Source organism: Oryza brachyantha, chromosome 3 (genome assembly GCF_000231095.2).
Source record: "Oryza brachyantha chromosome 3, ObraRS2, whole genome shotgun sequence".
Classification (NCBI taxonomy): domain Eukaryota; kingdom Viridiplantae; phylum Streptophyta; class Magnoliopsida; order Poales; family Poaceae; genus Oryza; species Oryza brachyantha.
The window spans coordinates 24,979,518-25,043,014 of NC_023165.2; the positions used below are offsets into that span (position 1 = coordinate 24,979,518).

At 40.5% G+C, this 63,497-nt stretch overlaps 6 protein-coding genes across 7 annotated transcripts; all 6 read left to right on the plus strand.

The window, feature by feature from the left end:
* The first annotated feature begins 5,353 nt into the window (after window positions 1–5,353).
* LOC121053956 lies at window positions 5,354–6,419 on the plus strand. The gene has a single exon (XM_040522655.1). The coding sequence runs from the start codon at window positions 5,427–5,429 to the stop codon at window positions 5,928–5,930; it is 504 nt and encodes a 167-aa protein (XP_040378589.1). The 5' UTR covers window positions 5,354–5,426; the 3' UTR covers window positions 5,931–6,419.
* Window positions 6,420–14,990: 8,571 nt separating this feature from the next.
* Window positions 14,991–19,966, plus strand: LOC102711517 (deoxyhypusine synthase-like). The gene is made up of 7 exons (XM_006650498.2): window positions 14,991–15,333; window positions 15,883–16,050; window positions 16,193–16,411; window positions 17,003–17,086; window positions 18,658–18,763; window positions 18,833–19,068; window positions 19,520–19,966. Exons 1-7 carry the CDS (start codon window positions 15,088–15,090, stop codon window positions 19,628–19,630), a joined length of 1,170 nt encoding a protein of 389 aa, XP_006650561.1. The 5' UTR covers window positions 14,991–15,087; the 3' UTR covers window positions 19,631–19,966.
* A 559-nt stretch (window positions 19,967–20,525) lies between these two features.
* LOC102711790 (CWF19-like protein 2) lies at window positions 20,526–25,633 on the plus strand. Its single transcript, XM_006650499.2, has 8 exons — window positions 20,526–21,078; window positions 21,162–21,373; window positions 22,221–22,421; window positions 22,510–23,052; window positions 23,506–23,582; window positions 24,448–24,799; window positions 24,935–25,147; window positions 25,232–25,633. Exons 1-8 carry the CDS (start codon window positions 20,736–20,738, stop codon window positions 25,556–25,558), a joined length of 2,268 nt encoding a protein of 755 aa, XP_006650562.1. The 5' UTR covers window positions 20,526–20,735; the 3' UTR covers window positions 25,559–25,633.
* A 4,796-nt stretch (window positions 25,634–30,429) lies between these two features.
* On the plus strand, window positions 30,430–33,150 carry LOC102712066 (DNA repair protein XRCC4). Its single transcript, XM_006650500.3, has 4 exons — window positions 30,430–30,808; window positions 31,885–32,013; window positions 32,205–32,327; window positions 32,633–33,150. The coding sequence occupies exons 1-4, from the start codon at window positions 30,497–30,499 to the stop codon at window positions 32,897–32,899; spliced, it is 831 nt and encodes a 276-aa protein (XP_006650563.1). The 5' UTR covers window positions 30,430–30,496; the 3' UTR covers window positions 32,900–33,150.
* Window positions 33,151–33,956: 806 nt separating this feature from the next.
* LOC107303722 (transcription factor BHLH148) lies at window positions 33,957–46,411 on the plus strand. Of its 2 annotated transcripts, XM_040522208.1 has the most exons (6): window positions 33,957–34,088; window positions 34,188–34,207; window positions 35,154–35,246; window positions 43,296–44,319; window positions 44,618–44,905; window positions 46,004–46,411. In XM_040522208.1, the coding sequence occupies exons 4-6, from the start codon at window positions 43,852–43,854 to the stop codon at window positions 46,136–46,138; spliced, it is 891 nt and encodes a 296-aa protein (XP_040378142.1). In that variant the 5' UTR covers window positions 33,957–34,088; window positions 34,188–34,207; window positions 35,154–35,246; window positions 43,296–43,851; the 3' UTR covers window positions 46,139–46,411. The 2 variants fall into 2 exon arrangements, with proteins under 2 accessions (XP_040378142.1, XP_015689712.2); XM_015834226.2 differs by lacking the exon at window positions 34,188–34,207.
* Window positions 46,412–58,263: 11,852 nt separating this feature from the next.
* LOC102712343 (protein WRKY1-like) lies at window positions 58,264–61,504 on the plus strand. Its single transcript, XM_015835777.2, has 4 exons — window positions 58,264–58,452; window positions 59,175–60,092; window positions 60,177–60,302; window positions 60,899–61,504. Exons 2-4 carry the CDS (start codon window positions 59,197–59,199, stop codon window positions 61,038–61,040), a joined length of 1,164 nt encoding a protein of 387 aa, XP_015691263.1. The 5' UTR covers window positions 58,264–58,452; window positions 59,175–59,196; the 3' UTR covers window positions 61,041–61,504.
* Window positions 61,505–63,497: the final 1,993 nt, after the last annotated feature.

Consider the following 63,497-nt stretch of genomic DNA (forward strand, 5'->3'; position numbering starts at 1 on the left):
ATTTCGTACAAAAGAGAAGGATAGCAGACAAATCTCAATTCAGAATGCTAACAAGACGCCATCAAACTGGGATTATCCACACTACACAGGGCCATACACACAAAAATGCGCTTTACGTTTTGCCTCTTTCAGATGCTAGCTAGCTTTCCATTTGCCTTTCAACAGCTAACCACAGCAATCACATATAGGTTTTTGGTCTCTTCCTCGACAAAAACTGTCGACAAGCACGCAACTCAAGCATGCAGGTAGCCATCTGTGCGAAGATGGCGTTTGCTAGTACAGCTGCTCCCCATGGCCGCAGCAAAAAAAGAAAAAAAAAAAAGAAAAGATGCATATGGATGGTACATATAACAATTACGTGTTACTCCGTTCGTTGTAACAATACTTAGTATAATGATTTGCGTAGTAATGTGACGCTTAGTAGTATAACGAATCTGGACAAATGCTCGCTATTACGACGAACTTTGGATAAAGTGTGAGCCTCTATCCTTATCCGTTGCATTAGCTAGTGTCACATTGGCCGTGTTCGGTGAGGGCTCGGTAAGCTACCTTATCTGGCGCAGAAAACGTAGCAATAGATTAGTACATGATTAATTAATTATTAATTATTAAAAAATATAAAATAGATTAATATGATTTTTTAAACAACTTTTCTATAGAAAATTTTCGCAAAAAATACACCTTAGCAGTTCGGAAACGCGCGCACAAAAAATGAGAGAGACAAGTTAACTAACGGATGGGGGCGAACGCGGCCATTGTTGTAGTAGATACTACCCCCGTCTCAGAAATAGCGTATTTTTTTTTGTTTATGTCCGATGTTTGACCATTTGTTATATTCAAAAGGTTTTATGATTATTATTTTTATTGTTAATAGATGACAAACACGAATACTCTATGTGTGACTTTTTTTATAAAAAAAATTCGTATTTTTCAAATAATGGTCAATCATTAAGCACGAAAATCTATAAATACATTGAAATTTAAATTGGGACGGATGTAAGAGTTATATATCTTAAAAAGATGAGTAGTACTAACAAGCAAGCGTCATGACTCATGTCGCATGACTCGCATCAAGCTGTAGGCCTGTACGTAGTACACAACTACACATGGCAAACTAAATTATTCTCCCGTCTCTAAACTAACAGACAGACAGACAGCGGCAATTGCATAAGAATATTAGCAGCCGATCCAATTTTTGTCAAATCCTGCATTGCACGACTGTCCATGAGCCATCCATTTTTACCTTTAACCACACTTTCTATCCTCTCCCTTATCCTCCTCTTATCCCAGGGCCTGATTGATCTGATTGAGAGAGTACTTAAGAGTATCTGACAGGCCAAGTTTTATCAACAAAGAATTCAGAAATCAGGTTAGGTTATTCTGATTCTGAACAAAGACAGAGAGCTCTCTGAATTTTACTACAAATCAGTCAAGGGGCAAGTTGGATCCGGCACACGACGAAACCAAGCCGGGAATTTGCCTGTCCCTCCGGTGTCGGTACATCCGAATGCAGCGACATGCTGGCAGTAGATTCTGTGCGTGTGATTGATGCTGCATTTGCCAAACAGGAGGCACATTTCTTTTTCTTATGTGCAGTTGTGTTTAGACTTGGACGCTGGAACAGGTCGACGGATTGGCAGTTTGAGATTAGGGTGGTTGATAAATCTGATAAACAAGTGTGGTCGTGCTGGTGTAATAGTATAATCTGGTCGTTTGACTAACTTGATTAGTAGCTAGCCTGGCACTGCAGCCTGCAGGGTGCTTGAAAAATGTCTAGCGATTGGTACACTGTACTGATCATCGTCTGAATCTCACTATCTTGTCATTTTTTTTTTCAATGCTCTAATAATCAAGCCAGTAATCGAGGAGTAACTCTTATTGTTCAGTTAAACTATTCAAATCATTCAGATTCCCAGGACACAAAATTGAAAATACTAACAGCATGTCAGTTTTTATGATCGATTCTGTCAGAGATCAGTAATGGTGAAGCCCAGGGTGGGGTTGTGAATTATGACGATGAACTGGACGCTGAATCTGAACGAACCCTGGAGCACAATTCATTTTGCCGTGCTGAGCACCAGCTATGAATACGATCAGTCCGTCCATCGCTGCAATGGCGGATGATCAGCTCAGCGTCGTCTTCAATGGCATTCACGCCTCGGTAGGGCCGCGCCATGGATGGATGGATGGATGGATAACACGGCGATTCCTGACGCGTTTTCGCTTGGATGATTGGAGGCTCGAGATTGGGAGAGGGAGGGAGTGGTTGGGTGCGTGGACCTGTGGCGCCATTGGTGCGTGATGAGGAGATGGGGAGGAGGAAAAACGCTGCGATCCGCACGGACGCAACAAAAACTGCCCCAGCTCTCATTCACGCGAGCATAGCTAATAATATAGCCAACAAGCTGTCTATAAGACATTTTATGGTCTTTTTATAGATCACTCGTATAATGGTTAGCTTTTTATCTTTAATGCAGGACCTATATGTCTGTCTCACATGCTATCTTGGTTCTGGTGCCTAAGCGGGCTATAAGCTTATAGCCAACTTATCCTTCCTCTCCTCTCTTCTCTCTTCCACATCAGCATTTAGCTGTCTTATAACCTGCTATTATACTTTGCTCTCATTCATTGCATGCAGCTGCAGGGTCCAGTCCCTCCCAGATGCCAATGATCACCATGCATGGGCAACTTCCATGATTCCGTCTCCTTGTATGAAGACATTGTTTCTTTTTTCCTTACATGATTTTTTATTGATATTCTGAATTATCTGATTTTATGATATATAATAGTATAACGATTGAATTATAACTTTTAAAGAGATAAAAGTTTTTCCTTAAACATCAAATGGGAACTTCTATAGAATTTTTTTGCCCGAAAATTGTGCATATGATAATCTATTGTCGATAATAAGAAAATAACATGTTCTAAGTTTAATTTGTTTATGTTTTCTCCTCCTAAGATCCAGAGCCATGTTTTCACTCTCTTTTTTTTCTCTTTGTTTGGGGAGTGAATTCATTGTAAGCTCTGAATAATTGTGTGGACTGGCGACCACGAAGGTATGGACGAGCTAAGCTTTATGGGCACGGAGCGGAAGGGACTACCGCTGCATATTTGTCCAGCTGTACACTTAACCCGCCATGAAAGCGTCGGAGCGAGATCTTCAACATTTGCAGATTTGCAGGGCAGGGCTGTGCAGTACGTCAGGACTTGGCTGTACAACTCTGATATTGTGTGAGACCATAAACATGCCTCTCAAAAATCTCTGGAGTAAAAAAAAAAAATGTCCGTCCATGGCCGCTTTCAACCAGGAATCCTATGTCAAACCAGTACGGCATACACTTTAACAACTTTAACGCTGGTACTACCAGCTTTCTTCCGTTATTATCACGATGAAAAACCCTCTAAAACCACGAAAAAACGACGATAATCGTGTTTCGCCAGGCAACGGCTCAGGAACCGTAGCTTTGCTAACCAAATTTGTTGTGCTACGCTTAATCATCAGGAACCAATTTTTATCCGCATCGTCGCCACACGCCATGCAACGGCGGGAACCCCGGCGTCGGCGCAGAAAATCCGTGAAATCCAGGGCCAACGTGCAGAGAAAATGGCGCGAAGCTGCCCGTTTTGGCGGTTCCTCTCCCCCTCCGCGGGATTCTGTGATCCCGCATGCGTGCGTGCGTGCGTGCGTGCGGCCCCCCCTCTCCGTCCCCGCAGCTAATCATCATCTCCTTTTGATTCTGTCTGAGCTAGGGTTCCGCTGCTAACTTCATCGCCACTTCCTCTGCTTCCAAACAAAAAAGGGTTTTTGATTGGATTAGATTAAGCGCCGCTTTCGCATGGCGGAGAAAGAAAATCATGATCAGCAAGAACGACACGTGATCAATTGCTTTCGCCGTGACAATAAACCTCCATGCTGATGCTGCACCAATAGGTACAGCGTACCACTGATTGAGAGGGAGCTTTTTCCTGCTGCGGTTTGTACGCCGGGTACACCTTACAGGACAGACTTATTGTATTCTTTCAGCAAAAAGGTTTAATCCTGTTAGAAAATTTTAAAAATAGCAAACAATTAGTACCTAAATTAATTTCAAATTAAGCTTCAAGGGTCCATTTGAAATGGAGGATTTTAAAAAAAGGTAGAATTCTGTCTGGAATGTAATATAAACCAAACGGTTGAAAAAAAATTAGAAAACATAAATGACTATTTGAATAGGCCGTAGGAAAAACACACGAATTAGAGAAGATAAATAGACTCGAATAAAAGTTTACATTAGATTGAGGTTGGACCTCTTGTTAATTTTTCTCCGAAAGAAAAAAAAATTTATGCAAATATACCAAATTATTACCATGCTTAAAATACCTTTAATAATAAAGCATATCAAAAAATAATTAATAATTATGTAAAATTTTTGAGCAATGCAAACGGTTAAACATGGATTTCAAAAGTCAAAAGTATCAAGTGAAATGCAGGGAGTATTTAGTAGGAATTTTATAGGAGCCTTAATCCCTTAACCCAAAGGAAATAATAATGAACTTTTTCTTAGGCCCCGTTTAATTCCCAAAAATTTTCACCTCGAAACATCACATCAAGTCTTTGGACATCTAAATAGAATATTAAACATAGATAAATCGAAAAACGAATTGCACACTTATGTGAGAAATCGTGAGACGAATCTTTTGAGCCTAATTAGTACGTGATTAGCCATAAGTGCTACAGTAACCCACATGCACTAATGACAGATTAATTAGACTCAAAAGATTCACCTCGCGGTTTCCATGCCAGCCGTGAAATTCGTTTTTTCATTCTTGTCCAAAAACCCCTTCCGACATCCGATCAAACGTCTAATATGACACGTAAAAAATTTTATTTCACCAACTAAACACCCCCTTGGTAGGTTCAAATCCAACGCATTTTCATCTTTTTTTCTATAAATAAAAAGCGCCGCCCTAAAACTAAATTTGACCGCAGCTTGAATGTGCCAAAATCAACGGCCTACTGCACGCCAGCAAGGCACTGCCAAGTGGGCCCGCCACGGCATCGTGCCACGCAAGCAGGGAGGTGTGCACACAACTCAGCACGCACTGGTAGCAGCAGCAGCGGCGGCGGCAGCTAGGGGTAGGGGTAACACTATTACTACAACCCTAGGAAGCGTGCACGGCGTCACACACATTTACGCGCGCGTACTACCGCATAGCCCTAGCCCCGCATGCAAGCTGTCCCCAACAACCTCCAGGTTGGCACGATCACCTCTCTCTCTCTCTCTCCTCGCCCCGCGCGCCACTACCCGACGCGTCGCCCCCTCGGGTATATATACACGCGCGCGCCCCGCTCCAACCCCCCCGCACACGACACCGACCCACCGCCTCGATCCCCGGCGTCCCCGGCTCGAGGCTACGCCCGCCGAGTCGCCGACGACGACGAGATCATGGGAGCGTGCAACTCGTGCGAGGCGACGGCGGTGGCGGCGGTGAACGGGCGGGGCTCGGCGGCCGGGGAGGCGACGGCGGCGAGGGTGGTGCTCGCGGACGGCGCGCTGCGGCGGTTCCCGGGGGGCACCAGGGCGTCGCAGGCGGTGAAGGCGGCCGGCGGGGCCCCGTCGTGGTTCCTGTGCAGCGCCGACGGCCTCGAGCTCGGCGGCGCGGTGGCGGCGGTGGCGGGCGACGACGAGGAGCTGCAGCCCGGGCAGCTCTACTTCGTGCTCCCGGCCTCGATGCGGCGGCGGCCGCTGCAGGCGGAGGAGATGGCGGCGCTCGCGGTCCGCGCCAGCGCCGCGCTGGTGGGCGACCACGACGGGCCGCTCGTGTTCCCGGAGGCGACCGCCGGCGCCGCCGCCGACCCCCGCGGCGGCAAGGGCTGCCGCAGGCCGAGGAGGCGGCGTCCCAGCCGGGGCCGAGACTTCGTGCCGGATCTCGGCGCCATTGCCGAGTAGCAGCACACCCAGCTCGCCGCCATCGAATCAACGAAAGAGAGAAAAAAAAACATGGAGTAGTTACGTGTAAAGTGATCGATCGGAGGAGCCATTGACCAATGCTAATTTAGCTAGGAAGAGCTGCTGAGGAAGTGTAGTTTAGCTGTCATGCTGTAGCTTAGCTAGCCTGTAGGTACGCACCAAGTGTATATACATGTATGTACGTACATACACAGACATGTATGTACATGTGGCTCCTCGCCACGGTGGTTGAACGTAAAAAAAATTTAAAAAAAAGACATTTGCCCATTTTCCGATCCATCGTCCCAGAGGCCAGAACCAAACGCGTCAAACCTGACTCACGGACCCACCTCACCTGGTGCAGGGTCTCTTCAGAACACCGAAATTTCACGGGAAATGCTATAAGTGTTACAACGTACAAAATTGTTTTTAGTTTATTTAGTACGGGTTAAGAAGATGTCAAATATAATTACTTAAATTAAGGAGATATCAGAGGGTTTTTAGACACTTCAATGGCAAATTTTTAAATTGATTGGATTCCTTTTTAAGCATTTGATTGGATTGGGAATCTTTGAAATGGTTAAAATTATAATTTAAAATTAAAAAAATACTTACATTTTAAATATAACTGAGTTAGCAGTTTGGTTTCTCTAGTTTTTCTTTAAACGTCCTGCTTAACTAACTGCCGGTGTCACGGTGTGGCCAAAAGACACAGGACAGATAACCACTGTGCTGATCGAAGTGTGACTCACCCGATCGATGCCGTACCAATCCATTTCTGCGATCGATCGAGACGGTGATACAAACACGACAGATAGATTATATGAATCAACCATATGCGCGTGTGGTTAATTTGGATTTGTAAACGAGTCAACTTGATACGTAGCCGACGAGGATGCCGGTTCGGTACGAGGAAAACGACACGGCGAGACGTCTTTTTTTCTCTCTATCCCGCGCCGCGCGCCCACTGGGATCCGATCGATCGAGGGGTGGTGGCTTGCCCGCGAGACGAGCGGCAACTTGCAGCGTTCGCGAGAGGGCAGCTGGATGAGGTCGATCGATCGGTTGATCGGATGACCCGGGCCTAACTCGCTGGGAGATATATGCGTTTCTGTGGCGTGCGTGCGTTCGTGCGTGTGTTGCCTCAACCTGACGTGTCAATCGAGCCATCAGCGAATCTGAGATCGACGTGATCGTCCTTTTGTTTTTCCCCTGCTGAGGCACTGTTTAGTTTCAAAAATATCACATTAAATCTTTAGATATCTAAATAAAACATTAAATATATATGAATATTAAAACTAATTATATAATTATGGGAGAAATCGTGAGACAAATCTTTTAAGCATAATTAGTACATAATTGGTCATAAGTGCTACAGTACCATCATGTGCTAATGATAGATTAATTAGACTCAAAAGATTCATCTCACGGTTTTCTGGTGGAATCTGAAATATGTTTTGTAAATAGATTATATTAAATACTTCAAATGTGTGATCGTACGCGTCGATGTGATCTCTCTTCAAAAAATATTTCTAACTGAACGGGGCCTTATAAGAAACTTAAATTTTTAAAGTTAAATTTGAATTTGATGGTAAAGTTTTCTATCATAACCTTTTTAGTATTTACTTATAAATCACCGTAAACATATATATATAAATTTTATTTATAAATATATCGTGTGACATTTAATTTTCACATAGAAACTAAGAGATAAGCCTCTGAGTCAAGTGACTCAAGTGGATGAACCTACGTCTGCATGTTGGTCTCTTGCAGGTAATAAAAACCGAGACGGGTGAATAGCATATATGCAGTATGCTAGTTTCGTGGTCCTTTATATATTCGAAGGAGATTACGGCCCCGGCTTGGGTCTGTTTCTTTCTTATTACGCATGCCTTTTTTTTTACTTGGCCACGTCCTCATCACGCAGCGTGCGTACGTACGTACTCCATATATCCATTGGCCGGAACGAGTCTCGGCGCGCGGTTTTGTCGGAATACATTCTATTCCCTCCTTTTTCTCGTGGACTTGATGGTTCGAATCGGTCTTGATCATTACCGTGTTGTGGTAGCACGCAGAATGTGGTTGGCACTTCGCAGAGGAGGCATAGGATAGACTCGTAGGGTATATCTGGGGAGCTTATGATAACTGTAGCTTGTCACGTAAATAAGAAGCTCTCTCAAACAACACTCAGTCTCTGAAAATTTAGAGATGTAGAATTCAAAAAATAAACTAAAAGTTAGAAGTTAGATAATAATCTAAAGTTGTACATTCTGGCCTCCTTTGATTCAAATGAGATTTATAGGAATTTTAGAGGATTTCATTCCTTTAGAAATTTTTACTAAAAGCCCTTTGAATCAAAGAATTGAATCCTATGAAATCCTATGAAATTCTTATGGAATGTCTCTTCCTATGCAAGTTTTGGAGAAAATTTAACAAGAGGTTGAACCTCATGAAAAAAAATCCTTTAAGTCTATATCTCTCCTTAAATTCCTGTGTTTTTCCTGTGGTCCAATCAAACGGTCATTCCTACGTTTTTCATGTGTTTTGCAATCCTTTGTTTTACGTCTACATTCCTGTCAAAATTCCATGTTTTTACTATATCTCTGTTTTTTTTATTCCTATAATTCAAAGGAGCCCTCTATTCTAAGAAGTTGACCTCTTACCAGCCTGTACTCATAATCTTAAGCTCTATCAAACAGGTTCATAGACATGTTACAATAAGCTTATTATAAGTAGTAGCACTGGCGTAGTTCTGGTGTAAGCCATCAGCCGATCGATAATCGTTTGGCAATATGAAGATCGATCTATCAGGTTGGCCAATTGGCCACAGTGAGAGGAAAAAGAGCACTAATGATGGATAAGGACGTGACGTGGACACCTTGATTATTAAGTTGAGAGGTTAATTAACCTCAGACTAGTCCTCGCTGACTAGTGGGCCATTTAGAATCCCTACGGTGTGATTCTCACTTAGAGCATCCCAACCCACCAGCTAATCTATCTTATCTTGTATCCTGAAAATAGATGATGAAAACTACCAATTGAGCTTCAACAAAATTTTTAGATGTCATCTATAATAGGAGAAAGAACATTCATATTTGGATGATCCCTCTCCATCTTTCGAATAAATACAGAGGATATTATATATGTATGATCTAGTAGAGTATATAAAGATACGAAGGATGAAACTTAGTTTAGATAATCATCTAAATAAAAATATAAATGACCAAATTTAGATAAGCTGTTAGGATACTCTTAGCAATCCTCTAGTCTCCATCCCACCCGGCCGTGTGGGGGACCGTGTGTAGCGCGACCCATCAGTTCGACATGATTTTAGGCCTGGCTGCAGCGTCGCCGATCATCGCCTAGCCGTCATGTGGTATTTGGTAAATTTGCCACATTGTTATGGGTAGATATGGGCATATTATATGACTAGACATAATGGCTACGTGTCGCTGTAATGGTATCAACATAATGACAGTGGAATAAAATGTTGGCTAGGCTTTGCTACCGTTTGAGACTCGTTATTTTTTACATTAATTTAAGTTTAACCGAAACTACTTGCACTCTTCATTTTTTTATTTTAAGTCATTGATTTTTATCGACTCTTAACCATTCGTCTTATTCAATTTTATTTAAATATATAAAATTATAAGTCATGCTTAAAGTATATTTAGTAATAAATTAAATCATAAAAGATAATTAATAACTATGTAAATGTTTCTAATAAGACAAATGGTCAAACATATATAAATAAGTCAATGGTGCAAAAAAAGTATAGTAAAAATAATGTTTGATTAAAACTTTGTACGTGTGTTCTTAGTGATATAAAAACAAACGTTCAAAAATAAAATACAATAAAAGAATATTAAAATCAACTATTCAAAATTTGGCTTATAACTACAAGCATAGGCAAAAAAGGTAAGATGAGTAAGGGGTGATTTTTTGTTTTTTTTAAAAAAATCAAACAACATATATATTTACAAACGAAAAATAATTATGAATAATTTTTTTATATACATGTTCTTAGCAATCTAAAATCAAAGGCTGAAAAATAAATTACGATAAAAAAACCCTCATAACCATTTCCAAATTTAATGTTGAAAAATCTAACTTTTGACTTATAAACATAAAAAAAAGCAAAAAAAAAAAGGATGGTATATCAGGCAGCATGTAAATTTTGATAATGTAACTATATAATTGATTTCGAAGGATTTTGATATAGTATATTTTCCAATGTATACCTTTAAACCATAATAAAACTTCACTTGTTATTTTTTTTTTATTTTTGTTTGTCTCGTTCGTATTTTTACATAAGAGCAAGTATAATAGCAAGCTATAAACCAACTATTTTAAAGAGACAAGAGGAGAGATATACGAGAGGTGGGCTACTAATTTATAGTCAGCTGCATACGGGCTTCAAGACAAAATGTGTGTATAACATGTAGACCATGTATTGATGTTTTGTAGATAACTATTATATAAATTAGCTATTAAATTGACTATAGATAAATTGGAGCTAATAGTTAGCTATACTCTTGAACTTGCTCTAAGACGAGCTGTAGTTCATCCACGGGTAGCTAGCCCGTGTGTATATATATGGACATGGTAGCCCGGTAGGCTGCTCCCGGAACCGGGCTTGATTAATGAAAACCTCCGTTTTGTCTTCTTCTCTGGTCAGTGCAAGGACCGCAGCTTGGATTGGAGCCAGCCACACGTGGCGCCGCCCAAGTGGGTTTTGTGCAACCATGCCGTGGATGGAGAGAGCTAGCCACAAGGTGTACTTTCCGTCTCTCCGAAAATAAGCTCCGCAGGAGTCTTTTTCATTTATGTTTATAATTATAAGTTAAAATTTAAATTAATTTTAAATGTTTCTATTAAAGTTTATTTTACATATTTGATTTTTAGATAGCTAATAATACATATAAAATTATTATCAACAAATTATTTTCTATTAGTAAATATGTAGCTCGGATTTTTTCACCGTTACCCCCTTGCATGTTTTGTGTCAGTGCTGCTGCATGAGGGAAGACGTGAAGGAATGGCAGTTTATGAGCCTATCAGAGTTGGAGCTAGGAAAATAATATAAAAGGGTGTCTCTCACTCGTTTTTTACTGTTTTGAAATACGAATGTCTGATATTAGATTAAGAAGGGTTCTTATATTATAAAAATACATTAACTATAACTAAAATATTTTCTATACCAAATGACTGAAAACCCCGTGGTTACTGTAGCTCGACCCCCTTGAGCCCATGGTCATGGTCCCCCGCTCGGGCTTGTGGCCGGCGAGTCGCGAGGACCGGTGCGTGAAATCGGGAGCGCAAGCGCAACGGGGAACGGGGCGCACGCGCGGCTGCTCTGCTCAGCTCACCTGTTTCTTTGCTCGCTTCAACGGTGAAAGAGAGAGAGAGAGAGTGAGGAGAGGCTACGGACAGGCCAGGCAGGCGTCGTCCTCGGCCAGCTGCTCGTGAACTGGATCCCATCCACCGGCAACGCAACGCAAGCAGCTGCTGCTGCTGCAGCAGCAGCCTCTTGGCACTCCTGTGAATTACTCTATCTCTCTAAGAAAACGAATTCTTCGGTTTCCATATCCAACGTTTGATCATCCGTCTTATTTAAAATTTTTTTAGAAAATTAGAAAAAAATTAGTCACACGTAAAGTAATATTCATAATTTATTATCTAATAAAAACAAAAATATCAATCGCAAAATTTTTTTGAATAAGACGAAAAGTCAAAAATTAAAAATAAAAAGTGAAAAATTAGTTTATTTTAAGACGGTGGGAGTTCTACTTGTGGTCCTGCCCCACGTAGGCTTGCTGGCTGTGGCTGGCCGTTTCAAGCGTTTCTACTGCTCCAGGACGTACTCTCACGGTCGTAGCTAGGGCACCACTCGTACTTCCGTTCCGTATACCGAGTATACACTTCTACATTTCCACAATTCACAGCACCATTTCTGTGTGGTACTGATCGACAAACTCGACACGAGCTGTGTAATGCCTGTATGCATGGGCAAGGCTAGTTATGCAATTATATCGCCGTTTAATGCAGCTACATATATCACTCCTAAATACTGGAGTAGTAATAACATATATATACAGGCATCAACTGATGACCAACCCGGCCCATTGCTTCTAGTAATTTACTCGTAACAGGTTTATTTATTTTGACCGACCATGGAGGCTTGTAAATACATGAACAGTACACGTCAGATCAGGGGTCCTTGTCGGGCCGTTTTTTTTTTTTTTTGGTAGCATGCACCGCGGACAGAGCGTGCAGCACGTAGGCATCGATCTACTGTGTCTGCATGGATACACTGTAACGCCCGCCGTCCAAGCCAAGGGTTCGTCATCGGTATTGGTATCTAGTACTGTAGCTTGTTAATTATCCGGGCACAGTGTGCATGGCAGTCGTGGACAGCGTTGCAGATGTTGACCGCTCCGCCGAGAGAACGATGGCTCATAATTCAGGTGTACCTTCCTTCATTTTAATCAATCTTAAGTATATATTAATATAAAGCTACACCCTTTCAAAAAAAATAAAGCTACCAAATACTCCATCTGATTTTTTGATGCAGTCAACTTTTCGATATTCGTTTGTTCATCCGTATTATTTAAAATTTGTGTGCAAATATACAAAATTAGAAGTTGTTTTTAAAGTTTACTTCACTAATAAATTAAATCATAACAAAATAATTAATAATTATACTAATGTTTTTAATAAGACAAATAGTCAAACATATATCTAAAATTTAACGACGTCAAATAAAAAAACAGTGAGAGTATAATGGTTTTTATTTTAACAAACCATAACGTATTTTTCATCCAGCATAACAAACCATAATGCATTTGTGTTGCCTCCCGTGTCACTATGTCAGTAACCCAATTCAATTTGCTCTTCACTTTTAGTGAACTGTAAATATATTATTTTGCGCTTAAAATAAAGTATTGATGAGATAAATGAGAGGGGAAAAAAATGAAGTTCTTATTTTAAGAATGTAGGGAGTACGTAACTACTTGAAATACTTGGCATCATTTGATACTAGTACTAACATTGAACGGATTATTGCTTTGGATTGTTCATTTGATAATATTGATAATTTATTTTGTGAGAAATATATTTAACAAATAGTATAATACAAATTAATTAACTAACAACATAGTATAAAAATTTAACCAAAAGCGTATTATATAATTTTTAAGCGTATAGCGAATAACGGGTCCAATAATATACTCTAATGAATATGCTGAAATGAACGGTTATGGTCAAAATATAATTACGTTTAAAGTTTGTTTAAAGGGATTAAGAAGTGAGGTGAAACGAAATGCAAAGTTATTATGATTGGTTAAGATAAAATAGTTGTTATATTCTAAAATAAATTTTAAATTCTAAAAGTTTCTAAACGGAGGCGGTGGTTAGGATGTGTTTACGTGCATATTTTCCGAACCGGTAAAAAGATGTTTTTTATAATAAAGAACTATAAGTTTATCGTCTCATATTTCAAAAGTAAAATTTTATCTTATAGGGTTAATTTCATCGTTTATAACATTATATATTAAACAAAATGTTAGAATTTTTTCGTCGATCATCTGTAAAATAACACGGCTTTAGTGCCTTGTTGCCTGCACGCGTATGTATCTATCCTGTCTAATTTTCGATATTAATTTACTGAACCACGGAGTAGTAAAATCTCACCATGTGAAAGAATTAGGCAGAACAAAATCATTCGTACTCCTAGATATTTTAGGTATATACTAGTACTTCTGCGGTCCTACCTGAAAAGGTTAAGGAGTTCTCTTACGACACTAATACGTACTCTCTTCGTTTTACAAGATGTTTAACTTTTTACCTACAATATTTGACCATTTGTTTTATTTAAAAATTATAAAAATATTATTTATTTTGCTTGCAATTTATTTTATTACCAAAAGAACTTTAAGTATAACTTGTTATTTTTATATTTGTACTAAATTTTTAAATAAGATGAATGGTCAAACGTTGTAATAAAAAAGTCAAACATCTTATATTATGCTAATACTATGCTCACGTCATCACTTCAGATTGGGAGTCGTCATCAGAATTCAGAAGTAACGTGATGTGAACAATGGCTGGGTGCAAATGTGTGGGTTACGCGTCTTGATTTTGACAATAGTTGGGTATGCTTTCAACCTAACATCGGATTCACAAAATACCTTGGTACCATTCCTAGTCAGTAGTCACGAGTAAAGTCAGCTATGATCAAATGCTCACCAAACATTTTGGTCAACCGCAAGTCATGCTTACATACTTTTGATGTCATTGTCATTTTCAGGGCATCTGTAGAAAGCAATTAAAAAAAATCCTTAAACATATACTGTGAGAGTTACAAGTTAACATACTTACATGGTGAAAGTTGCAACTTAGTACTATCCGGTTATAGTCATACTACTCGTATCAAGCAAGAAAAATATAATTTATATACAATGGTACTGACACAGGTGAGATGGCCTGTTGTTTCTCACCACATATAGCAAATAAACTACTTTTTCTTTTTAGTAGACCCCACCTTATTTCTCCTTCTCCCGTAGCAACATTGTGATGACGTTTAAAAGCCGATAAAGTCTGTCCATTGGGCCCACCCTAATACCGAGTTGGACATGATACACCGCGCATGCTCTAGCCGTAGATAGTTTAAAAGTATGGTCGTTTGTCCTCTCCTCTCTTCGCATCCCGCGTGCTCCCTCTCCCCTCCGCGCGTAACCACTGAGAAAACAATCAGTTCGTTAAAAAATACCAGTCCATCCATAATTATATGGGTATAAAATTTTTGGTATCTCAAGAATGGTAAAAAAATATTCTAGTTAACCTGATAAATGCGCTATAATATACCAAATTTGTTGCGATCTATATTGAAGCTGAGCGCAAATTACTAGGCCCTTGGCTTGAACAAATGGCATCTACACTGGACTCGAAGCAATAGTTTATTGGGCCATATATTTGTTCTTCAACCCAGCAAGGCCCATATAAGCTTCCATCTCATTGCCAAATTGACAAATATATAAGGCCCATATATTTGTTCTACACCTGATTCTTTTTTTTCCCTTTCTTTTCTCTTGGAAAAAAAATAAAATAAAGCGAAGCTCTGTCGTAGCTTGCGGCGGGGGCTCCAGCTTCGTCGGCGATGGCCGGGGCTGGAGGCACGGGCGGAGCGGGAGGAGGAGGATTGCGCGACCTGGACGCGCTGGAGGGCGTGCGCTCAATCGTGCTGAAGCCCTCGGAGTCCCTCGACGAGAGGCGGTTCACGAGGATCGCTGGCGCCGACTTCAACGACGCCGGCCTCGGGCTCTCCGGGATGCTCGCCTCGCTCGCCTCCACTGGATTCCAGGCCTCTAACCTTGGCGACGCCATCGACGTCGTCAACCAGATGGTACGTAAACTACTCCTTTCAACCTTGCTGCATTTCACAAGCCGTGAGGGAGGTGAAGCAGATTGGGGGTACCGTAGCTTGAAACTCTTGTTGTTTCTAGATCTGTGTAGTTTCCGAGGAAATAAAGTTTAGAATAGATAGGCCAATGTTGTGTTGTTGTGTTGTACACTTGTGCTCAGAGAGTCGGAGGTGAAATCATCTACCGTGTGATGCAATAGATGTGGTAGCTGTAAAATGGGAACCTTGCAGCTATTATCCATCCTAATAAGGCTAATACTCTGCTGCAGGTTATCTCGGTATATCCTGTGAGATGAATTGAAATGGAGTAGATGTATAAAAAATGCTACTCCTACTATGTAGTTTAGGAGTACCTATTTACATTGTGAATTTATTGGACAGTTCCAACTGTATAAACTTGAACTTTGTCCAATCTAACATTTGTGTTCCGCAATATTATCCACTGTATTTCTATTTTTCACTGATTTTTCGATATGCCTGATGCTCTTATATTTCCTAACCCCTTCTTTTCTGTACTTGAATGCATTGCAGTTAGATTGGAGGCTGTCCCACGAGAAGCCACGCGAGGACTGTGATGAATCTGAGCTTGACCCTGCATATAGAGAATCTGTGAAGTGCAAAATATTCCTCGGATTCACCTCAAACCTTGTCTCTTCTGGCATTCGGGATGTTATCCGCTTTCTAGTTCAGCATCACATGGTGAGTTTGTAATATTCCTTTATGAACTGGTTTAGTAGAGACATCGTGACATGCTTTTACTAATACTAACATTACCAAAAGCACCAAGATCACATCCCTATGGTAGCTAACCACCACCTCTGGAAAAAAACGTGCTATTTAGGTGGATGTTATTGTTACAACTGCTGGTGGTATAGAGGAGGATCTCATCAAATGTCTTGCTCCAACTTACAGAGGGGATTTCACATTACCTGGAACGCTATTGCGCTCAAAGGGATTGAATAGGATTGGAAATTTATTGGTTCCTAACGATAACTATTGCAAGTTTGAGAACTGGATCATGCCACTTTTTGACCAGATGCTACAAGAGCAATCCACTGAGGTATTTTAACATTTTTCTTCTGACCAAAGCGCAAATAGTTTGCTGCATTGCTACAATGTGTTTGATTGATTAATGCACATGTGTTTACAATTCACTATTTCAATAATTATCTGTAAAGTAGAGATATTGGGTAGGGATGCAATAATATAAATAGCTTAAGATGCTTAGAAATCTACTTACTTAATGGTACTTAAAGGGTTTGGCTGAAGAGAGGTAGAGAGACTAAAAACCTGGCCCATAAGTACTCCCAAGTAATAATTGAAATATGACAAGTAAAAATACTACAAAGAAATAAAAAAACCTATGCATGTTATTTGAACCGGTCATCATTAGCTCCATTTCAAAATTAGCCTGTATGCATTCTTCAAATAGCATTGAAATACGTTGCCATCAGCTATAAGTTTCTGCAGCTGCAGAGAATCAACAAGAAAAGGTTGCACATTGCTGATACTATTTTCTAAGCTTGATTGCTGTGCCAGTGTGCCCCTGTTGTCCAGCTGTCAGTTATCAGATATGCAACTTTTCTAGTAGCAACTCTCACTTTTATGCTTTTCTGCTCATGAATTTTCAATCATTTCCTTGTAATTGCAGAATGTTTGGACACCATCGAAGGTTATTGCTCGTCTTGGCAAAGAAATAAACGATGAAAGTTCCTACCTTTATTGGGCATATAAGGTAACATGTTTTTTTAACTGCTTACAAAGTGCAGAAGAATAGCTGAAGTATCAAATTTCGCCATGTTCCTATAAATAAAAAATAAAGTAATTGTTTGAGTTATTTTGTGTCTGTATTAATGTTGTCTACTATGAAAATCCTTCTCAATAATGCCATGGAGTTATATCTCCCCCTCAGAACTAGTGTATTTTTTGTATATCAGTTAAATTTCATAACCTGGCTTTTGGGAGAAAATGAAAATAACAATTTGCAAAACAGAAAAACAAAAGCTAAGCCTACATCCATGAGGGCCTTACAATGATACAATCAGCTGGGGTTACCTTCTAGTCAATCCAGTTTGGTCACATTGCAAATCAAACCCCACCAGGGTAGCAACATGCTCTATTAAGATTAAAAAAACTTAATGCTTGTGAGCCTGAACCAAACAGAAACCACTACACCAGTCCGGAATCTGCCAGCAGAGTTCTAGGTCAAAACTGCAGTTTCCTCAGCAGAGTCTCTTTCCAACTATCCAGAATGACACAATCTGGATAGTTTCAATTTGGACTATCCCTTAGCCAATCTTTTCACTTTAAACCATACTTCTTTCCCATCTTGGACTCCTATTGTTTTCCTTCAACTCTGGGTCTACTCATGGGTGAGCGATGGGGAGATCAACAGTGGATGGGGTCAAAATGTTGAAGGCATGCTGCCATTAGTGGCTCTGGCTGTGTGAGAAGAAAGACATAGGAGAGCCAGATGATAATAGGGGTCCAAAATGAAACAAAAGGCAAGAAATGATGGTCTAAAGTGAAAAAACTGGCTAAGGGGTGGTCCAAAGTGAAACTTTTGTACAACAAAATAGCCCAATGTGCAATTTACTAACTGAATTTCACTTTGGACAACATTTTATTGCTAAACAACCAAAATTTCATTATGGATTACCCTTGGACTGATATTTTCATTTTGGACTAGGTAAATTTACATTTGTTGTACATTAGACCACTCCAATTCATTTCTTTAGCCATGTCTAATTGTAACAAATGCAAAATTACCTAGTCCAAAGCGAAAAGATCAGTCAAAAGGTGGTCTAAAATGAAACATTGGTAATAAAAGGTGGCCCGAAGTGCAATTAACTCGAGTATTTGTTTGTGGAGAAAATGATTCATAAATCTGCATTGATGTTCTTGTTCCTTGGTTTTAGGTCATTATGTCCAAGCATAATTTTATGAACTGTAATTCTAATTCGAGAGAATCCAAGAAATGCCATTGAAAAACGCCCAATTTCAAAAAATGTCATCGGCGAGTGCGAGTTACATGAAATGCTATCATACAAGTGACTTTGTCCTAAAAATACCATCACCATTAGGGTTCGGTCCATCCCACCCCATTTAATGCATTGTTCATATTATAACACTTAATGAGGGGTTGCTAATGCAACCTGAGACAAAGCCACTTGCATGATGATATTTTATGAAACTCGAACTCGTTCATGACATTTCTTGAAATTGGACATTTCATAAGGTCACTTGAATTTTGTCTAATTGAAAAGATTGAAGCCTCACAGTACTGATTGTCCAAAACTTGTTCAGAACAAGATTCCTGTATACTGCCCAGCATTGACTGATGGGTCACTTGGAGACATGCTATTCTGTCATGCAGTCCGCAGTCCTGGCCTAATTATTGACATTGTTCAAGGCAAGTTTGTTGGCGTGGTTTTCTTGCTTTTGCTTCCTTCGGCTCATCTAATGCTTGAAAAATTTTCAGACATACAATTGATGAATGGAGAAGCCATTCATGCAACCCCAAGGAAGACAGGGATCATAGTTCTTGGTGGAGGGCTACCCAAGCATCATATATGCAACGCCAATATGTTTCGCAATGGTGCGGATTATGCAGTCTATATCAACACAGCCCAAGAGTTCGATGGCAGTGATTCCGGAGCACAGCCTGATGAAGCAGTCTCATGGGGAAAGATTAAAGGTTCAGCCAAACCTGTGAAGGTATATTTCTGCACCTTGAGCGGTTTTTACACGATTTTTTTTAAGGTTTTACATTCGCCTACTTAGTTAAAAGTGCCTTTAGTCAAGATCATGCTGCAGTAGAAACACTTCTGTTGATTTCAGTTTTCAATGAGGTGTGTCAAAGGAATTACATCCATGGTCTTGAACTAGATGCTAGTTCTAAACCATCTTAACTTACCTTTATCCATGTGGATGGCTTCTGTTCTTATATTTCTACGTGTGATGCATTTTAGCCTTGAAGCATGTCATTTTACTTTGCTTAATCATTATGAAATCATGGTTGGCATGATTTTGCTTTGCCTGGTCATAGAAGATCTCAGTAAGAAATTATGGCACAAAAAGATACTCTGGTAGGAATGCGCTCTAGTCATACACAACTGTTTACCACTATAATAAAATAATCTCAATACCGCAACTTTTCAAAATGCAGGTGCATTGTGACGCCACGATTGCATTTCCATTACTTGTGGGTGCAACATTTGCTCGCAAGTTTCATGGTGCAAAAGAAAGAAAGCCAACTGAATTTCTGGCCGAGGACTAAATCTATTCTTGTCGAAGTCCCCACGTTGACGAGTGTTCGGAGCACGGCTAATTCTTTCCATACCAAGGATAGAGTTGGAGATGGACTGGGAAAGTTTTGTTGCTACACCATATGCTCACGAGCTGTAACCACCATTCTTTGTACACCTGATGTTGCAATAACACACAGTTGATTACTTTTTTACAAGATGTGGCGTTTTATGTGCTATTTATATCCAATTGGTATTCGTGTCGTCCTACAGGAGGCTGTTTGGGCTGTGATCCATTCACACCTTACCATGGCACTTTAAATGTGACTTTTTTAAAAAAAATTAAATAAGACGGATGATCAAATATTCGACACAAGAAACTAAAAAAATACTCTTTTTTGGATGGAGTAGTACATATTATGGTCCTAAGGTTGCGTTTCTTTTGTTTACAGCTATGAGCTTGTACTATATTATCAGCTATGAGTAAGCTATGAGTAGAAGATATTCGATCTGTTTTATATTCATTTGTATATTTATATATACACATATGAACATATATATGAATCTAAGTAACGTTAAAAAGTCTTGCATTATGAAATAAAGGTAACATCATTTTTGACAATATTTCTATACAATTTTTTTCGAATACTACATTTATATTCGTTTTTAAAACTTTTGATACTTATTTATTTGTTTGTGTACTTACGTAATTACATAATTGTCATGAAATCAGATTGTAGTAATCTGATACTGGGCCAAATCGAACGGGGGCCTTTCCACCTAGATCAGATACTGGGCCACGTGAAGCCCATACCAAAGCGAAGGCTGTTACTACGGAGCTCCACGCACCAGCAACGCCGCCGCCCATCCCTTCGCCCTTCGCCGGCCGCGACCGCCGCTCCCCCTCGCCCCCGCCTCCGCGCTCCTCGTCGCCGCCGCGACGTGCGGCCGTGCGCTCCGGCTACGGCGCCGGCGCGCTCGCTGATTCTCTCGTCGCCGGTGGCTCGGTGCGACACCTTGGCCGTGACTGGTGCTGCGGGCTCAGGATCGGGGGCTCCCGCTCCTCCCCAGAAACCCTTGCGGCTGCCTGCTTCTCTCCTCCCCAGGAACCCTTGCGGCCGCCTCCCGCCCGGCGCCATGCTCTCCGGGGTGAAGTTCATCCCTCGGGAGCAGATCCGCGAGGAGGCCCTAGGCGGCGGCGCCGGCTCGGGGTCCGACGGCTCCGAGGATAAGCGGCGGGCGAAGCGGAACAGGAAGGGGAGGGACAAGGATGAGAGGAAGGGCAGGAAGCACCGGCGGAGGAGGAGCAAGTACAGCTCGGACGACTCCGAGGAGGGGTCGGACAGCGGGGACTCGATCGACGAGGATGAGGAGAAGGAATTGAGCCGGAGCAATCGCCGGAGCAAGCGTCGGAGGCGGCGCCACGAGTTCTCCGATGACGATTCCGAGGAGTCCAGTGGTGAACCTGACAAGAGAAGAGGTGACGAGCACTGCACCTTGTTAGAACTTCTAGCTATGGTTCTGATCATGTGGTGTTGCTGACATGCTTTTACTGTTTTACAGGTAGTGGCAAGAGCAAGCGGAGAGGCGCCACAGTTGACGATGAGGATGAGGATGAGGAGGCGGGAGTTGCAGACGAGGAGTTGAGAGCGAGCGAGATTGTCAGAAAGGAGATGGGACTTGAGTGGATGCTCAAGTCGGCAAGCAGTGGTCGGGCTGAGAGCAGCCATTCTCGCGGGACTGACAAAGATAATGAGGAGATTGCACAAGAAGAGGTAATGATGACCACTTCTTATATGTCAGATATGCTATGGTTCAATGTTTATGTCCTAGTAAACACCCTTTGCCATATATTTGCAATGCAGGGTAGCTTACTGTAGTTATTCGAGGAGCTTAGTGATGTTTATGATGGTGATATACATCTCATACTCCTCCATTTTTTTATATGGCGTTGGTTTCAATTTTGAACTAACCAATGCCATATAAAAGAAAATGGAGTATTTCCTTAAGCTAGGTGCTGCATTAATGTTGTATATGATTCACCATTTGCAGTGAAGTTGCATATTTGAACTGTTAATAAATGAACAATAGTCTTCAGATGGTCACACTTGCATCCCATCTACTCAAATTATGAACAGTTTTCCCATGATAGAACTAGAAAGCTATCCTGCTTATGGTTTTTTCCTAGCTAGGCTATAATAACTGAAGTACAATGCTAAGCTTTTGGTGACCAATTTAGTGAGTGGTCATGCTATTTCAATTATAATGTTAATAGGTAGATTTGCCTTCTTTCGTTACTAATAACATTCATCGATAAGATAATTATGAATAATTAATTATCGGCTGTATTTTTCTTCATTACAATGGCTGAGTATGTTTTTGTCCTGTATGGTAACTGATATGTCAAGAAACCCCTTTAACGTTCAGTCATTCAGTGTTGAAACATATATAAATATATAGGAAAATTAGATCCTCTATATATATATATATATATATATATATATATATCTATGCATTTGTATAAAATGTATGGGATAAATGTTATGTTTAGTGAGTCTAATGCTAAACTTGGGATAGTTCTGCCTCCTGCCTTGCTAACATAAACTTCTTGATTACTGTCAGGTGAAGAAAGCCAATCCGAAGGAATTGAATCCATACCTGAGGGATAATGGCAGTGGGTACCCTGATGAATCTAGCCCTTCAAATGCAGGCAATCAGTTGCTTGCTTCCTCTGTTGTTGGCGATGGAGGTGCTAGCTGGAGGCTCAAAGCTTTGAAGCGTGCAAAAGAGCAAGCAGCTCGGGAAGGAAAAAATCTTGAGGAGGTATGTCCATCGCCACATATGATTTTTGGAAGTGACTTACGCTGGGCAGTTTATTCTGACTAAATTCTATGACAATTCAATTACATAGGTTGTTGAAGAGAGATGGGGCTCATTAGGCCACCTAGCTGCATCAGTATCCGCATCTAGAGCTGCCCCTTCTCATGCCCATCTGCATGCCATTAGAGGCAGAAAATCTGGGCAAGCAGGCAGCTCAGAAGAACATGTCAAAGAAAATCTGAAGGAAGGTCAGTCAGGTGGAGCCGGTGGCAGTCGTGAATATTTGCGAGATGTTTCCTCTCGACATCATGTAATGAGAAAACCTAAGCCTGATTCTGTACCATGGAAAAGGAATAAGCATAACATTTCTTCTGAAGATCAGGCACTTATCTCTTCAGCAATAGCAGGAATAAATAAGTTCTCTAATGATGGAAGCTTTTTGGAAAAGATTAATAATCTTGAGAGTAAGAACGCAAAAGTTTCAACTTCAGAGGTTGATGAGCCAAAGTCTGATAAGGATAGTTCAAAGAAAGCACCTCCAGTGAGCACTCAAAAGCTAAATGCAAACCAGCTAGCGGCAAAAATTCTGCAGCTTAGAATGAAAGGAAAGCATGAAGAAGCTGAACAACTTTCGGTAAGTTTTGCATCATTGTTATTGTGGAAATATTGACAGGATTGCCTTCTTGATTCATCAGTTTGTCATTTGTTTGGAAAATAACAGGATATGCAATGTAGTAATTATAATGCAGTATTGTGCACATTGTTTCATTTATTCATTTGAAGTAACAGAAGATACATACCTTTATTGCTTTTTCAGTGATTGCTAACATACTGCTTTTGAATAATACATCTTTGACCACTATCTTAATACACTCTTATTATAGCATATAACCATGGATGGAACCTCACCAATCCATGCTGGCACAAGAATTTGTACTATATTTATCAGTTTATAATGAATATACATTTTATGATGCTGAAGCACAAATTTGTTCATATCTTAAATAGAGATAGACTAAGAAATTTAAAACCACATGTTTGAATTAGAGGTGACAAAACATTGTAACTGATAGCTATTCTTGCTCAGAGAGAAATGGAGGCAGTGCTGGAGAATGAGGATACTGCTGTTCAAGAGCCTAGGCATGAAGTCAGGAGCTCAACCAGGTTAGCCCATGACGTTATTATTCTGTGTTAGTACATTACAGATGCCTGCTTTGACACTCTACCATATGATGTCACTTTGTAAGGCTAAAAATTTGTAAGCCCCTTTATATTGACACCTTGGCATACTCCCATAATATCTGAGGACTAGAAGACAAAAATATCTGCATCTGTACAGCCATGCTGAAATGTTCTAATAGTAATCGCTCTATATCAATATTCTTAGTGCCTAATTTGTAGAACATGTGTGATTCATAGTCATATTCCTTAGTGCCTAGTTTGTAGAGCATGTGTGATTCATAGTTATATTGAGGGCATCTCCAATCGTGAGTATGCAAGTGCTTAAAGAAAGATTAAAGTTAAACACCTTACTTAAGGTCCACATGTTCCAATGCAACAACTCGTAAGGGCGCTTAAACTTTTACAGCCTATAACTGGCCCACCAAAAGATTATTATGCTAGCACCGGCTAGGCATCGACGGCTTGCTTAGCAGCGCTTCCACAGATTAGCGTTGCAATAGGTCGAGTCAGTAGGAAAAAAAAACTGTTTTTTCTTACAAGTTTCCATTGATGAGCCCTGTTGGAATGGATACAGCATGCATTTGATATGAAATATTTTGGTAGCACTGCTGCCTGCGTATGCCATTTTGGCAACCTATGACTAAGAAAAGAAGCACAAAACGTGCATCTGTATTGTCAGGGATATTCAAATATTTGAATGTGAACATCCAATTTATTACAAACATTAGCGTTACAGAATTAACCTTGCTGAGCACAGGGTGCATCATTTATTTCAATGTCGTGTTAGCATATCTGCTCCTGTGGTTTATCTGCTTGCTGAACAAACTATTGTTTTTCTAATCTATAGGCACACAATAAAGCCTAGTGCAGCTGATCGCAGGAAAAGAGAAGAGGATGCTGACCAGCATCTTGCAAATAAAATCATGCACAATAAACAGTACAACATGTCTAAAAGTATAGAGGATGAATATGATTTTGGTGATGCTCCCAGCAAGAAAGGCAAAAGGAAGAACAAAGAAGCTCATGAGGAGAGAAGCACTCATAGGCATCTCACAACTCAGAAAGAGCGCTGTTTGTATTGCTTCGAGAACCCTTCCCGGCCAAAGCATCTGGTTGTTGCTATAGGAAACTTTGCTTACTTGATGCTGCCACAGTTTGAGCCTCTTGTCCCTGGGCACTGTATTATTCTGCCATTGCAGGTGAGATTCATTTTTATGCTGTGCTTTCATAAGAACCGAGTAACTTCAACTTGTTATAATTTTGAATAGTAGAATAACCCAACCTCAACGACTCTTATAACCATGCTTATGATATGTTCCTTTTTATGGTTGTAGCATGAGTCTGCAACAAGAACAGTTGATAGGAATGCCTGGGAGGAGATCCGGAACTTTAAGAAGTGCCTCCTGAAGATGTTCTTGCAGCAAGACAAGGATATGGTTTTCATGGAGACTGTTATAAGCTTGTCCAAACAACGGAGGCACTGCATGATTGAATGCATTCCTATCCCCTCCAATGTTTCAAACAATGCGCCCATGTACTTCAAGAAGGTTGGCTGTCTATTGCTTCATCCATAAGTGAGAATAATTTATTTCTTAGTACGTGCTTGTTGTTCTAACACCAATTTACTTCAGGCAATTGATGAAGCTGAAGAAGAATGGACACAGCATGACATGAAGAAACTTATTCCAACGAAAGGTAACCTGCACCAGGTCATCCCAGAGAACTTTGCCTACTTTCATGTAGAGTTTGGGCTGGACCGTGGATTTGTCCATGTCATAGACGATGAGAGTAAATTCAGTGCTGGCTTTGGGTTGAACGTCATCAGAGGGATGCTCCGTTTGCGAGAAGAGGACATGCATCGGCGCAGAAGGCACGAGTCGATGGATAATCAGAAACAGGCCGTTGCTAATTTCATGAAGGACTGGGAGCCCTTTGATTGGACTAAACAACTTGATTAGATGATGTAATTACAGTCACCAGAACATCTGTAAGAAAACTCTGGTGGAATTTGTACTACAAATTTTTGTAGGAAATCTTGCACTAGTCTTGTATTAATATTAACACAATTTGTTTGTTATCTTGATCTTGAATGTTGCCTAAATCTACATTTTGGAAATTGACATCATATTACCCCCGGGGCACAACCATTCATCAAATAGAATAACGAAGCGGTGAAGCTTGGCTCTTTCAGTCCCATCTTTTGATCTTTTCGCTTCTGTTTTCAAATTTTAATTTTTCTATTACTTTGTCAAATTTTAATTTTTCTATTACTTTAAATTTGAAGTATATTTTGAGTTTTTTTCATCATATTTTTAGTCTTGTATTTTAAATTGGGAATAATATCTTTTAGATCACCCCCTTTGACTGCATAAGCTGGTCAGAGCTTGCTTCCTTTCTAGTTAGGCCTTGTTTAGTTTGCAAAAAAAATTTAAAAAAACATCACATCAAGTTTTTAAACACACATTTGAAATATTAAACACAGTCTAATTACAAAACAAATTTTAGATTCCGGCTGGAAACCGCGAGACATCTTTTAAGTCTAATTAATCCATCATTAGCACATATTGGTTACTGTAGCATTTATGATTAATCACGTCCTAATTATACTCAAAGATTCGTCTCACGATTTTCTCCATAAGAGCAAGTTCAATAGTATAGCCAACTAATAACTCTAATTTTACTATAGCCAATCTAATAGTCAACTCATACAATAGTTCTTACAAAACATCAATACATGGTCCCACATGTCATACAACATTTTGTTTTGGAGCCCGTGTGCAGCTGACTATAAATTAGTAGCCTACCTCTCTTCTCTCTCCTCTCTTATCTCTTTAAAATATGCTTATAGCTAGCTTATAACCTGCTATTGTACCTGCTCTAACTGTGTAATTAGTTTTAATATTCATATATATTTAATGCTTCATTTAGATGTCTAAAGATTCGATGTGATGTTTTTAGGAAAAGTTTTTGGAAACTAAACACGTAAACATGGCCTTACTCTGACTTTAAAAGTATGGACTGGATGCAGGCAGAAAGACTGATCAGTTTTGCGTTTTATTCAAACTGGAACTCAATTTGCTATATGAGCGTTTCATTCTTGTCGATCCAAGCACGAAAAGTTAGCAGCGGCAACATTCCAGCATCAAGTCGAAAATCATCATGTACATGTACACGCCGGCATGGCGCTGAATCCATGCTGGCTAAGCTATATGTCGTCTCAGCAAAAGCAGAAATCTTCACTTCAGTGCATCAGTTGCAGAGTAATCTCGTCGTTGCAGTACCCTCATTTCGCACCTGTGCTGCTGCGCATCCAATTCAGCAAATTTCAAACAAACAGCCAGTGCCTAGTACAGCGACTCTGCAAAATCCCAACATGAAAAATCTTCAGAAAGCTCGAGAGAATTAATGAACAAATGCCTACCTTGCCTGGCCGCTTTCCATGAAATCTTTGGTCGGTTTCTCTGCTGCTCATCAGAAATTCGTTGCAAAGATGAAGCTCGCAAGACCAGCTAGTGCACATGTCGGTTCCATGAGTCATGGGGAATGAAGCCTGGTCCGAAGCCGCCGCGCCGCGCGCCTTCAGACCAGACGTCATTCCTCTCAACAGCCATGGATCATCTCAGAAGTTTCAGAAGACCAACACACACAAACACAAAATCACATCCCTGACCCCCCAAAAAAATCCAATCTTTCTTTCTTTCTTTCAGCTTTTCATCTGCAACGACGGCCATGAGCTGCACGGGACTCAACCTGCCTAGCCCAGTATTATATGCTGGCAGCAGCTCGCAGAACCAAAAAACAAAAAAAATCAGATGCGATCGATATTATGTGGAGAAACTGAACGCGACACAAAAATCTTTTAGCTCAGAAAGATAGAAACAAAAGCAGCAGCAGCAGCATCCGATCAGATGCTATTCGCGTCACTTTCTTTTGAGATTGGCGATCTAGCTATGCCGTCGCCGGTGACCGTGAGAAAAGGTAAGCGGACGAGCTAGCTGATGATGGCTGTTATTCCTCGTGGCAGTGACAAGAACAGAATCAAAGAGTAAAAGAGAAAAAAAGAGAGAACAGCCATAGCCTGTTGGTGCATGTTAGCCTGTTAGGATCCGTGACGTTGAAACGCGAAGCGATTCTCCTGCAAAAGCGTGGCGACTTTGCGCCTCCACTTGTGGGGAGGAGGGAGCAGATAGCGGCGACGGCGAGGCCACCGTGGTGGTGATGATGGAAATTTTTCATGGAGATGGTTTCGATTCCAAGCTTAGGGTTGAAGCTACAGGCCGCGGAGGTGGCCACGAAATGGCGCATCGCCTCTTTTGTCCGTACTTATTACGTTTGCCGCCCTAGCTTGTGCCTTTTTGCAAAAATTTTTTTGAAAAAATATCGCATTAAGTTTTTAAACATATATTTGAAGTGTTAAATATAGTCTAATTACAAAACAAATTTCAGATTCCGCATGAAAACCGTGAGACGGATCTTTTGAGTCTAATTAATTCGTCATTAGCACGTATTGGTTACTGTAGCACTTATGGCTAATCACGTCCTAATTAGGCTCAAAAGATTCGTCTCACGATTTTCCCCATAACTGTGTAATTAGTTTTAATGTTTATATATATTTAATGCTTCATTTAGATATTTAAAGATTCGATGTGATGTTTTTGGAAAAAAATTGAGAACTAAACAGGGCCTTGTATAGTGGTCAAATCCCGAGATTCTTTCGGGAAGACGGCCCTTTTTTTAGCTACTTGTAAAAAGAAAGCTCAACCGTAGGATTCTTGTTTCCTGAGGCCCGGATGAGTTAAGCGGTGTCACCTTAAGCTACGCTACACTATGTGTTCACTTTATGGTTGAAATTATAAAGATTATCTAAGTTTTTATAGCTATTATTTAATATAATAAGCGATGAAATTAACTGTTATAAAGTTGAAAAATATATTTTGGAAGGATGAGATGATGATGTTTATATGTAAGGAAGTGTCTAAGTAAAAATGGATGAATAATCTGCTCAGTAGGCATCTAAAAGGAACGTAACCATAGGCATGCAGCGGTAGTTATGAGTTCTTTTAGATGATAACTAGTTAAATATTCGTGCTTTGTTATAGATTTTATGATGTGTTATTAAATTTTCTTATATGAAATAGTCACCTTAATTTGAATTTATATGTAGGTATCAATCTATATTTAACTGATTTTTAATATCAAGAAATTTAAGGGCTAAATTGTAAAACTGTAGTAAGGGTAGGTGGTGGTGGCACCACTACTCATTTTTATAGGAGTATTATCAAATTTTCTTATATGAAATAGTCGCCTTAATTTGAAATTATATGTAGATATCAATCTATATTTAACTAATTTTTAATATCACAGAATCTAAGGGCTAAATTGTAAAATTGTAGTGAGGGTAGGTGGTATAGTAGTATAGATACTAAAAAAGTTTTGCATCTGGTCGCTGCCCACACATATGGCTTGTTTGGGGGAGCTTCTCCCAGCTGCAGCTTCTGTTAGAAGCTGCCCCAAACGGTCCACAGTTTTTGAGAATTTACAGATTCTGAAAAATAAACTAAGAATCCAGAATCTGGAGAAGCTGGGTTTAGGAGCATTTCCAGATTCTCAGAAGCTGGCTGCCAAACAGCAGCTTCTCAGAATCTAAAACTCCCCAAACAAGCCCATAGTCAATGATTTTTCTGAAAACTAAAAAACAAAGAACGTTAGATACATCTCCAATTACTCTTTTAGATAGTAAAAAAAATAACCAAAATGCTTAAAGAACCATCAAGATTCTACAGGTAATCTCATATGTATTATATTACACCATCTATATAGTAGAATAAAGGGGGTTTTGTAAATTTTCCATCGCTTTTTTCTAAATTACAAGGATATATTTTTGTAATTTTCTAATGGTAATTTTACAACAACGTTTCAAACTAGTGGCAAATTGTAATTGTCCATAGAATAAAAGATTATTGGTAATCAACTCTAAAAGTCTAGCGTTATTGTACATGATAACTGCTCAAGAACATCATATATTAATATTGGAGCCAACTAAAAAAAATATGAAGATAATTTGCATAGGGTTAGACATTTTTTTATGAAATGACATTTTACATTAGGACCAAATAATACCAGTTTTTTTCATGTATCTAACTGTTCCCCTAAGCCAATTACCAAAAATATTTTTTTGCATTTTGGGAAGAAGGATTTTAAAAGTAAACCAAACACATCACCGTGCAAAACGAGCTCAAAAACAAAGTGTTGAATTAACCAGATCGGAGAAAACAACGTTACTTGTATATCTCTTCCACTTTATTTTATCAACTTTATCTTTTGTTAGGAATAGTTATGAGAAGATATTGATAGCATATAGTACAGTGAGAAAACCTTGCTTAACAGTATCAGTACACACACAAAATCTTACTTAGCAGTATCACTACAAAATATTCGCAGTGAGAAATAATAGTTATAAATACGGTTGTGAGTTGATGTACTGATCACAGTTCAAATTTTCTTTAGACTTATTGTTTAGAGCATATATGAGCTTTTCTTCATCATTAGTTCATTACAAGTCAAAACTCGAATCTTGCTTAACAGTATCACTTCACAAAATAGATCAATATACCAATTGTCTTATTCATCTTTGTTTTAACTAGACGAATAGTTAATCAATTCATCGTTGTATTCAAAAGATAACCTGTGATACATATACTTAAAAACGGAGAAAGTTCTGTATTTTTTTACTCTTTTTTAATTATTATTTTGCGAGGTTTTTGTAGTGCACGCAATCAGGGCCCTTGATTTGGACCAGCGACGCTTAATCGGACGGTCCAAAACGATTCCACCCGTCTTCTCCCAAACACGAGCCGCAACCGCCTCCGCCTCCGCCGCCGCCGCGGCCTCTCCCCATGGCGACCCCTACGGCGGCGGCGCCCAGGCACAGCTGCGCGAAGCTCTCGGTGGCGGTCGAGGACCCCAAGGCGGTGGGTGGCGGAGCCGTCTTCGTCAAGGCCACGTGGCACCCCACCCGCTTCTCCCTCGCCGTCACCGACGGCGCCGGCGCGTGGGTCGCCGAAGCCTCCGACGCCGAGGTGCGGCTCCGGGCCGAGCAGTGGGACCAGCCCGTCGCGGACTACCTCTCCCTCGCCGAGCGCTACCTCGCCTTCCAGCAGCCTTCCTCCACCTACTCCTTCCACGACGCCGGCAACGGTAGTCGAAGGGTTCGCTCCCCCCCTCTTGTTATCGCCTTAGTTGATTTTTGCACAATGCTACACATTTTTTAGGGCAAGTTGGAAGTAGAGTGATCAATTTCTACGTACTGTCGCATTTGTCTCACCGATTAATGGATGGAATGGCTCGGTTCGCTGGTAACTTTGTAGCGTTTTCGTTTGCAGAAAAAGTTGTACGGAGTAGCGTTTTGTAGCTGGAGAAAAAAAATGCATTTACAGGCTGGTTGTAGTGTTCTCATCCACGAGTAATGCAATCCATTAATCTGTGTAGTGCTGGGATACTGGCAATGTGGTCTCAACCAAATCCTTTTGGGCCCAACCTAGGAAGTATTTTCTTGTTCGGGAGAATTCGGTGCTTTTGGTTTGAACTCAATATTATGTGTCTTTCTTTTACAATCCAAGCTGCTGACATTCTCTTTTAGTTTTTGCATTTTGGCCTGTAAGGGATGTACTGATTATTCATGTGGATTTAATTATACACACAACCAATTCTTACATAGAGTATGCTTTTATACATTGATGAATTAATATGTGAAGAGATTCCTTTTGACATTCCCTGTAAGTCATATACTGAAGTACTGATCCAATGTTTTCTGCTAACTGTTTCCAGCATTGAAATAATGCCTCATCGCAAACTTTGCATATAAACCAGGATCAGTCCATCGAGTTAGTGTATGATGATCACATCATTTAGGACTCAAAATGCTTCCTTCTATTTTATTAATACAATAATGTTTTCTGAGATATATTACTTGTTTGGGGGTTATTGCCCCTTGACAATTTACTGGACCTCGATTGCTTCAAGTTACTCATATGCTAGGAACAACATTGGTTTTCTTGGTGTCATGCCATCCTAAATATGGGCTTAATTGACTATATGATATGCTTGAGTGAAGAGATTTTCAAACGGTGATGAAACTATGTCAAACACAAGTAGTACTATTTTTCAGGCATGTGTTTGTTTATAAAGGGACCATTTCACGCCCTTGCTTATTTTGTACCCATGTTTTTTCTCTCTTTCATTTTGTTTTCGGAGGTATTGACAATTTATGTTTTTGTCCATGTAGTTATCATGGACATTTGAAAAACAGGGTACCAAGTTAGAATGGCGGTGGAAACTGCAGCCTTCACCTAACACTCAGCAGACTATAGCTGAGATCTTGGATTTTCTTATGGATGCAAATATACGCTTGAGTGTATGTCACTTCCTTTTCCATGCTATGAGTATTGTGCTAGTAGAATTTTCTAGGGAAGCAGTGAGTTGGTTGTCTAGATTTTCATGAACTTGATCTGACCTCACTGCACCCTACCAGCAAACTGCCGAGCCATCTTCTTTATATTACTTAATTGGACTTGAATGATTAAACTTTTTCTTGTCCATTTTCAGGAAGAGGTTGTTAGGAAAACACAATCCTTTGATAAGCTGAAACAAGAATCTGAGAAGTGCTTGCAACAAAGTGAAAGATTTAATAATGAGAAAGCCGAGTTTGAACAAGCCACTTTTTCAAAGGTACATTTCTTTTTGCAGACAACAATTTCTTTCAGTTCCATACAGAGCTAGTTGATAACACCCATCACTTTAACTTTGCGTGTTTGCATACGGACTATTGTCACAATGAACACTATCTGTTGAGCATCATATTCCGCTGATTAGTTAGCTTCAATATTTTGCTCCCTTTCATGGCCATATTTTGACTTTTGGTGTGCGTGGTTTTCTCATTTAGTTCTTAGTTGACTAGAAGTCTAGAACACAAGAAAACTGTATATTGAACTTATTGTAGTAGTTCACTACTCACTATTGTACCATCTCTCTAGTTTGTGGCGGTCTTAAATTCAAAGAAAGCCAAGCTCAGACAACTCAAGAACAAACTCACAGAACTTGAATCAGCTGAAAAAGCCCCAAAGGAGGAGGAAGAGGATAACTCTACTGATAAGACAGAGCTCTTTGAGGAAGAAAGTGACAAAAATGGAAGCATTAATGATGAACCCTCTGAAACTGGTGGTGGCGATCTACATAGCTCTCCTGAGAAAACTGGAGCCACCTCACGAGGGGGTAGGGGTCGCAAGAGGACTAGAAAATAGCCTGAGCAAGTAACCTAACTGCTGCACTGAATATAACAGCATAACAGGACCTACATGGGAATTGTTAATCCATGTGATGTACCTGTCGTCCAGCTAATGTCCATTTCCTTATCTGTAGAGTACATGTGGAGTGTTTCAATCATGTACCTTGTGAACTGTGAAGTACATGTGGAGTTTAATTTTCATTTCCTCAAGTAGGTCAACCATTTAGCTTGTGAACTGTGAGGTGCATGTGGAGCTAAACTTGAGTCCTACCATTGCCAAAGCTTGTCGGAAATATTCTTCACGTGTTTTTGGCTGAGGAAGGTGATGGAATTATCAACCGATGGTGGCTACACTCCTATAATTTAATAGAATTATATGTACTTCAGTGGCATGCGCTTTTGCCGCATACCACGATTCCTTTTTTCTGCACTTTTCCTCGTTTTGTTTGGAGATTACTATTTGAAGTCAAAGCTGGGTAGCATGTGTTTTGCATTGCATAATACAACTCAAGATCATGTGCCCTTTCTGGGTTAGAACAAGGGTATCATCAGACAAGTCCACTAGTTTGACACATTTTTCTGTCCTTCACAACAACTGAAAGTTGGGAGTTCAAAATGGACAGAAAATTCTGATTTTTGGTGTGTGTCGCTCTGCTCTGTCTCAGTTTTTCGTCTGTTTCATTCGATATAACCATCCTTACTGCTGATGCAAATCGGCAGGTTTTTTATGAGAATGTCTTGATAAAATTGTATTAGAGTTGATGCCAGATTTTTGAGGTCACAAAAACATCACAGATTTGCAGTTTTTTAAAGTTGCAATTATCTACCATAACCACACTTGTAACTATCCACCTCTTTTTTCAGAAATAAAAAAGTCAAACCTTTTTTTCTTGAATAGTCACATACAGCATGTCCTTCTCATGCTGGGAAAAAACAAAGAAGAAAAAAAGGGAATGCCGTTTAATCACGTGTTAATTATGCATTTCAGGGGCAGTCAGGTCACTTTTTTTTCCAGTCAAAGTTTGAGACTTTTCTCTTCTTGCCGTCTGGTGGACCAAATTAAGCGTTTGCAATCCACGCGGCAAAACACTTCCTGCTGTTGACCACCACATTCCTTCCCCGTCAGACGCGGGGAGGAAGCTCGGGAGGAAGCCGAGCTGAGCAAGAGAGGGGAAAGGAGAATCGGATCAAGAAGCAGAGATGAGGTGAGAAATTCCTTGCTGATTTGCTGCGGTTTGTTGTTGATTCGGTTTTTTTTTTTTTTTTACTGGGAGCTCTGATTTAGCATGTTGTTTTGGTTGCAGAGTTGCAATTTTTTCAGGAGGTTTTGGTTTGGTTTTCTCGATTGCTTCTCGTGCTCTAGCTTATGGTCTTTCTGAGCTCTCTTGATTGCGCACTTCAGCTGCTTGATTTTATGTCTGGGCAGCAGTTTTTGCATGGGAGAACGAGCGTGCATGTTTCATTCATTCTTGTCAGTTTGAATCGAATTTTCCCGGAAAGATTTTGGGTTCCGTTCATCTTTTTGAGAACCATAATTCTTGTGAGAATAAGAGGAAGACGACGTGTGGAACTGTGGATGAAGATCTTCTCTGTGTTGGACATGTCAAGATTGAGAATAGCAGATTTTTTTTTGATTTTTTAAAAAAATTGAATTTTGAGAATTGCAGATTCTTCAGAGAGAGAGAGAGAGAGAGAGAGAGAGAGAGAGAGAGAGAAAGGATGAATTGAAGAGCCTTTTGTATGTCTTGTCAGGGGATTTATCTGCTACTATTATCTTCTGGTTTTTGTTTGGACAGGGATTTCTAAGCACGCAAAAATGCAACCTTTGGTTTCTTACTATCTTATCTGCATTCAGAAGAAAGAACAATCGAAATAATGAGATTTTAAAACCATAAACAGATAATTCCATGGTCTCCAACCACTGAATCATTTTCTGAACCATCTTTGGGTTTCATTAGGACACTGAAGGCATGAGGTTTTACTTTGACAAGGATTTTTATCGTCTCTCCTAATCGTCTCCTCCAAATCGCTATAATCAACAAAACACTTCATTAGAAGAAACTAAGTTTCTCTGCATCAAAATCAACAGCCCTCAAGTCCAAACATTAAAGGATGCTTCTTGGCTCCATGGGCAGATCATGTTTTTCCCCGTTTAGCTTTGGATATTCCCTTATCTTACGCTGCTCTATCCTTCACTTTGCGATGTGATGAGGATGCCTTTCCATTTCTTCACTCTTATATTTGATGATTTTTCGCTGATACTTTGACAGAATTTCCTGGAGGAAACTCCGTTACAGGAGCAGAGGCATGGAGAACATCAGATGGTTCGTCGGTGGCGGATTTGCTGAATCCCGACAGTTGAGGTAACCCTGACCCTGACCCTGGTGTATTCTTTTCTCTCTTTGATTGGGGAGCTCCCATGTTTGCTTGGATATTGTTGTGCTCAAACTTATCCTGTCTTATGCATTGGAATGGTTTTTTTTTTCTTGGACTAAACTGGTGGAGTAGTTCTCAACCATCTGGTTTAGGCCATTTTTGGTTTACGCTTAACCATCGTGCCTCTCTATTACTTCCCTCATTCTAATATACTGGATATCGCATATCAAAATGTAGAAACATAGCATTAGATGTGATTTATCCTATATTATGAATCCGAACTTGTGTCATGTCTAGTAGATTCATAGTACCAAAACGTGCCATATCCAATTCTAGTTTTTTATATTTTGGAACAAATGGAGTACTAGAGTTGGTATGCTTCTAAGTTACCATACATACATATAAAAAGTTATCTTTTTTACGACACAATACAAACTAAACAAAACAGTGGTCATACGATGAATTGTCCAAGAACAGGTGAATTGTTGAAATAAACAAAATTATCAAAAAAAAGACCTACTGGTTCTAAGTTGCGCACTTAGATGAGTCAAGCAAGCACCAAATTATTTGCTTCACACTGCGAATAAATTGCTTTCTCAATGAACTTTCTTATGTTGTTGTGTTGTTGTAGTGATCATACCACTTATTTTAAGCTATTTGTTAAGTTTGCTTTTATAAAATATTTAATTTATCGAGTAAATAATCAACACCAATAATTTGTTTAATAATACAAGTCAAAGAGCGAGCACTTGGCTACTAGAAGGGGGGATCTGGATCATCTGAAGTACCGCGGACAAGCACTGCTCATGCGAGGGAAACAGTATCAGAGCCTTCGTAAAATATTACTTGCTCCAGTAATAACTACTGTAGCAACCAATCTAAGCCTTTCAGTTTTTATCCGGCGGCAAAAAAAGTATCCGACACACCAGATACTGAAGCCCTATGCTCTAAAATTGAAAGGCAAGAATTCTGGACTTCATGACCACACAAGCGAATGCACTGCATCCGCAGACGATACATAAGCACGACTGCATAGACCACAGCCATTAGCATTTATAAAGCTCTCGCCCCCTTAAAACTGAACGGAGGATGGCACACGCGTCAGCACGTATCACCCAAGGTCGAGGACGTTGTGTTTCTGTACAAGAGTGATTGTTTGGCTTTTCATGCAAAAAAGCCAAATAGCATATTTAAAACCGAAAATAATTTATGAATAAAACTTCTATATATGTATTCTTTACGATCTGATGCCAATGCTGGAAAATAAACTTCGGTTGAAAAAGCCTTAAAATTAACTCCAAATTTAAGTTTAAAAATTCAAATTCTGGCTTATAAAGATAAGCAAAAGCAAAAAGATTAGAGTGTGTGTGAAGCTAAAACTCACGCTTAGTGAGAAAACTCGTGAGCTGCGGCTCAAGTGGTCAAATGGCAAAACCTGTCGACTAGGGATAGGGAACGTGTCACATAAATGTGGATGTGTATAAATAGAAATCAAAACTTGTTTCATAGACAGACTTACTGCAAATTCTTTTGAAAGTTCTTCGAACAGAATTTTAGATAAAGGATAATTTTACTATCTTTGAGAAATCATTTCTAGGTTCCAAAATTTACACTTAAAATTTGGTTACCTCAAGGTATGGAGTAACTGAAGGTAACAGATTTTATACTAGAAAATATGATATCTCTCAACACTTTCTAAAGGATAGGAAAATTGCTCTTAAATAAATGCTTTCGTACTTTTAGATCTAAGGTCCCATTTGACTCAACTGAATGAGCTGAGTTGATTCTGATTCTGACATGACAAATGAGGTGAGCTAGTATCAACTACTATAAACTCTAGAAAATGAATTTATTTAATTCTTTTAAGAAATTTCTATATAGTTTATTTTGCATGAAACATATCGATTAGCAGTTCGAGAAGCGTGTTCACGATAAAAAAGAGATTATCCGGCCCAAATCACACTTTCAGACAAGCCTAAATGTCGACCATGCAATGCTATGTTAGTCGATCAAATAATCCAGTAGTCAATGGCAATGGAACTAGTCAAATAATTGTGATTTGTGGATATATAAATAACGGAGCAAACCTTGTTTGATCCACAAACTGCATATTATTTTATCCTCTTGTTATTTTTGCAATGAATCTTGTCATAATTTTAGATCTAAATCTTTTGTATGAGCTATGTTGATGTTAGGAGAAAATAGTTAGGGTTTTGCATTGGTGATTAAGTACTTCTAAATAATCTCATACTATAGGCATCATGAGATTTGGGATGAAAGGCAAACTTAGCCTTAGGTGTATTGGGTCATTCTCAATGGTGGCAAGAATTGGGACCCTAGCTTATCGTATCGAGAGTCCATGAAAATGGTACATTATGTGTTCCATGATTCTACGTGGCAGAAGTATTTGAGAGATTTGAAACATCATATTACCTTCAAGTCAGTGACCATAGAGCAAGATTCGACGTTTCAATCCTATCCAATGAGAATCCTAGTTGAATGTAAGAGGGTGTTGAGGCATAGCACTATCAAGTATATGAAGGTTCTGTAGACACATCTGACTGAGCGAGAGTCAACCTAGGAACTTGAATAACATATGCATGAGACGTATATGGAATTGTTCATGCCTAGTTAGTTACCTATGAGTCTTATGTTTTGATTTCTTTCTATAGTTGTTCATGGGGTAATAGGGCGAATTCAAGAGTGAATTCAATTTGAAGGAGGAACGTAGCATCTGAGCTTCAAACGAGAAGGGGAGGACAAAACACGAGGAAAAGATAGACACTTAGCGCATGTTTAGTTTGCGAAAAGAAAAATTTTTGGGTGTCTCGTGACGAGACTCTCATCGGATGTTTGACCAGATGTTTAAGCCTAATTAATCCATCATTAGCATGTATGGATTACTATAGCAGTTATGGCTAATCATGAACTAATTAGACTTGAAAGATTTATCTCACGATTTTCTCCCTAACTAGGTAATTAGTTTTTTATCTATGTATAATACTTCAATTAGGTGTCTAAAATTTCGATGCGACGTTTTTAAGAAAAAAAATTGGATACTAAACGGGCCCTTCCCTAATGTAGGACTTGACTGCTCATAGATTCGTGCGAACACGTGTCATCAAGAAAGTGAAGTCATGAGAAGCACCAAAACCCAGTGTAGAATATTGTAGCTTTGTTCTGCCGACTCTCATCAGACTTGGCAATATAGCGGCTATCATCGATGCTCGAGAGGCTGACAAATCCGCGGCCTAGGCCATATGTGAACCGGTTCAAACAGGCGACCAACCAAACATGCATACGCACAGGGAAACCCGTCACCTGAGGCACCGCCACACATGCACGCCTCGCATCATGCGAAGGCGCGAATCCATCGGTGGCTGCTGGTGTTGGCTTGGTACAACCGGTATCCTCCCTCTCGCTTGGTGCATACGTTCATTGTGGTCATCATATATATAGCTAATTTAATTCACCTCGCGTCCTACATCTAAGCCAGGCAAATACAACAGTATAGACGATGGTTGTCTATTTGACACACACAGATAACTAAATAGACAGTTTGTACAATGGCTTGTCTATTTGGTTGTCTGCAAAATATTTAATTTATCTTTTAACACATAAATCAAGGTACTCAATAGTAATAGCGAATAGAAAAAACGTCGCAGTAGTGCTAGCGGGGTCTTTTTGCAAATTTCGTAACATAAAGAAGGTTTAAAGACAGCCGTTGAACATGCCCTAAGGCCGCATTTGGCGGTTGCAGTTAGTTAACGTATCCCTCTCGTTTTCCGCGCGCACGCTTTCCAAACTGCTAAACGATGTATTTTTGCAAAAAAAATTCTATAGGAAAGTTGTTTAAAAAATCATATTAATATATTTAATATATTTTTAATAATTAATAATTAATTAATCATGTACTAATCTATTACTACGTTTTCCGTGCTAGGGATAAGTTAACTTATCCTCCCCACTTCGAACGCGGCCTAGGAGACATTAGGAGGCTACCACGTGCCAAAAACTCTCTGCACACAATGGCAAACCAGAAATGCTCGAAAACAGCGTCGCATTTCTCTAAGACTCTAGAAGAAAGTAACGGTGGTGACAATGAATCTACCATTCACCAACTATATTTCAAAATAGTTCTATATGCTTGTTCTATTTTTTATCTTCAAAATACAAGTTCTGAACAATACTAACATGCGTATAATTCATATTTCTCCGTAGCAAAGCATGTGTATTTAGCCAGTAATACAAGATATACTGATATATAGGTATCAAACCGTTGGGGCGGAACCAGACGTGGAGCAGCTTGGGCTTGAGCCCCACACTTAGTTAAAAAATGCATTAGCAAAATACTAAGGTTTAGATAAAATTTGTCAAAAAAACATATACTCAATTGTTGAGCACTAGGCTTAAGAGTTTCATGGTTCCGCCTAGGGATGGTAACGGGTATATACCCGTTGGGTATTTAAAGAATGTTATCAACCCCGTAAAAATATAATTGGCCTAAACCCGTCTCCGTTAGTGGTCACGGGTATAGATTTTTTCCATCCCCGTCCCCGACGGGGTAAAACAAACCTGACGAGTAACCCGTACTCGAGTACATACCCGATTACAAGAGGAAGCGGATGGGCAGCTGGTGCCGGCAGCCGATGCATGGCGAGGACGCGGGGCAGCAAGGTGGCGGCGTTCATGGACTCCAGGCTGCGCGGCGACTACCCGTTGGAGGTGGCGATGGCGGTGGTCACGCTGGTGCTGCAGTGCGTGGAGTGGGAGCTCCGCGAGCGGTCGTCGATGTTGGAGCCGTGGAGGTGGTGGTTCGGCGTATGGCGGCAAGCCGACGACGACGGCGTGCGCGAGCAGGGCGGCGGCGGCGAGTGCCCTAGCAGGTCGGTGGCGAGTGGGGCAGCGACGGCGTGCGCGAGCATTTCCGTGTGGCGGCGGCGGCGTACACGAGCAAGTTGGCAGCGAGTAGGGCGGTGGCGGTGACGTGCGCTAGCAGGTCGGCAGCGAATGGGGCAGCGACGACGTGCGCGAGCAGTTTCGTGAGGCGGCGGCGTCCGAGGCTTCGAGCTTGTGCGGCGGCGGCGGCGGCGGCGTGGCGGCTCCGAGCTAGAGAGGCAGGGATGCAGGTTACTGGTCAAGTGGCACGCGCGCGTGCGCACATACACACACATATATATATATATATATATATACACACACGCGCGCGACTGAATGACTTGGGCATTGGGCCAAAATAATTATTGGATATATTTGGATCCATTTTGCCATAGGTGCTAAGACAGTCAGATTACTCATGGGGAACGAAGACGGGTATATATATAACGTCTTCGTACCCGCCATACCTGTTGGGGATGGATTCTTGTCTATTTTGATACCCGCGGTAAGAGATATGGTCTCATACCCATCCCCTAATAGAGAAAATACCGACGGGTATTGAGGCCCCGTTGCCATCCCTAGTTCCGCCCCTGATCAAACCTGATAACACATGTGTATCAGGCTTAATACCTAGTTATCTAGGTATATCATATTCTAGAACAGTACATCGTCCCGTAATCTTCCTCGTGGCAAAAGGAAAAAAAAAGGCTAGGGAATTGATCGAACGATGTTACTCACAGCGAACTCCAGGGAACGGTCACGACCGACCGGGTCACGCCAGCGGCACACTCCGCTCTGACTCAGACTGTACATGGCGCCTCTCGCATGCATCTCGTCTCGCCCTAGCTCGGTCGGTTGCTGGTCCTGGTCGTCGCCTTGGCACATGTGGTCTTGTAGAAGCTACTACTGCTACTCGCTCTAGCAGACGTACGTACGGTACGTAGCGGTTGGCCAATAACGCATATGAAATTTCCAACGCCAACCCTTTTCCTGCGTTGTTTTTTTCGTGCGGCTAGTATTGCAGGACGAATCAACTTTTAATTCTTTTTTTCTTTAACGAGGTTGATTCAGTATGTGCCTCAAGAGTTGATTATATGAATTACTACTCATTTGAAACAATTTAGAGATAGTGGATGCTAGATTATGCCTCAAATATGCTAGTGCTAGTCCAATACTAGTACTGATCTTGGTGTTTGTCCTATACAATGCCCGTAAATATAGACCAGCCTTATATATACATGTAATCCTGGTCTATTATTGGTGGATTTTTCTTCCGTGTTTTTTCTCTCTCTACTTGGAAGGGGTTTTCTACATTAAATCATGTCTCTTTTGATCTATTATCCCTAAAAGTAGATATGTAGCTTCTTCGTGCCTTAATTTTGGAACAGACCATTATTGTAGGAATTTTTTATGCAATATGAAAATCTTTTATAAAGCTCCCTTTTTTTCAATAATGGAATTCCATTGGAAGTATCCCATAATTTAATGATACGTGAAAACATATTCTATAAAGGCAGCATCCCGTACTTTATCCTATTCAATTTGTGTCTCATGACTTTGCCGTGAGCTCCAATTTTTCATGGTTTTTTTAGTTCATATCCAGATCATATGACGCTTCCCAATTAATTCACGTGGCTTTACTAGTGCTATTCTCAATATCTAATTCTCCATATCAAGCATGTGCCTCTGAATTTTTTTTAGTCTCCTACGATCCGGTAGCATGGAGGAATTTTATTGGCTTAAGAGCCAAATTGCTACTATATAATTACAGCAGAAGAGCAAAATTTATCCAATTTTTGAAGACATAAGCAACTGAAGACTAGGACAAATTAACATACACATACACAAGGAGGCTATCACGGGGAACACGTTGAAATGAAACATATGGAATCACTTACGACTTCTCCTTGACCATATAATTATATGCCCTGATTAATATAAACAGCACTATCAGTTCATCACACCTCGAATCATGCATGCATGCACGTGTTTAAAGAAAAAAAACCTCTCTAAAGAATTTTATAAAGGAGGACGTAATTAAATTGAAAAGTTCACATTATCAACAGTAAGCTAACCACCTCCATAATTATTACTCCCTCAGTCCCACGTTATATGGGATTCTTACTATTCACTTGTATTTTTTAACCATTTATCTTATTTAAAAATTTAGTGCAAATATAAAAATTTCTAAGTAGCACTTAAACTACTTTTAAAATAAACAAAATAAAAAATAAAAAATAATAATATTTTTATTTTTATTTTTTTTAAAATAAGATGAGTGGTCAAACAATCCCATATAATATGGGACCGAGTGAGTAATTAAAAAGCAGTACACTAACCACTCTGTCTGAACAATTAGAAGTTTCTCTCCCATAGGTCTCTCTGTGCCGGCAAAAAGAGCTGTGCCAGATCAAGAAGATTCAGCTGGTCCAGGAGAGAAAGAAGTCTTTACTCGTCATTAGCTCTTCAAACATCTCACTAGCGACAGCGTGTGGTAAATCCATTTGACGTGTTGATTAATAGTTGGCTGCTGATTCTCTAGTTCACACTTAATTTGTGCGTGAGCGTCTCCTGATTCAATCTACTCGTCGCTTGAATTTTTCCTCCTTTTGTTCGCCACTTGGGCAAATATTTTCTAGTGCGTGTTGCATGGAATTTTATATGCCAATATGGTAATAAGATAATCATGTTGACTAGTTGCAATGATGCTTGGAAGATTTTGGGATGCCTTTCTTTCAGAATATTGTTATTGTGGGGGAAAACTGCAGGGATCTCTCTAAAGTTGAAGTACAGTATCAAATAGGCCCCTTGAGCTTAAAAGTAAATTTGTAGGTTTCTTAGATCAAGAACAAATGTCCAAATATGCCAGAAAATTGAGTGTTTACTTACCAAAATATATGATATTAGGTAAGATAATGATGATCTGCTTTAACTTTGCCCCCTTAGTATATTTCTTTGAATAAAATATTTTGTTTTTTCGACGAAAAATATGTTGTTATTCTGTTCCATGGCAAATCCAGAATAGAGTGGTTGCATGCTATTTTACTCTATTTATCTATATTCGAATGAATGAAAATTTGCTACAAATTTGTTAGCGATTGATATCTATCTTATTCCTCTAATTATAAAATAATACCTCTGTTTCGTAATAATTGCAGCCTGCAGCATCCCTCCTAAAAAAGGATATGGGTAATTTACCGTGTAGTAAATACCAAATCTGGAAGGGTCCCATCCGCAAAAAGGACACAGACAGGGACAAGCCTTCCCAATCGATGCCCCCCTCCTACGTGGAACCTTCTGTGGCTGCCGACGTGTACAGCCGCAGGTGACGTCACGGCCCCCCAAAGCGCGTAGCCGTACCCCTCCGTTTCAAAATTCTAATCCCACGTGCTCTTTTCCACCCCCGCTCTCTCCTCCCAATAATTTAATAATTAATAACTAAATTTAAAAACCACACGAAATTTATTTCTTTTTTCCCCCATTTGACCGGCCGTTTTCTGTAGCCAATCCACTCGCTCCCCTCTCGCGTTTTTGCAACACACGGCTATTTTGACCACGTGGCCCGAAAAACCAAACGTGAATGGTGTTCGACCCGCGCCTATTTATATCCCGCGTTCGAATATTTGCCGGGAAACCATCGCATCGCATCACCACCACGCATCGAGAGGAAGAAGACGAAGCAGCAGCAGCGGCGGCGGCGAGGACGGTGAGGAAATGCAAATGGAGTCGTACTACGGCGCGTTCCAAGACGAGGCGGCGTTCTTCTACCCGCACCACGGCGGCGTGGTGCCGGCGTCCCCGGAGCTGCCGTTCGGGTTCATTGCGTCGCCGGAGCCGACCCCGCCGGAGGCTATGGAGCCGAGACAGAGCGCGTTCCAGGAGTACGGCGGCGCGGTGCGCGGTGTGCGGGCGGTGGGGAGCGGCGGCGGCGGCGCGAACATCCACCGGAGGGTGATGGACGTGCTCGGCAGGATGGGCGCCGCCGCCGCCGCTGCCGCTGCCCCCGGGGAGAGGGCAGAGGAGGAGGAGGACGAGGAGGGGCCGCAGCAGCGGCGGCGTGGGCACGGCGCCGACGTGGAGAGAAGCCGCGGGTTCCGCCACATGATGCGCGAGCGCCAGCGCCGCGAGAAGCTCAGCCAGAGCTACGCTGACCTCTACGCCATGGTCTCCTCGAGGTCCAAGGTTCGTCGGCCTCCTTGGCTCTCACTTCACTTCGCTGCTCACTTCGTTTCCATCTCCAATTCATCTTTCGCTTAGCTTTCCACCGAGAAATGGCCGATGTAAAGTGCTACTTCGATGTTCTTGAAGCTCAATTTGTTCGTTTGCCATCGCATTGCCCTATTTGATTTGATTTGTAAATTCATTGCTTCTTCAGGTCAAATCAATCGTGTGCAGTCTCAGAGTGTGTTGATTTCATTTAATCCTCGAGATTATATAGAGCTTTCAATGGAGTGTTGCTAACTCGGTGATTCCACTGCAGGGGGACAAGAACTCGATCGTGCAGTCCGCGGCTATCTACATCCACGAGCTGAAGGGCGCGAGGGACCAGCTGCAGAGGAGGAACGAGGAGCTGAAGGCCAAGATCATGGGCCACGACGAGCAGCAGCAGTGCGTCAAGGTGCAGTTCGAGGTCGACGAGCCGTCGTCGTCGATCGACTCCATGATCGGGGCGCTCCGGCGGCTCAAGAGCATGAACGTCAAGACGAGGAAGATCCGGTCGAGCCTGTCCGGGAACAGGCTGTGGACGGAGATGAACGTCGAAACCACGGTGAGCTCATAGCTTGCAACTCTGAAAAAGTTTGGAATTTTTTTTCTTCCTTCTTCTTTCTGAACTTATTAGACTAGTCTCAATGTATATTTTATAGGTGTCATACATATTAAATAAGATATCACGTAAGCAAAATTGCTGACTTGACATGGTCATTAAATGAGGAAGTTTTATGAGATGGAAAGAGTTTCATCCCCATAAAACTCATCTGACTCGGTTACCTAATTTATCGTCTTAATAACTATGCCATAAAACTATGCATTAAGACTGGCCTTAGCTTACCTGCTTCCGTGAAAGTTACTGTCAGAGGCTCAGAGCTTTACTTTCATAGCTTTAATTTGGTTAGGAAAGATGTAGCAGTTCGTCACCTACAAGATTAGCCTCGTTTTCGTGTCCTATCAATACACTGTATCCTGCCTTGCATTTCCTAGTTAGATTGTTAGACAGGAAACTGTGGTGGCAACAGGATAAGGTTGAACAATTATAATCAACTTTAGAATTGGAAGTTGGAAGCATATTAGTTGGGAGAATTTGGGGTAGATCAGGCAAGTAACAGAGCGATAGAGTATTTCCTAAGGAAAAGATTAGTGTAGTAATTCGCTGTACTATTTTACCTGTCTACTTGAGGTCAAGATGCAGGAATTCCACTCAAACCCCCAATTTGACATTAGTCAAGCTTGCCAAAAGTTATTGTCGAATCTTTTGGTTTATGAATAAATCATTTGTCAGATCCTCATCCCCAAGACGCCAATGACTTGTATTACAAAAACCCTGCAATTAGAGGCTTAATTAATCACCAAGTGTTGTTTGTTAGCACTGGCCATCCATGTATCCAACTGCCGAATCAATCTTTCCTTGAAAGATTATTATAAATATAGGGTTCACAAAATCCAAACGTGATCTTTCAAAAGGAAACATCCAAACAGCCGTAGCATATTTTATACAGAGCAACAGCTAGGCCACTTAATGCACATGCCTCTCTAATAGGAGTATGAAGCTGCAAATTAATATTTTATTTTATTTATAATGGTTGATTAATAATAGTCAGCCATTTGTACACTCTAACTAACGAAGCTTTCGCACGTGTCATTTTCACAGATTGCGGCTTGTGAAGTAGAAAAGGCAGTGGAAGAAGCCCTGAAGGAAGTGGAGAGGAAGCAGCCTGACAGTGATGCCCCATTTCCTGGAAGCAGAGGCTGGACACAGACATCTCATGTGCAAAATGTGTTCTGAACTTCTGATCAGTTTTGAACTTTTGAACCATGATCCTGCTGGGACCCCATTTTTTCATTTTTTTTAAATTAAAAAAGAGCTTGTGATGGAGCAAGTGGAAAATCTCCATGTTTCCTTATAGATGTCTTGTTATTTTTCTTTTGTGTCCATGTAGATACAAATAATGGCTTTCTCTCTTTTCTACTAAAAAAGGAAAAGAGTATGTGAAGAATGAAGTAGCTTGTCTCGGTTAAAAAGAAGAAATGGAAATTTACATTCATGTGATTTCGTACTGTACTGGCTGGAATTTACAGGGCCAGAGTAAAACTTACAGAGTAAAAATGAGAATTTACAATGCGCTACTCCTTCCCAGAATATACTAAGGCCACACTCCGCTGCCCTCTTCTCAACCTATATTCTCTTATTTTCGGTGCGCATATTTTCTGAGTAGTTAAATAGTTGTTTTTTAAAAAATTTAAGAAGAAAGTTGTATTAAAAAACATATAATCTATTTTGTAAGATTTTTATAGCTGATAGTTAATTAATATATTGCTATTTCAGCACACATTAGTTAACCAATAGCCGAATGTGGCCTAACTACGTTTGGATCTTGTCACTGTTTTCGAGATGCTATTTTAACAAACGATATTTAAACCATGTTTAGTTCGTAAAAACTTTTTGCAAAAACATCACATCGGATCTTTAGACATCTAAATGAAGTATTAAATATACATAAATATTAAAACTAACTACACAGTTATACGGAAAATTATGAGACAAATCTTTTAAGCATAATTAGGACGTGATTAGCCATAAGTGTTATAGTAACCAACATGTACTAATGACGGATTAATTAGACCCAAAAGATTCGTCTCGTGGTTTCTAGGTAGAATCTGAAATTTGTTTTGTAATTAAAGTACGTTTAATACTTCAAATAAGTGTCTAAAAATTTGATTTGATGTTTTTGCAAAAAAAAATTTACAAACTAAACGGGGCCTTAGAAAAATAGTTTTTTTTTACAAAATGAGTTGCATATTATTCCTTCTGCATTCTAATAGATAACTTCATTGACTTCTTTGACATAGTTTGATTATTCATTTTATTAAAAAAACATACGTGGTTATCATCTATTTTGTTATGATTGGATTAATTACTAAATATATTTTAATGATAATATAACTTACATTTTCATATTTGTATAATTTTTTGAATAAGATGGACGAAATATATAAAAAACAACGATATCATCTTTTAAAATATTAAGCAAGCATGATTGAATGTTTAACAACAAATCTAAAAAAAATCAGAATTGTCACTTCTAAGGCCCCGTTTAGTTCCCAAAAATTTTCACCCAAAAACATCAAATCAAATCTTTAGACAACTAAATAGAGTATTAAACATAGATAAATCAAAAAACTAATTGCATAGTTATGTGAGAAATCGTGAGACGAATCCTTTGAGCCTAATTAGTACTACCTTCGTCTCATAATAACCTCATTTTTCGTTTTTCCGTGTTAAAAATTTGACCATTCGTCTTATTTAAAAAAATTGTGCAAAAACCTAAAAAAAATTAGTCACGTATAAAATACTATTCATATTTTATCATCTAGTATAATAAAAATATTAATCGTAAAAAATTTTAAATAAGACGAATGGTCAAACGTTGGACACGGAAAAACGAAAAATGAGGTTATTATGGGACGGAGGTAGTACATGATTAGCCATAAGTGATACAGTAACTCACATGCGCTAATGACGGATTAATTAGACTCAAAAAATTCGTCTCGCGGTTTCCATGCCAACTGTGAAATTCGTTTTCTCATTCTTGTCCGAAACCCCTTTCGACATCCAGTCAAACGTCTGATATGACCTGCAAAAATTTTCTTTTCACCAACTAAACACCCTAAAAAAGGAGACACCTATGAAGTGAGAGAGGACAGTGACTCTTACATGAAATTACATGGATGGTTCACACCAGTCCTGATGCACCTTAAAACATTCCACGTAAGTTACATTGTAAGCAAATTTGATAGTTATTTTTCAAACTATTATGATGTCATAAATATAGCTAAATCCCGAATGTTTGGATGCACCGGCCCAACTTCCAGAATGTACGCCTATCCGGCCCAATATGGTGGAGCCACACGGCCCAGGCCGGATTTTCTGCGGCCCAAACTATCTGGCCCATTAAATGAAATTCCCTCCAGAATAGAGACTGGCCCAAATGCCCAATCGGCCCATCCGACCCATGAGCTCCAGTTTGGACCGTACCAAAAGCCACCTCCGCCGTAACGCCAATACAACGGCCGGCCGATCTCCGGCAAGCCGCCGGCGAGGTCACGGCCCTGCTCCGTAGACTGTATGTCTGTACCCATCTCTTCAACCAACCAAACCCTAATGCCCTCTTCCTGCTCACATGAACATGATGATATGATAACCTGCTCTCTCCATCCAAAACAAATTAATTTTTCAATTTTTAGATACAATGTTTAACTCTTCGTCTTATTTAAAAATCTTATACGATTAATAATTTTATTTTATTAGATGATAAAACATGAATTATACTTTATGTATGATTAATTTTTTAAAAATTTCTTGAAAATTTTTTAAATAAAACGGATAGTCAAATGCCCGACACAAAAATCAAAAAGTTGGTTTTTTTGGACGGATGGAGTACAAAAAAGGAGCAGTGCAACGAGACCCCACAGATATCAGAAGGAATCAAGCAATCCTCCCAGGACCGCACTCACTAGGAGCACTTGATGACTAAATTAGTGCCCCAAGCCCAACGAATTAACCGAACTGAACCTCGTACAGTGAGTGACTACCATGTCGGCGCATATACATGTAGCAGCCATAGGGTCATCTTTTTGTTTATGGAAGAAAAAAAGCAAATGGTATATTCACAAAATTATAACAATTTATAAATAAAACTTTTATATACGTGTTGTTAGACATCTAAAAGTCTAGACCGAAAATAAACTATGACGAAAGAAACAACATCAGCTCCAATTTAAAACCAAAAATTTATAAGAATAAGTAAAGCCAAATTATGAGTGACACTACACGGCTACAGCCAATCAATCCCCTCCAGGTCTGAGATCAGATAGGAATTCAGATCACGCGCACCACCGATCCACCGATCTCCCAAGTGCCATGTGACCTGGGCCATTTAGAGCTCGATCGAACCGGATTGATCGACCGATCTATCATATATGCTTGCTTTAATCATCGAAGTATATATACTGCATGTAATTTATATGATATCTATGTCATCGAGCACCATGGAAACCTCATCAGATGCCGAAAAGGAGACGAAGAAGAAGGCGATGACGACGACGAAAAGGCAAATTAAAGCAGCAATGAATGAAGAGCTCCATTCAAAAAACGCATCGTTCTCTCTTTTTTCTTTGCACTTGTCCCAAGTGGTAAGCATGATAGATCGGCCGGAAAGGAGAGAGAGAGAGATGGCTAGATCGTCAGATCTCGATCGAGTGATGATCGATCGTTCGCCCTGGGCTTCACCTTGGCTTTGGGTATTCGATTCGAATGTGAGGGTTAGCTTTTGGCAGCTTGAAGGCGACAGGGTTTTGGTTAAAGCTCTCTCCGGGCTCGATTCAGACAGGCATCAAGATCATCACGCATGCATGCGTGCATGCCATCGCAATCGCATCACTGATACTTACTTTCCCTTTTCTTTTAGGAATTTAGGTGAAAAAAAAACATCGATGGGTCAGTTCGTTGGTTAATTTGGCACAGGCTACCCAAGCTCAGCTAGTAGCAGCTCCTTTTCGGGTTTGTTTTTTGTTCAGAGAGAAAATAAAATCTGCACGCGTTTGGTTCATCAAGTCAGTCAAATCTGTTCAGCTTCAGCGACGAGCTAGGTGATGGAGTCGAGGGGAGTGATTGTTTAGTTATTTTTTCAAATAAAATCTGCACGCTTTTGGTTCTATCTCATCAGTCAAATTTGTTCAGCTCCAACGATGAGCTTGGTGATCAAATCAAGAGGGTTGATTGTTTGACTTTTTTGTGACAATATATTTGTAAACAAATATAATTTGTGAATAACATATATATATATATATACACACACGCGCGCGCGTGTTCGTCCTTAGCGATAAAAAAACCAATGTTGGAAAATAAAATACGATGGAAAAAATATAAAATCAATTTCAATTTATAATTGAAAGTTCGAATTTTAGATTATAAATATAAACAAAAGCGAAGAAATAAGCTCCAAAACGAGAGGTCAGGAAATCGCTCAGAGTTGTGTTGAAATGATACTGGTGCTAGTGCTCGTGTCGCCGTCGTCGTGGTAATGCAGTGAAAGTGAGCTTGGTGCTGGAAAGCAGGTAAGTTTCAGGTAAAGCAGCACTAGGCAGCGCGTATACTGCGTACGTACGTGGTTGTCGCGTGCGTTTGCGGTTTGCGTGGTTGGAGTTGGATTGGACGGCGGTCGAGACGGTGGTGGTGGTAGACTGGGAGCAGCACGCGCGTTCGCGTTAGTGGTGGTGGCAAAAACGGCGCCCGATCGATCGACCGCCCGCGTGATCGATGGATGTTGCGAAATTGCTTGGATCACACTTGTGCTGTCATCGCTGTCTAGCTAGCTAGCCTGCTGGCTGCTGCTCAGTGCGCCATGCAGCTTATGTATTTACTCCGTTTCCTAATATAGTTTTATCGAAATTTATTTTTTAATTAATATATATAGTTTTTTTTATGTATGTATAGATTTATACTGATTCATTAGGATGAATCAATATTGCATTACGAAAGACTATTATAGTAAAAAAAAACTAATATGACTAAATATATATGTATATAGATAATGTTAAGAGTTTAACTTGTTCTTTGTCAGATATATCAATATATCTAATCAAAAAATATATGAAAACACGAGAGGATGTTACCAAAATGAAATCGAAAATTTCGGAGATAACTAGAAAACACGAGCTATTCAAATGCATTTCCGCTGTTATGGTTGCCAAAGGCAGGCCATGCAAGGTTGCGTAAGTTCTCTCTGTCTCTCTCTCTCTCTCTCATTAAGAGTCTAACGGATTAATACTCGGTTAACGATAACAGAAAAAACAAAAGGGAGAGGTAAAAAAAACTGAACTAATACTAGTGCAATACTGGCAACTAGCAACTCTGAATATTGACCTCCCAAATACTATGGAATCTGACCCAAAGTTCCGTCAGAACATATTCTGACCTCGAAACAAACATCCTCCCTACCAAATTCTCAACGGACACAACAACGGCCACATCCTCTGCATCTGCATGGCCGCATCAACGCATGGGGATGGGCACGCAGAGCATGCGAACACCCCTGTGCAATTGTGCAAATCGAATCTGCCTCTGCATCCTGGTTAGCCTCCGTCCCAACCGGCTCCACGTCGGCTGGCCTAAAAATCCACAAGTCATTGTCAAAATTTGAATTCCAAAATTTAATTTTAGATTTTTTTCATCATACTATTTCAGTGAAGATATTTAAAACGCTAAGAATATAAGATGTAAAATGTAAAAGGTATAAGTTAAATTATTTTTTTCCCGCTAATACGCCGGTTGATGTATTTTTCGCATTTGGCCAAACCGACCCGGCGCGCCGCACGCACGCGGGTCCAAGCCGCGGCACTGTGTGTCGCTCGCGAGCAGCTACCGAGCGATGGCGACGGGTCAGAGACTCCACCGCGGCAACGACGTCCACCGTTTTGCCGGCGTCGTCACGGATCGCGAGCCGAGATGAAACAAGCGGCAGCCATTCCATTGCCAGCCAGCCAGCCAAAAAAACTCGCTTCATCATCTCATGGCCAAACTTGCACGTATCGATAATAATTTCGATAGCATCTCGAACAAATGACTTATTGACCCCCAGAGATCTGTCACCCTCCACACACATGTGCCTTGCTGCAGATCAGTGTAAAGGTTCTCCAGTTGCATGTACTGTTATACGGCACCATTTTTTCACTTATGCTTACGTTGATAGGCCAGAATTTGAATTTTTGATCTTAAATTTAGAATTAATTTTGAATTTTTTTTGCTAAAGTTTATGGTTTAACTTTGTCTTTTAGGTCATTAAGAATATGCATATAAAGTTTTTATTCATAAATTATTTTTTGTTTACAAATATATCCTTTAACTTTTTTCCATAAAACATCCAAACAATCGCCCCTTCTGATATTACTTCAGAATTTAGATCGATGGAATTTGAAGTACAGAGTAGAACTGGTGCCGAAGAATGTGTGATTGGTGCAGACTGTAGAACATGCCGTATTGGTACGGCCATTGTATGGGTGACAGCAACGGAAACCAGTATGCATGGACAGATTAAATAGGGTTGGATATTTTGGTACCAACGTTTGACTGATGGAATTGGGATGCTTTAATTAACATTCCATAGTGTTGTGTTTAGTAGTGTATTTTTCCAGAAAATGCACATTGAATTGATCAATAATGGGGCCTGCTGCATATCAGTTATTGACAGTTTGACCATTGTATTTATCTCCAAAGGAAAAATCGTCCATTAGGTATCATCATTTATTTTGTCTTTAACCTGACTTGGGCTATGGAGTTCTTTCTTGTTTGTACTAAATTGATTGCTTCAAGATATGAATGTCGTCAACTTCACCAGACGTTAATGCAGCCGCAGGGACCTCACGACGCGTGCTCCTATACATTTGATACAGCTGAATTTAGAAACACACAATTTATCGTATTAAAATTGATTATTGCTCTAAGAGATGATTAATTTGGGCTTAATGTGCGCCTCCTGCTGTATGCATCATATAATACAAAGATTGGGATTTTTATTCCATCATCTTAAAGAAAGTATGTGCCTCACAAACTCTACGCTCTGCAAGGCTGCAAATTAGGCTGCCCACGGTTCCAAAAGCTAGTGGTAATTATGGGGCCGGTTAATGTTCAAAAGTCTATGAACTCAAACTTATATAGGGGGGTGTTTAGTCGGTGAAAAGAAAATTTTTGAATGTCACGTTAAACGTTTGATCGGATATCGAAAGTGGTTTTCAGACATAAATAAAAAAACGAATTTCACGGCTAGCCTGTAAACCGCGAGACAAATCTTTTGAACATAATTAATCCGTTATTAGCACATGTAGGTTACTGTAACACTTATGGTTAACCATGGACTAATTAGACTCAAAAAATTTGTCTCGCGATTTCTTCCATAACTGTGCAATTAGTTTTTTGTTTCGTTTATGCTTAATGCTCCATTTAGATGTCTAAAAATTCATTTTTGGTGAAAACTTTTGAAAACTAAACAAGGTCATAGTTTAAAACTTATTTTTTTTAAAAAAAACTTATAACAAACCGAGGTACTATTTTTATCTGAGAACTCTTGCATGGTTAACCTAGACCAACCCATCGTGCTTGGTTGCACTAAGATTCAGTGGACACTCCATATTGAGCCATATCAGAATAAAGGAAAAAGTCTACTTCACCCCCTGAACTATCAGAGTTGGTCTACTTAACCCCCTAATATATGAAACTGGATATTTCACCCTCTAAAGCACAAAAACTAGATCAAATAACCTCCTGAAGCGATTTTGTAGGTGATTTTACCATGTACATGCTAACGTGATAGCGCTATTGCTTGCATGGTACAAAGATTGACCCATTAAACCCAAGTTGAACCACATGTTTCTTTTCACTCATTGATCAACAATCCAAAAAAAATTACATATTATCAGTAACGTTTATCATTATCAAGCCAGTTCACTTATAGAAAAAAAAGTACTGAACTGGTTAACACCATGCCACTACCCCTCCATACTCCACGTGGCCAAAACCACCACAATGTCATCATGTACTCAGTAAAACCACCTATGAAACCACTCTAGGTGTATATTTAAACTGGTTTCGTACTTTATGGGTAGAATATCATGTGTCATATATTATGGGGTTAGGTAAACCAAACTTGATAGTTTAGGGGGTGAAATAGACTTTAACAAACATGGACAAGTATGTGATCACCATCATCCTCCACTGTTGGGAAGGAACACGATGATTGCCCATTCATGACCATCCATCCTAACTAGAAGCAGTGCAGAGACCATAATTAGAGGTGCTGGAGGGAATCGTCGCCATCATTACGAGCCATGCATTTCCTATCTCCCACGAACTTGCATAGCGACGATCTCACGTGCGGCCGAGAGAGAGCCTACCGATCGATCCAGCTGTACTTAGCCGGAGGCAAACCACTATGATTATAGGGCTAGTACAGTACTTTGATTTGTTTGGACCTTGTTTACGCCCTTTTATCTCTCGTCTCAGTGTGTAATCATCATTTGTTTTCTTCTTCCCAGCAACAACTCTTTACAGGCTAGATTCAGTATATATGATTAGGGGGATTGCTTTCTGAAAATGGTGTAGCTCCTAATTCTTTTGTAAGAACAAACCTCAAACATGAGGTCGTAAAAACAAATTTCACACGGTGTGTGGAGTGAGCTGGGTATTACACCACTACGCATCTACGATATGTTTGATCATTCGTCAAATTTAAAAAACATATAATTATTGTTTTGTTATGATTTTATTTTTATTAAGAAAAACTTTAAGTATGATTTATAATTTTATACATTTGCATAATATGAATAGTTGATCCAAAAAATAAAAAACATGAAGATAGTACGTGAATTGTGAACAGCGCACCGTAGGAGTGTAGAAGGGCAGCGAGTGGTGGAGTTTTCAGTGGAGGACAGCGTCGTCGACGCGACGTGGCACGCGCGCGCACGATCGAGTGGACGACGACGACGCGGCACTCGCACCAGGGTGCGGCACTCGTGAGGCCGGCCGGCCGGTCGCCGGCGGGCTCGCCGACCTGGCATGCACGCGGCGCTGGCCACCGGCCGCTGGTCTGAGGCCCCGTTCGCGAGCGACCAAACTAGCCAGCTTAGTCAGCGGGAGAAAGCCATTAGCACATGATTAATTGAGTATTAGCTTTTGTAAATTTATAAAATAGGTTAATCTGTTTTTTTAAACAACTTTCATATAAAACATTTTTTAAACAATACACTATTTATTTAATAGTTTAGAAAACGTGCGCATGAAAAAAGAGAAAAAATTTACCCCTGGTCACTTGCGAACGGGGGCCTGAGTCTCTGAACTCCTGGACGCCTGGTGGTGCTGGTCGCGTTCGGCGGTCCGAGTGCGCCCGCGTGCGCGCGTGCGGCGGCCCGCTGCGGTGCCGAACACCAGGGTGGGCCCACCTGGCGGCGAGAGCGAGGTAGGCCCTCTCGTGGGTCTTCGCGCACTGGAGGGACCGGGGGACTGGCCTTTTTTCTTTTGTTTTTCCGGGGGACTGGCTGACTGCGTCGTCCTGACTCCTCGCGCCATTACGTGTCGCGGGTTGATTCGCTGGCCTCCAACGGCTTCAGGGGGAGTTAGCCCCTGGATCGGCTGCGGCTTGCTCCGCCTGCAGCCACTCGGACGTTTTATTGGAGTACTAGCTCGAAGCCTCGAAGTCATCTCTTTTATAACGGAAGACTCATTGATTTTGGCTATATTCATATATATATATATATATATATATATATATTAATAAATTTAGATATATATATATATCATATATGTTTATAAATAGATAAGTAAAGTTACATCTATAAAATATTATAATATAAAACGGAGACAGTATATTTTAAAACGATTAAATACTTGACTAATGATGAAGTGGAAAGGAACTTTTAAAAGGATTAACGTAAGTGAATGACACGTTAGTCCAATGTCATATTTGTTATACTCTATAAAACCATAGTAATAAAACTTTTTATGTTTGTATATATTCATATATGTACCAATGTATATGTTATATATGTGTTTAGATTTATTAGTATACAGATGAATCTAAATAATACCGAGATGTCTTATAATGTGGAACAAAAGAAAAAAATACATTTTTACCGATCAACAAATTAAATTCATCGTAATGTCCTACGTGTAACTTCACACTGCCATGCAGTGTACCTCAAAAGTCTTAACACCCTGGCCATGCACATCACAAGTTCCAAGCGAGTCTCATTATTTTGCTTTAAATAAGCATAAGCAAAACCACTTATTAATGATTAAAAATAATTTACTGTTAAAACTATTATATGAGTAGTTTTTTGATCTAAAATTAAGACTATAAAATAAAATGTGATGAAAAAATTATAAAATTAACTCTAAATTAAGTTTTAGAGTTTAAATTTAACTTGTAAGCATAACAAGGCCACAATGTCTGAGGTCTAGAGTATAAAGCTCCAACAATGCTGGGTGGTCTAATTTTCCGGAGAGGAAAGAATCAGACGGTATAGATTTCATTCCAATACAACAACTGTGAAAAAGGAAAACGTTGTACACCAATAGACATGCTATGAATTGCCACATTATTAAGATATTGTGATTGATAAGGTTATCAAGGGAACAAAAACAATGAACAATATATAGACTAAATCTTGCACCATCTTGACATGTGTGCTTATAATAAATGATTACAAGTATGCGATGGCACTATTGCAGACAAGCGAAATCAAGATTGTTCTCTTCAGATACTATAAATGACTATTAATGAGAAATCTGCTTGAATCCTTTGGATGGGCTACAGATGAGATTGTAGGGGATTTATCTTTACATAAATTCTGGCAAGATGTCTTATATAAATGCCTACCACGAATTTGATACAATATTGTGCGACTGATGGGATATCAATTATGTACTTCTTAGATACTTATTACATATATTAATTAATGAGAAACCCTATTTCACATCTCTTAGATACGCCATAAATGAACACGATATAAAAAAACAGCTCCAGTATTGCTAGCTAGCGAGAAAAAAACAACACAAAGATATAAATTGCTAGCCTGAAGTCATATCTGGACAAATATTTATGCTACTATAAATGAATCTTACATGCGAACAAAACATCAGTGACTTCAGAGTTCAAACGAGTTCTACGTACGAACAAAACATCAAATGAACCTCAGACTTCAGAGTTCATGGTGGTCATCGTTTTGCTTTTTAAGAAAAAACACAAAATGATATATTTATAAAAGAAAAATACTTTATAAAGAAAATTTTTATACAGGTGTCCTTAATAACCTAAAATCAGTTCGAAATAGCTATAATTAAAAAAATCATAATTATTAAATTTAAAATTCTAAACTTTGGGTAAGCGCGAGTGAATAGACGATGCAGGAGCATCTCTTCCCAGCACTAGCAGCAGAAGAAACCGTCGCCTGCCGCGTACGCCACGCAGCTTGGCACTGGCTAACACACACACACAGCGCCACGCGCGAACACACACCCCGCCACCCCGGCATGGAAACGCTCACGAGCAGCAGCAGCGAATGAGCCCAGCAAGACGATAGAAAGAGGAAAAAAAAAAAAGGAAAAAAAAAAGACACAGGCCTGGTTTAGTTTCCTAAATTTTTTTTAAAAAAACATCCCATCGAATTTTTAGATATCTAAATAAAGTATTAAATATAGATAAAAAAAACTAATTACACAGTTACGAAAGAAATCTTGAGACGAATCGTTTGAGCCTAATTAGTCCATGATTAGCCATAAGTGCTACAGTAACCAACATATGCTAATGACGGATTAATTAGGCTCAAAAGATTCGTCTCGCGGTTTCTAGGCTAGCCGTGAAATTCGTTTATTCGTTCGTATCCGTAAACCCCTTTTGACATCCGATCAAATATTTGACGTGGTACTTTATCTAAAAATTTTCTCGATCTACGCACCAACACAGAGAATGCGTGGCCCCGCGCCCACCACTGTGGCGTCTGACACAGCTCACACCTTTGACGAAACGGCAAGCCCCTCGTAGCCCGGGCCCCACCAAACCACACCCCTTCTCCGATAAAAAAAAATCGGGGACAAGGAAAAAGTCCAAGGCGGAGGACGGGGACGGGCGCGATGGACGGCGCAGATCATCCCACGCGGGCCCCACTCCGATATTAATTAATTAACTAATTATTATTGTTATTGTTATTTTATTGTTATTTTAACCCGCCCGAGGAGGAATACTAGAGCACAAAGGGGGAAAAAATAAAAAAGAAAAGAAGGGGGGCAAAAAAGCGAGAGCACTGGCCCTCCCCGAATTTGTTACTATTTATTTATGAGTATTTATTTTGTTCCTCACTCACTGGCTTGGACTAGTACTGGACTCTACTTCTGCTGCTGCTCCCTCCGCTTCTTTTGCTTTGTACCAGCCGAGGCACACACAGAGAGAGCCACTCCGCCGTTTCCTCCTCGTCGTCGTCGTCGCCGCCGGAGGAGCTGGGGCGGTGGGCGGGCAGGGTGGAGGTCGAGGCCGAGGCCCTGGCTCCGGCGAGGTGAGGTCTCGCCGCCGCCGCCGGGGATGGATCATGCATGCATGTGGCGCTAACTTGTTGCTTTGCTCCGCGGATCGAGCGGTGGTGGAAGGAGGTGTTCTGGGGTTTATGCGGGGGGAGTGAGATTGGTTTTAGGGCGAGCAGCTGCAGAGGGGTGATGGCCATGGCCGGCCGTGGCGTGGTGTGGTGTACTGGTGTGGGTGGCCTTTTTTTTTCTCTCGTTTTTTTTTTTTTACCTTTTTTTTCTGTTCTTGTAGGCTCAGGTGGTTCTTGGATTGTGTCAGGTTGCCTAATTTTGGTAGTATTGATTAGGCCGCCGGGAATGCCATGTTGCGTGCCCGCGTGCCCAATTTTAGCTAATCTCGTCGGAAATGGCACCCGTGTGCGCCACATGATTGCGGGAATCTCTCCCCCCGCATCCACCCAGGTGGTGATGTTCCTTTGAAAATCCAGTGAGGTGGCTGTTTGTTTTGTTTTTTTTAATGGTAAATGGAATGATTAGGACTATCAGCAAATCTAGCCATGTTGCTTGCTGGTTATTTCTTTTGTATGGGTAAAAAATGTTCATGATGTGATGTGATCCCTATGTTAGAGTTGCATAGAATTTGCTAGGTTTGGCCATGTGGTGAGCTTCAACCCGCTTGTTGGGGGAGAGACCAACTTTGTGTGGGTGTGTATGATCAAACAAGAGGACTCAAGAAGTGGTTGATTTGTGTGTGCAGGTAGTGGGGGAGGGAGTGATTCATGGAGGGGATGGAGGAAGCAAACAGGGCGGCAGTGGAGAGCTGCCACAGGGTGCTCACCCTCCTCTCCAGCCCCCATAGCCAGCTTGTCGTTCATAAGGATCTCGCGGCGGCTACAGGAGAGGCGGTCTCCAAATTCGGCTCCGTCGCCTCGAGGCTGAACAATGGCAATGGCCTCCAAGGCCATGCCAGGGTTAGAAAGATCAAGAAGCCCTTGTCGATCTTTGACAGCAACCTCTTTTTGGAGAGCTCTGCTGTGGCTGGATCCACAGCAGCCAAGACATCTAACCCGAGTCCGATAACTAGTCTCCAGCTGTTTCCGAGGTACCATCAGATGGAGGGCTCTTCTTCAAAGGACCCTGTTAGGATCCCTGCCCAATTCCCCAAAAGGTTGCTTCTGGATAACCCGGTGGTTGATTCGGATGGGCCATCACGGGGGCCGCCACTCCAGCTCATCCAGCCGGTGTCTGTTGCACCCCCGGCTGGAACGCCTCCCCCAGCATTGCCTTCAGCGCATCTTCATTTCATCCAGCAGCAACAGAGCTACCAGAGGTTTCAGCTCTTGCAGCAGATGAAGATGCAAAGTGAGATGATAAAGAGGAGTGGCCTTGGTGAACAGGGTGGTAGCAATGGTGGTGGTAAGGGTGTTAATCTCAAGTTTGACAGTTCTAATTGCACGGCGTCATCTTCCCGCTCATTCCTGTCGTCTCTGAGCATGGAGGGGAGTATTGCGAGTTTGGATGGTAGCCGCTCCAGCCGGCCATTTCAGCTAGTTAGTGGATCACAGACATCTAGCACTCCAGAGTTAGGCCTCATGCAGAGGAGAAGGTGCACTGGTAGGGAGGATGGGAGTGGGCGATGTACAACTGGGAGCCGATGTCACTGTTCAAAGAAAAGGTTGGATTCTTTTTTGGGTAAATTGGTATAAGTCTATTGATCTTGTATTGTGTTTTGCTAAGTCCCCTTTGCATGTAATCGTAGGAAGCTGAGGATAAGGAGGTCTATCAAAGTCCCTGCAATCAGTAATAAGGTTGCTGACATCCCAGCTGATGAGTTCTCATGGAGGAAGTATGGCCAGAAGCCAATAAAAGGATCCCCACACCCTAGGTATAGCTAAATGCTCAATCTCATGCTGTCATTTACTAATCATTATATCACTGATTGTTTTCCTTGTATCATTGGTTGCCAATATCATTTGTTTGTATTTGTTAGTTAGTACTGACAAAATACAGGATATCACTTAAGCTTTACTGAATTGATGACTTGTCACTTGATATTCAAATTTTCATCTTCTCTGTTCTTAGTACAATTAAGTGTATGCACATCTGATAGGATGCATGATATCCCATTAATTATTCACCAGAAAGGTTTTCTGATTTGGACAGCAATAAATGTCTGTAGCCCATGATACTATGTGCTGTGAGTTTCAAGCTAGATTTCTTTCCACATCTGTTTAGAGGCTGGTTATAGCTAAGGGAGATTGAGATCTCGAGAAAGTCATAGTTTTTGTTTTTAAGCACTCATGTGGCTATTACTTCAGTCGCACACATGTAGTTGCAGGAAGGCCAACTTATAATTTTGGTAACATCCTTGTTGCAATCCAAGAAAGATCACAGCGAACAGCCTTTCCCTGTATAAATTACTTAATTCTTTTGTCAAAAGAGATTGCTACAGAATATTCATATATGCTCATCGTCTTTCAGGGGTTACTATAAGTGTAGCAGCGTAAGAGGATGCCCAGCCAGGAAGCATGTTGAGAGGTGTGTTGACGACCCCTCAATGTTGATTGTTACCTATGAAGGCGATCACAATCACAGCCGGGTCTTAGCTGCCCAACCAGCCTGATCGATCTTGCAGGCTTCAAGACGCCGGATTACTTCGATAGTGTCCCTTTCTAGACAAGAGATTAAAAAAGGAGAAAAAAAAAACGAAGAAGAGGAGCCTAGTTTGTACATACTGCTCTGTTCCTAACTGTTGGGTGGTAGAGACAGCTCTTGCAGAAGAATCCGTAGCGAAAGGAATTTACCACATAGATGGTTGATTGAGTATTTTCTCACCAGAGACTCGTAATTTTGTAGCGGTTTTCTCCTCTCTCTTTTTCTTTTAACTCTTCATGTTGGTCCTAGAACTATCTTGTGGTGCAGTGTAACATTCAGCTGCTGCAGTTATATGTCTGGGGTGGTGGTGGTGATCGTGTTACTGTTAGAGGATTGGAGAGGTCAGTGCCTGTAAAAGTGGCAACACCTAGGAACAAAATGTACCCCCCATCTTCAGTCGGAATGGTACAATCTTTGTTGTGATGGGAAGCATCGGGGCTGTTTGTCATGTGTTTGCTAGCACAAGTGTTGATTCTGCGATGGGATCATCGTCAGGCTTTAAAATTCTGCAGCATCTTGTACCGTGTTCTTGTCCTGCCGATTCATCAGAGGCCAGTTCCTGAAATTGCAATGCAGCCATTGTACCTAGTGCCTCTCTTGTCCCTTGATTCTTTGACATGGCCATGTAGAGAGGTCAGTGTGCTCAGAAGGTCAGTTTGATCTCTCTGTTTGGAGGTCTTGCTGAGTTCATGGTTCACGGGATTGCTTTGATGTATACCGGTTTGGGAGTTTTTTCTTTGCACTTTGGACTTTGAACTCGCGCGATGCAAGTCTCTGATCGGTTGAGCTTCAGCCGATAAGCTTATTAGTGGTTTAATAGTTTAAAATAAATTATCGACAAAAGCACATCAAAACCTGCTAAAAATTAAGTTTAAAAATTTAAATTTTGGCTTCAGAGGCAGGTGCTGCATGGTTGCCTCCAAGGCTCCAAGCAGTAGACTGTAGTGCATTGGCTCGTTTAGCAGAAAAGACAATAGAACATTTGCTGTATTCTGGTCCCCAGAAAAAGAAAAGGGTATTGGAAATGGCCTATTTTTGTGTTCTTATCAACGAGAAATTCTACTAGGGAGAACATTTACATTTCCCATCCCATTCTTTCTGAACTCTCAAGGAAGACTGACAGACAGACACAGCAACATGCAAATCACTCTCTGTCTGTCGCTTCTACCATGTATTCACAGTGCAAGCGTATAGTAGACTAGTACTGTACTACTGTACAGTACAATGAAGTGGTTACAGTGAAGCAGCACTCAGCTCAGCTGTACACTGGCAGTCTGGTACAGTGCACTGTGGGGCTAAATTACATGGTATTCATTGAACAGTGTCACAAAAACATTTTTTCTTTTGTTGGGCCGTGAGAAAGGCCACTTTCTGTTGTGTGGCCCACCAGGCAAGCGAGTTAGTACCCTCAAGGCCCAATGGCCCAAGTATTAGTGTTTCTTCCTTGGATGCTTTGCACAGTTTAGTCTGTGCGATTTTGATTTGTGATATATTTTTGTTATTTTCGTTTGCCAACTCGTCGATTTTCGTGAAATGAAAAAAAAATCAGTTGTTTGATTTCATGTTCCTTTATAGCTACGTATTTTCCTTGTTTGGCCTCTCCGCGCCTTTTCTTCCATACGGTCTTAAAAGATCATGAGAAGCTACTCTAATGCTCCACGCGTCGACGAATATAAGTACTCCTAAAAATTTGAGAAAAAAAAAGATTAAGCTGAAATTAGTTCTGTCTCTTATTGGAACCTCTAATCTGTTGGGGGTGAGAAGGGCCGGTCTACTTACACCCTTACTCCTAACCACTCGAACTTATTTATGCGGTAGCGGTGGACGGTGACGGTGACGGTGATGACGATGGCTCTGTCATCGCCCCAAGGAGGTGACTCCGGCAGGCGACGGTAGCTCCGCTGGCAGAGACAAACCCAAGTGAGAGAAAGGGATGAGGGGTCACATTGAAATATGGGCTTGTTTTCTAAGAAAAGAGACACGGAAATATGGGCTGGATTGCTTCAAATTTAGCCCAATATTGATGATGCCGCGTTTATTTTTTTTTTAAATTTTTTTTTTGGACAAATGGATTTGGACTAGTAAAGTTTGTTTTTATTTGTGGGGATTAGTACAATTACACTAGTTGATATCCAGTGTGTTGCTTCGGGAAATACGTATAAATGTAACTTAGGTAAATTTTTAGTTGGTTACTGTTCTCCAAGTATAGGCGGTCAAGAGAAACAAGACATATGTGCTTTCCTATGTATACACACACATTTTTCATTAGTATACGCATATAAAATGAACAACATGAATGATAGGGTATTGGCTCCAATTTAAATTGTCTTTATATGGGTGGAGAAGGGATCAAGGCCGTTCTAATCTAAAATGTGAGGAATAATTAACTATTTGCCACTATTATATGTGGCATATATTCATATGT

Excerpts from the sequence above, each read along its gene's own strand:
- LOC102711790 (XM_006650499.2), top strand. The coding sequence starts at position 20,736 with ATGCTCTCCGGGGTGAAGTTCATCCCTCGGGAGCAGATCCGCGAGGAG. Across the intron at positions 21,079-21,161 it reads TGAACCTGACAAGAGAAGAG|GTAGTGGCAAGAGCAAGCGG; the intron begins GTGACGAGCACT and ends ACTGTTTTACAG. Across the intron at positions 23,583-24,447 it reads GAAGTCAGGAGCTCAACCAG|GCACACAATAAAGCCTAGTG; the intron begins GTTAGCCCATGA and ends TCTAATCTATAG.
- LOC102712066 (XM_006650500.3), top strand. The coding sequence starts at position 30,497 with ATGGCGACCCCTACGGCGGCGGCGCCCAGGCACAGCTGCGCGAAGCTC. Across the intron at positions 32,014-32,204 it reads ATGCAAATATACGCTTGAGT|GAAGAGGTTGTTAGGAAAAC; the intron begins GTATGTCACTTC and ends GTCCATTTTCAG. Across the intron at positions 32,328-32,632 it reads AACAAGCCACTTTTTCAAAG|TTTGTGGCGGTCTTAAATTC; the intron begins GTACATTTCTTT and ends CCATCTCTCTAG.
- LOC102711517 (XM_006650498.2), top strand. The coding sequence starts at position 15,088 with ATGGCCGGGGCTGGAGGCACGGGCGGAGCGGGAGGAGGAGGATTGCGC. Across the intron at positions 15,334-15,882 it reads TCGACGTCGTCAACCAGATG|TTAGATTGGAGGCTGTCCCA; the intron begins GTACGTAAACTA and ends AATGCATTGCAG. Across the intron at positions 16,051-16,192 it reads TTCTAGTTCAGCATCACATG|GTGGATGTTATTGTTACAAC; the intron begins GTGAGTTTGTAA and ends CGTGCTATTTAG.
- LOC107303722 (XM_040522208.1), top strand. The coding sequence starts at position 43,852 with ATGCAAATGGAGTCGTACTACGGCGCGTTCCAAGACGAGGCGGCGTTC. Across the intron at positions 44,320-44,617 it reads TGGTCTCCTCGAGGTCCAAG|GGGGACAAGAACTCGATCGT; the intron begins GTTCGTCGGCCT and ends ATTCCACTGCAG. Across the intron at positions 44,906-46,003 it reads AGATGAACGTCGAAACCACG|ATTGCGGCTTGTGAAGTAGA; the intron begins GTGAGCTCATAG and ends TCATTTTCACAG.
- LOC102712343 (XM_015835777.2), top strand. The coding sequence starts at position 59,197 with ATGGAGGGGATGGAGGAAGCAAACAGGGCGGCAGTGGAGAGCTGCCAC. Across the intron at positions 60,093-60,176 it reads TGTCACTGTTCAAAGAAAAG|GAAGCTGAGGATAAGGAGGT; the intron begins GTTGGATTCTTT and ends ATGTAATCGTAG. Across the intron at positions 60,303-60,898 it reads AAAGGATCCCCACACCCTAG|GGGTTACTATAAGTGTAGCA; the intron begins GTATAGCTAAAT and ends ATCGTCTTTCAG.
- LOC121053956 (XM_040522655.1), top strand. The coding sequence starts at position 5,427 with ATGGGAGCGTGCAACTCGTGCGAGGCGACGGCGGTGGCGGCGGTGAAC.